Source organism: Nomascus leucogenys, chromosome 23 (genome assembly GCF_006542625.1).
Source record: "Nomascus leucogenys isolate Asia chromosome 23, Asia_NLE_v1, whole genome shotgun sequence".
Classification (NCBI taxonomy): domain Eukaryota; kingdom Metazoa; phylum Chordata; class Mammalia; order Primates; family Hylobatidae; genus Nomascus; species Nomascus leucogenys.
The window spans coordinates 22,531,512-22,603,600 of NC_044403.1; the positions used below are offsets into that span (position 1 = coordinate 22,531,512).

Here is a 72,089-nt window from a genome sequence, read left to right on the forward strand (position 1 = left end):
CTTAACACCATCTTCTCAGTTTTTAACTTTTTGTTGTCACTATTTATATCTCATTGTGCTGTCTATATCTTCAAAGGTTGCGGGAACTGTTTTTTTTTTTGTCAGTTCATGATTTAATTTTTGTACTTTAGCGAGGTTTACACACCACATTTACAGTGTTATACTAGTCTGTGTTTTTCTGTCTCCTTACTATTACCAGTGAGTTTTGTAGCTTTAAGTGATTACATATTGCTCATTAATGCCCTTTTCTTTCTGATTGAAGTAATCCCTTTAACATTTCTTATAGGACAGATCTGGTGTTGATGAAATCCCTCAGCTTTTGTTGGTTTGGAAAAGTCTTTATTTCTCTTTCATGTTTGAAGAATATTTTCTCCAGTAACACTATTCTGGGCTAAAAGTTTTTTCCTTCAGCACTTCTAATATGTCATGCCACTGTCTCCTGGCCTTTTTCCACTGAGAAGTCTGCTGCCAGATGTACTGGAGCTCCATTGTGCATTATGTGTTTCTTTTCTTTTGCTGCTTTAGCATCCTTTCTTTATCCTTGACCTTAGGGAAATTGATTATTAAATTCCTTGAGGTAGTCTTCTTCAGTTTTACCCGGCATTGTTTGTTGAGAAAAACGATTAATTCCTTTCCGAATTGCAATAGTACCTTTTTTTGAAAGCAATTGACCATGAATGTTGGTGTTAGTTTCTGGACTGTCAGTTGTGTTTCATCATTCTTTTTGTTTACTGTAATGCGAGTTCCATAGAATCCTGATTAGGACAGCTTTGAAGTAAGCTTTGAAATCAGAAAGTATAATCCTCCAAATTTCTTATTTTTTAACAATTTCTTTTTGTGATCTTGTCACTTGGCATTTCCAGATACGTTTTAGGAGTGGTTTTCCAATTTCTGTGAAAAAAGTCTTCTGGGATTTGGTAGGGATTGCACTGAATATATGTAAGTTGACTCTTCACCTATAAAGACTCTCCTTGTGCTGGATTTCAGTTCAGCTGGTCATCATTGCTTGTACAACTCTGTGATGAATTGAAAATATAATTTTGGCCTTTTGTTTCTCTTATCCTAGTTGTTGGAGAAGGATATCATGCCTTTCTTAACCTTGTGTGTTCTGCTCAAAAATGGAGGTTCTCAGCCAGGTGTGGTTGTTCACACCTGTATCCAAGCAATTTGGGAGGCCAAGATGAGGGGACCACTTGAGCACATGAGTTGAAGACCAGACTGGGCAACATAGGGAGACGCTGTCTGTATAAAAAAATAAAAAAAAGTTTTCTGGGTGTTTTGGTGCATGCCTGTAGTCCCAGCTACTCCAGAAGGCGAGGTGGGAGGACCACTTGGGCCCAAAAGTTTGAGACTGCAGTGAGCTGTGATCAAGCCACTGCACTCCAGCCTGGGTGACAGAGCAAGACCCTGTCTCCCTCCCTCCACCCAAAACAAGGAACTTCTCACTGGTATCTTTTATGTATCAAATAACACATGATCATATGAAAAATTAATAATCCTTGATTCCTGCCTGTACCAAACAGGTAAAATTGAAAGCAATTATACAAATAGTATATTAACTCCTCATAAAGACTATCCAAAGAGAATATTATTATCATCTGTATTTTACAGATGATTATACCAAGGCAGAGAGTAGTTGTAAAATGAGGTCTGTCTGGGGCATACCTATATGAAGCAGAAAATCTGGTTTCCTATCTTGGCAGTCTGACTCCAAAATCCTCTCTTAGAAACAATTATACTGTAAAAATGAAAAATAAATAAAATCCAAGATTGGAGACTGATTTTAGCATCTATTAATCTTAAACCATTAAGTAAACCATTAAGTAATAAAAAATAAATTAAACAGAGGAAAACAAAACCAAATATTCATATAGAAAGAAGTCTAGACTCTTCAATGGAAAACGTGTTTTTCAAGTGACCCACAATAGTTACATAATTGCTGAGCATTTTAATTAAACAATAAATATTTAAGTATTAACTAGACTCAAGAGAATAACTTAGTGAAAGGCCTAAGCATGAGCGGTAAGTTTGATAAATATTGAAAATGGGCCAAAAAGCTCAAATGGGAAAATAGGGCTATTTCCACCTGGATGATCTCCCTAAAATTAATTTTCCATTTTGGAAATTATAGGACAATAATTCCTCCTATTCATGAGGGGTGAGTGTGTGTGTATGTGCGTGAGTGTGTTTGTATTAATGAGCTTGTTAACAATAAGTTATACCAAAGTATTACTTTGTAGCAACCAGGTTTTAAGGACTATTGGCCTTTTTGAGGTTCCTAAGAAAACCTTGAATGCTTTTGGTAGGGAAAGTTGGGATTCACTCTACATATTACTGGCGTTGAAAAAAATTAATCTACTTTGGTGATGATCCTAGCTATCCTCAAGCTCCATTCACCAGGCTATACAACCAATGTGTCATATATGTATTGGGTTGTAAAATATCTCTTAACAACTGAAGTTGCTGAACACAAATTATGGAGAGGTGAAACAAGGAAAAAAATTGCAGAACAATTAAAAAGCTCTTCCTTGGCATGCTAGTAGATGAGAATTCAGCTTTCAGTTCAACATCAATATGGAAAATTTTATCTTACAGCAAGGATGTTGTGCTTGAATAGGAGTTAATTTGAGCTGTTTTGGAAATTATTATGTTTTCCATAAAGACAGCATTGATTTCATGCATTAGCATATTGAGATGCTTTCCTGTTTGACATTGGTCACAGAATTTAAAAGGAACAAGAACATTACTGCACATTCAGGAATTAGTTACACATAGAAGTTAAGGTCAGGACCTTAAGGGAATCTTGACCGGTGATATTAGGACTGCTTTTTAAAGCATTCAGACATGATAAATTTACTACCAATCATTTTTTCGATAATGGCAATGATACATTTATTTTTCCCATGGACACCTACATTAAGCTTGTAGTCTATTTTTATATTTCAACATTTTTGTCTTTGAGTCCTTTTAGGAGTTGTTAAACAATCCTGAAATTTCCCTTACAGTATGCTGTTAACTAATTATATTTTTTCAAAGTCCTTTGGCATAATGATTGATTAAAGGAAGTATCTCCAGTATAATTACACTTGCTTATAACAAAAGAGTATTTGAAACTTGAAGAAAAAAAGGTTAGACAAATTTATAATGAAATATAAACAAATATATATAATATATAAGGCATTATTAATACATGTATAGGAAATAACCATCATAGAATGAAAAAATATTAATGTAATTTATTGAAGTAAAAATACATTCTAAATTAGAATAGATACAGCATATTTTCATAGATACCATTGTAATTAAAGTTTTTGCTGAATAAAGGAGAATAGAGCATTATGGTACTAAGAAATCCAAGTTAAAATTTAAAACTTTTCTTTTTTTATTTTGAGACAGGGTCTTGCTCTGTCGTCCAGGCTAGAGTGCACAAGTGCAATCACGGCTCAGTGCAACCTCTACCACTTGGGCTGAAGTGATTCTCTCAGCTCAGCCTCCAGAGTAGCTAGGACAACAGGCGTGCACCACCACGCCCTGCTAATTTTTTCTATTTTTGGTAGAGACGGGGTTTTGCCATGTTGCCCAGGCTAGTCTCGAACTCCTGTGCTCAGGCAATCCACCTGCCTCAGCCTCCCAAAATGCTGGGATTACAGTTATGAGCCACCACACCTGGCCCAAAAGTTTTCTTAAATTAATTTAAAAAAAAGATAAGCAAGAACTGTAAATCCACCTTCTTAATGCTAATATGAATTTGAAACGTCAACATTTGAATATTTATGATTGCTAGACACCTTTATTCTTATTTCCATTTTAATTATTTATAATTCACATTTCAGTGTCAGAAAGTCATGAATTTCCAATAAACTATAGTAAGATGGATATTAAATATATAGACCTATTATCCCAAAATGTGTCTCTAAATGAAATATGTATATTCATATTGTTAGCATTCTAATTTCACAATACTATTCATGTGTACACCTGCATTTTGGGTTAAATATTTTGTTACTATAATTTTTTTGGTTCTGCATTAGAGAAAAAAAATCATAGAAAGGCAAATTTGTTAAGGTGTAAAACATATTTAGCATGATCTTTGAGTATGTTTGTGCATATATAACACTACTTTGACTGCTATAGTAAGATAATCCAGATTTAGTCACCATAGCTAAGAATGTGAAAAAGCATTTACAAGAATTTGGCTTGCTAATGATACTATTAAAAGATGAAATAAAATTGATACGCTGTATATTGCATAAAGCATTTGTCTATTTTCATATTGAAAACTGCACAAAAAACCCCAAAATAGAATCCTAATTGTTGGATGTCACTTTTGCTATGAATTTTTAAAGTGTAATAAAATAAAAAAAGCAAATAAATCATTGAAAATACGTTGGTTTTACATTATTCTTGATGAAATACCACGTGAGGGTATTTGCCTAGGCCTGATGCTGAGAATAATATAAGAATCATGAGGCCATGAAGAATAATGTTGTTCTCTCATTACCCTGAACTCTAGTACTTAAGAAATAAGACTGAAATCACATTTATCAAATAGCATTCTCCCTTTTACCTCCCATCATCATTATCATCATTATCTATATCCACATCTATCTCATTAAATGATTTATTTTTGAAATATTTAAACACATAATTTGGAAAAAAAGTAATTTTAAAAAGATCATAATTATTGGAAAGTTACAGGAGTAAACAGGAAAGTTTAATCAAGCTCAATACATTTAGATTTAGAAATTAAGTGTAGTTTATTTTACAGTACATTGCTTGAGCAAATAATTATTTATGGATGAGCTTAAACTAATCCTCTTTTCACTATGATCACGATGAAAACAATTTAGATTTTAATGGAACTAAACCTCCCTAATAAGAAAGACAAAACAAATAGCACATTTTATGAGCAAACTTATATTTCTAAAGAAGGGGTTTTAGGACCAAATTGTCAAACAGAGGTGAGACCTCAGATCTTCTGTCACACTTGAGTGAGTGCTGATGGAGTTTGAAGGTTATAGTTCTATAACCAAAACTATATTCACGGATAGGGATTAAATGGTGGAATTCCTTAGAAGCACCAGATTCAGTTTTGTTTCCATGGGAATAAAAGTTCTTCAATGTTTGATAAACTTGTAAGTACTGTTTTACTCTTTGATCTTTTAAAAATTGTTATAAATGAAGAAGTCTTGATTTCTGCTTATAAAAACAGAGTAAAATTTAAGTCATGGAATAGAATGGTGGAGCTGTGGTTGAGATATTATATTTTATTAATTGTAATGACATTTTCAGATCCAGTGCTGCTCACTGAATTTCCCTGTGAGGTGTGTTTGTGGTGATGACCCAGCAACAGGCAAGCTACTATCCAAAAAACGCTACTTACATCAAATTGACGTGTTCCTTCCAAGTTGCAGGAGAATGCCTAGACCATGATTTTAATCTCTTCTGTGACCTAAGTATTACAAAAAGAAGAAAATTGTGACCATTTTCATGTCAGGTATACTAAAAATTTATAAAAACTCCTTTTTAAAGAACTTGTGAGTAGCTTCACTATGCCTGGCTAACATTTTCATTTATTGTAGAGGGAGTTTTGGTGTGTTGCACAGGCTGGTCTTGAACTCCTGGGTGCTCCTGCCCCAGCCTTACAAAATGTTGGGATTATGAGTGTGAGCCACCCTGCCTGGCCAATAAAGAGACTTATTGAAAATATTAAGTTGAATATGCAAGAAGTAATACAAATTTATGAAAGTGGTAAATATGTGCATAATTATAAATGAATGTTTACTGTATAAAATAATAATTTCTTGTTGGGTTGATTATATAATTGATAAGACATACGCAAATGGCAAAAAATAGACTGGAGGTAAAGGTGACAGGAGTAAATTTAGTTAAAGTATTTTTTGAACTTTTCTATGTCTATGAGGAGATTTTGAACAATGACCCTGTAATTCTACCCAAAGGTATATATACAGAGGAATTGCATCAAATGATATATGAAAGAATTCTCTAGTAGAATTATTCATAACTGTTCAAAAAAGAAGCTGACCAAATGTATATTAAGGATGGGTGAATCATTACAGTAATTCCATACAATGGAACAATATAGAGAAGTGAAAAAAAATCACATATACATGCAACTATGTGACTAAATTTCAGAAACATAATCTTGAGTCCAAGAAGCCACAAACAAGAAGAACATGTAGGATTGCACCTACACACAGTGCAAAGCAGGCCAGACCAAGCTATGCAGTTTAGGGTTGCATGCCTAGTTGGTAAAGTATAAAGAAAATTAAGGAAATAATCAATATAAATTATGGATATTGCTTATCTCAGGAGATGCGAAGAAGGGTTTAGGGGCTTGGAAAGTGGCATGGAGGTGGACCTAGGCTGTTTTCAGTGTTCCTTGTCTTGCTCCACATAATGGTTACTTGAGTGTTTATGAGACACTGCAGTATTTCCCATTTTTGTTTTGGTTCATTTCTAAGTGTGCATTATAATTTTAATATAAAAAGTTTTAATTAGGAGAAACATAGCAATTATTATTACTCATCTCATTATATACTGAGGGGAAAAATAAACTATCTATACATTCTTATACAACTCTAAGAGAACTGAAGTAAGAACTTTCTTATTTAGTTGCAACATGAGGAAATTTGAGATGATGTTATCTGCCACCCCAGATTTTTCCAAAGGATTTCTTCTAACCTTAATTATCGACCTCACAGGAACAAATCTTTGCCATTCCCCATCTATTTTTTCTTTTGGCTCCTGAATTCCTGACACAACAAGGTTGTACATATTTCCCACACTCTTGGTTTAGCAGAGTTCTTTTATCAGTTATGTTTTTCTGCAAGAGAAACCCTCCAAAACTACATTAGATATTTATATATCACATGTCTTTGGATTTTGTTTTTCTTTTTTTTTATTATTATATTTTAGGTTTTAGGGTACATGTGCACAATGTGCAGGTTTGTTACATATGTATCCATGTGCCATGTTGTTTTGCTGCACCCATTAACTCGTCATTTAGCATTAGGTATATCTCCTAATGCTGTCCCTCCCCCCTGCCCCCACCCCACAACAGTCCCCGGACTGTGATGTTCCCCTTCCTGTGTCCATGAGTTCTCATTGTTCAATTCCCACCTATGAGTGAGAACATGCAGTATTTGGTTTTTTGTCCTTGCGATAGTTTACTGAGAATGATGTTTTCCAGTTTCATCCATGTCCCTACAAAGGACATGAACTCATCATTTTTTATGGCTGCATAGTATTCCATGGTGTATATGTGCCACATTTTCTTAATCCAGTCTATCGTTGTTGGACATTTGGGTTGGTTCCAACTCTTTGCTATTGTGAATAGTGCCGCAATAAACATACGTGTGCATGTGTCTTTATAGCAGCATGATTTATAGTCCTTTGGGTATATACCCAGTAATGGGATGGCTGGGTCAAATGGTATTTCTAGTTCTAGATCCCTGAGGAATCGCCACACTGATTTCCACAATGGTTGAACTAGTTTACAGTCCCACCAACAGTGTAAAAGTGTTCTTATTTCTCCACATCCTCTCCAGCACCTGTTGTTTCCTGCTTTTTTAATGATGGCCATTCTAACTGGTGTGAGATGGTATCTCACTGTGGTTTTGATTTGCATTTCTCTGATGGCCAGTGATGATGAGCATTTCTTCATGTGTTTTTTGGCTGCATAAATGTCTTCTTTTGAGAAGTGTCTGTTCATGTCCTTTGCCCACTTTTTGATGGGGTTGTTTGTTTGTTTCTTGTAAATTTGTTGGAGTTCATTGTAGATTCTGGATATTAGCCCTTTGTCAGATGAGTAGGTTGCAAAAATTTTCTCCCATTCTGTAGGTTGCCTGTTCACTCTGATGGTAGTTTCTTTTGCTGTGCAGAAGCTCTTTAGTTTAATTAGATACCATTTGTCAATTTTGGCTTTTGTTGCCATTGCTTTTGGTGTTTTAGACATGAAGTCCTTGCCCATGCCTATGTCCTGAATGGTATTGCCTAGGTTTTCTTGTAGGATTTTAATGGTTTTAGGTCTAACATTTAAGTCTTTAATCCATCTTGAATTAATTTTTGTATAAGGTGTAAGGAAGGGATCCAGTTTCAGCTTTCTACATATGGCTAGCCAGTTTTCCCAGCACCCTTTATTAAATAGGGAATCCTTTCCCCATTTCTTTTTTTTATCAGGTTTGTCAAAGATCAGATAGTTGTAGATATGCGGCATCATTTCTGACGGCTCTGTTCTGTTCCATTGATCTATATCTCTGTTGTGGTACCAGTACCATGCTGTTTTGGTTACTGTAGCCTTGTAGTATAGTTTGAAGTCAGGTAGCGTGATGCCTCCAGCTTTGTTCTTTTGGCTTAGGATTGACTTGGCGATGCGGGCTCTTTTTTGGTTCCATATGAACTTTAAAGTAGTTTTTTCCAATTCTGTGAAGAAAGTCATTGGTAGCTTGATGGGGATGGCATTGAATCTATAAATTACTTTGGGCAGTATGGCCATTTTCACGATATTGATTCTTCCAACCCATGAGCATGGAATGTTCTTCCATTTGTTTGTATCCTCTTTTATTTCATTGAGCAGTGGTTTGTAGTTCTCCTTGAAGAGGTCCTTCACATCCCTTGTAAGTTGAATTCCTAGGTATTTTATTCTCTTTGAAGCAATTGTGAATGGGAGTTCACTCATGATTTGGAAGTGGGCTTCATCCCTGGGATGCAAGGCTGGTTCAACATACGCAAATCAATAAATGTAATCCAGCATATAAACAGAACCAAAGACAAAAACCACATGATTATCTCAATAGATGCAGAAAAGGCCTTTGATAAAATTCAACAACCCTTCATGCTAAAAACTCTCAATAAATTAGGTATTGATGCGACGTATCTCAAAATAATAAGAGCTATATATGACAAACCCACAGCCAATATCATACTGAATGGGCAAAAACTGGAAGGATTCCCTCTGAAAACTGGCACAAGACAGGGATGCCCTCTCTCACCGCTCCTATTCAACATAGTGCTGGAAGTTCTGGCCAGAGCAATCAGGCAGGAGAAGGAAATAAAGGGTGTTCAATTAGGAAAAGAGGAAGTCAAACTGTCCCTGTTTGCAGATGACATGATTGTATATCTAGAAAATCCCATTGTCTCAGCCCAAAATCTCCTTAAGCTGATTAGCAACTTCAGCAAAGTCTCAGGATACAAAATCAATGTACAAAAATCACAGGCATTCTTGTACACCAATCATAGATTTTGTTTTTCTAAATGGGTTTGTTGGATGGCTCTGGTGACTTGAGACGGGCCAAATTCTGCATCTTGGAGGTCACTAGAGTTTGGCCAATTTAATCTGGATCAGGTGGAGGCAATCTGCCTTCATTAGTTTCTGATTCTCCTTCTGGGAACAGTGTACTAGCCAGGTGATATTCTCATAGTAAATGCAAAGAGGAAGAACACCCAGTATGGAAGCCATCTCAAATTTCTATGCAAAGTGTATTAATTTTCTGTTCATCAAAGTAAGTTAAATGATTGAACTTCAAGTTCAGGGGAAAGGTAGAAAGCGTGTGATGGGAGGATACTGCAAGATTATATATCAAAGGGTCTGGTACTCAGGAATACTTATAAAATTGCTGAACATTTTAATTAAATAATAAATATTTAAACATTAGACTTGAGAGAAACTTTACCAAAGGCCTAAGAATTAGAGCTATGTTTGATAAATAAATATTATTCGTGGGCTGAAAACGTGAGTGGGAAAATAGGACTAACTTCACCTGGACAACCTCCTGGAAACTGATTTTTTATTTTGGAAATTATGAGAAAATAATTAGTTCCATTCATAAGTGGTGTGCACATGTGTGTGTTTGTGTGTGTATTTATGAGCTTGTGAATAATGAAGTTACACAAAAGCATTAGCAGCAATCTGATCTTAAGCAGTATTGGCCTGCCTGTGGTTCTGAAGTAAATCTTAGATGCTTTTGATAAAAGAAGTTTGGATTCTGTGTATTTAAATCTGGCATTTAAAAAAGTCCATATTGGTGATGATCTTAGTTATGATCAAGCTCCCTTTAAGATTTTAGACATTTACTATACGATCTACATATTGGGTTATAAAACTTCCCAAATAACTGAAGTCGTTAAAGAGAAATGATGGAGAGGTTACACAAGGAAAAACTGCAAACACTGAAAGTGAATATGTCCTCGTTTGCCTACTAGCAAATGAGAATTCAGGTTTCATGTCAACTTCAGTATGAATAATTCCAGCCTATAACAAGAACAGATGGTGAATGAATGAGTTAATTTGACTTGTTTTGAAAATAAGAATGTTTTTCATAAAGAGAGCATCGAACTTATCCGTTAGCATGCCGTGGTGATTTCTGGCTTGACACTCGTCACAACAATTAAAAGTAAAAAGTGTCACAGCACATACACAAATCAGGTGCATATAGAATTTAAGGTCAGGATATTCAAGCAATCACAACCAGTGATATTACACCAGCATTTAAAAAATTTCTTTTTGTCTGTTCAGACATGATAACTTTTCTACCCATCATTTTTTCCATTCTAATAGTGGTTGTATTTGTTATTGGAAATTTTGCTAATGGCTTCATAGCATTGGTAAATTCCATTGAGTGGGTCAAGAGACAAAAGATCTCCTTTGCTGATCAAATTCTCACTGCTCTGGCGGTCTCCAGAGTTGGTTTGCTATGGGTATTATTACTACACTGGTATGCAACTGAGTTGAATCCAGCTTTTTATAGTGTAGAAGTAAGAATTACTGCTTATAATATCTGGGCAGTAACCAACCATTTTAGCAACTGGCTTGCTACTAGCCTCAGCATGTTTTATTTGCTCAAGATTGCCAATTTCTCCAACCTTATTTTTCTTCGCATAAAGAGGAGAGTTAAAAGTGTCGTTCTGGTGATACTGTTGGGGCCTTTGCTATTTTTGGCTTGTCATCTTTTTGTGATAAACGTGAATGAGATTGTATGGACAAAAGAATATGAAGGAAATTTGACTTGGAAGACCAAATTGAGGAATGCAATGTACCTTTCAAATACGACTCTAACCATGCTAGCAAACCTTGTACCCCTCACTCTGACCCTGATATCTTTTCTGCTGTTAATCTGTTCTCTGTGTAAACATCTCAAGAAGATGCAGCTCCATGGCAAAGGATCTCAAGATCCCAGCACCAAGGTCCACTTAAAAGTTTTGCAAACTGTGACCTCCTTTCTCCTGTTATGTGCCATTTACTTTCTGTCCATGATCATATCAGTTTATAATTTTGGGAGGCTGGAAAAGAAACCTGTCTCCATGTTCTGCCAAGCTATTATATTCAGCTATCCCTCAACCCATGCATTCATCCTGATTTGGGGAAACAAGAAGCTAAAGCAGATTTTTCTTTCAGTTTTGTGGCATGTGAGGTACTGGGTGAAAGACAGAAGCCTTCGTCTTCAAAGATTCACAAGAGGGGCATTGTGTGTCTTCTAGCAGAAAAACTGGTGGTGTATGAAACATTTTATATTTCTTACTGGGCTTTCTGTAATATATGTATATGAATAATTTCCAAATGTATACCTAGAAAAGTCTTTTACCTAAAGTTAGTCTAGAAAAGTATATATATATATATAGATATAGATCTGTGTGTGTGTATGTGTATATGAAAAACTGAAGAACATGACAATAACACTTTTTATTGTTTTTTCACAAAAACTGCCAAATTATAGAAAATGATAAAAATTCCTCAGAATTATGAAGCCATGTTTATTTCATGCATGTATTTTATATTTCATTTGAATAATTTATGTCTATTTATAATTATTAAGAACTAACAGCTTATCTCAGGAAAAATATTGCTCTTTTCTATTGTTATTTGAATGACACAAATATACCACAGTGTGCTTATAATCTGTTGTTTTAACCTATAACTTTTTGATAATAAGGTCTTTCAATTCTTAATCAATAATGAGGATGTATCTTCAGGGTTTTATTCCATTATGAATTCCTATTTTATGTTTAGTAAAAAGCAATCAGAATTAGTGTTACAAAACAATAAACACAATAAAATTTGAGTGACAAGTATACGTAGAGTAAATTTCATGTATGTGTACCATAAACAGTGCTGAGGAATATTAGATTTAATACAAGTATGTGAATAGCTTAGAAAAAAATCTCTTCTATAAGAGGGATGAAAAATCATGATCATGATCTTGATTGCTATTATCAGCTTCCATGTGCAGTTAGAAAAGTCATTTCTTCCAGCTTTTGAATTAAAGAAAAACTTTTTTTGAAATTGAGCTCTGATGTAAATTATTTTAGTATTTTTTCTAAAGCACTTCTAAGCCCCTGAATTGCTAATTATATCCTTATCTTCCATTTTTAAAATTCCTTCTAAACTTCAGATAAGAGAACTCCAATCTTCCGTTTTCTAAAAAAAAAACTATCAATGTGAAAATAGTATAAAAATTATGGAAAATAATTCAGTGAAACTTTTTGTAAATGTTAAAATAGAATCTATGAAATCTACGTATTAATTATGGGATTTGTCCTAGTGTAATTTTGTTGTCAATGATTAAATGGAATTGTCTTGGCATATTCATTAACAGGAAGTTCTATTATAAGAAGGAAATGTAAATAAGAAGTCTTGTTTATAGCTAAATTCTACATGACTGTATTAATTCTTGGTGTGATGAAATTTTAACAATGTTGTTCAAACCTTAAGATAAATCATCCCCACACCTGATTCATGTATTTTTTAAAATCATGTATCTTCCTCAGTACAATGTAAGAACCATAAAAAAAGAGATCATCTCTGTCTGGCTTTCTGTTGACTCCCAGGACCTAGAACCCAGCACAAAGAATAGATGGTCAAAAATGATATTTTAATGAACAAATAAATGGGTGGATAAAATGGATAAGCTGATGTGGTAAACCAATGAAAAGGAAACTCATCACAAAATCTGCAGTTGCATGAATCCCCCTGTTCTGGTCTCAGTTTAAGGTTACAGGCTTATCCAAGCAGAATCCTTCCTTGGAGGAAAAGTTTGGCTACTCCACAATTTTAGAGGAAATATCACAACAATATAGTCTGATGCAGCTGTATCAGGTGTCTGAATTGGAGACAAGGTAGAACATCAACATTAGATGCCACTATTACAATATTTTTAAAAAGCATATAAAAGACTTTCGTCTATGTGCATATGTATTTTTTTCTATTGTGAATTATATATTTGTATTATGATATTTTCTAGTTGCTTATCATATAAAAATGGCATCTCATTTCAAAAAATTGAGTTAGTAACCACCTACTTTACTAAAATGTTTTTAATGTAATATCTGATATTAAAGTGATGACATTTATATGGATGGCAATTTCAAGACAAAAATGGAAGGGACATGTGGAAATTGAGACAAGAACAGATGTGAAACAGTGTGTGGTGATGTCTGGTATGACTCTGCTGGCAGCCACTTCACAGTGAGGTGAGAGGGACAGCATGGTGGTCATCAGATGCGTGCATCTTTGACTCCTAGCACTTTTCCAGAAAGGCTACAAAGGAAACCACAGCTAGCATTAGTCCATGGAAGAGAGAGAGAAGGGAGAATGTATCCGCTCAGCTGTCATTAGTCTTCTATTTCCGCTTGGCCAGGGTTTCCCTGAGTTAGAACTACCATCTCTGTTGTTCTCTCTTACATCATCCAGTCCCTTGGTGGAGGTTATGAAAGTCAGACCTCATGCCCACAATGTGGTGTTCCATTCCAGTCCCAAATGGAAGGATGATCTGGATCAAGCAAGGTGCTGACCAGGGGAATAGGAGATAGTGAAGGGAATCTGAGGAAGCACATGTCTGTGTCCAATGCAGTCCAATCCCTTCGCCACTGAGATGTGCTCATGCCCTCCAGTCATGGCTGGCTTTATGAGCATATGACTTGCACAGTTGTACAGGATTTTGTGCTTATAGGGGCTTGTGCTTAGAGGGACTCTATGCTTAGATTAATGTTCCGCCCTTGCTGTTTTGTTTTTCAGACAGAGAATACTCCTCTGCTGAAGAGGGAATGGTCTTGCACTAATTCCATAGGGATTTGCTCTCCCGTCTCCTACAGGCTTGTCAGAGATGTGCACAGAGTCCTATAATGTCCAGTATGTATGCCTCTAGCAGCTTTGAATTCTGTTGGATCATCCGGCACAGTGGCCAGAGCAGCTTGGACCAGAGCCTATATCTTCTGTAGAGCCCTCTTTTGTTCTGGATTCCACTTGAGACCAGTAGCCTTTAGAAACTTCATTTGTGAGTCAGAGCAATATTCTCAAATGTGGAATATGTTGTCTCCAAAATCCCAATAGTCCCCCAAAACATAGTGTCTCTTTTGTAGTGATAGGAAATATATGGAGAGAGTAACATGCCGTTTACTTTAAAAAAGATTGTCTCAGCATGTGGACTAGGGACACTGAACACTTTAAAACATCACCTATGTTGTCGGTCCCTGAATCTTCTCCGATTTATGTCTTTTCTTCTGGTATTTTACTTCCGCTCAATATTATAGTATTTTACTATACTTAAGAAACTTGCCACTCCCTGATTATTGTACCAATAATATTATTATTATTGGTATTATTTTGAGACAGGGTCTCATTCTTTCCCTGAGGCTGGAATGCAGCAGCAGGATCACAGCTCACTGCCGCCTCAACCTTCTGGGCACAAGTGATTCTCCCACTTCAGCATTGCTAGCAGCTGGCACTGCAGGGGGACACCACCACGCCTGGCTAATTTTTGTATTTTTTCTAGGGCTGGGATGTCACCGTGTTACCCAGGCTGGTCTCAAACTCCTGGGCTCAAGTGATCTGTCTGTGTCGGCCTCCTAAAGTGCTGGGATTACAGTCATATGCCACAGGGCCCGGTCTGTAATATCATCAATATATTAAACTGGCAGGATGTTTTAAAAAATGTAAATTAAACCGAGCACAGAAGTGACATAGCCCTGACATACAACAGTGAAGCAGTGCTATTATTCTTACAAGGCAAATTGTTTTAAATTGTTTTGATTTTCCCTCATAATGGGTGTAGATTAAGAAACATTCACCAAATCACGAGCCCCGTAAAAAGTACCAGAAGCTCTGCTCTGCTCAGTGAAGATAGCACATCCTGGAAAGCATTTGTGAGTGTTGACTTAAGTTTATGGTAGTCTGCATACATTCTATAACCCGTCTGGTTTTGGTAGAGGCCAGATAGGTTAAGTGAATCGGGTTATAGAAAGGACTACCATCCCCTGTGTAACTTGCAAGTGTTTTGTCATGGCAGTGACCAATTCCATTCCTTAGGGAATGCGGTTATTATATTTTATATATTTTGTTGCCAGTAAAGGAGAATTTCAGAGGCTTTCCCTTGGTCCTGCTATAATAATGTTCCTTATTCTACAGTTCACGAAGAATGTGAGAGTCCTGCCAGCTGCCATACATATCCATTTCAATTACACATTCAGGAAGAGGTAATAACTACAAACTGATTAGATCCACCTCGGGATGGACATGAGCTGAAGCTCTAGGCAGCATCTGACCTTCAAAACTCCCACTGCAGGCTGGATGTGATGGCTTATGCCTGTAGTCCTAGTACTTTGGGAGGCCAAGGTGGGAAGATCCCTTGAGAGCAGGAGTTCCCTGTGCAGCATATGGAAACTCCGTCTCTATAAAAAATTTAAAAAATTAGCTGGCATGGTGGTACATGCCTATAGTTCCAAACACTTGAGAAGCTGAGGCAGGAGGATTGCTTGAGCCCAGGAGTTCCAGGCTGCAGTGGGCTATGATCGTGCCACTGTACTCCAGCTTGGGTAACAGAGGGAGATGCTGTCAAAAAAAAGTGCAAGTTCTCACTGGTGTCAAATATCAAGAAAAACAGGATCAAATCAATAATTAGCAATCTTTGGTTCCTGCCTATAGCAAACAGGTAAAATTGAAAGTAGTTACACAAATAGTACATTAACTCCTAACAAAACTAACCAAAGAAAGTTTTATTATCATCTCCTTTTTGTTGTTGTTATTTTGAGATGGAGTCTCGCTCTGTCTCTCAGGCTAGAGTGCAATGGCATGATCTCGACTAACTATAACCTCCGCCTTCTGGGTTCAAATGATTCTCCTGTTGCAGTCACCGAGTGGCTGGGATTATACGTGCGTGCCACCACCACCTGGCTAATTTTTATATTTTTAGTGGAGACAGGGTTTTACCATGTTGGCCATGCTGGATTTGAACTCCTGACCTCAGGTGATCCACCTGCCTTGGCCTCCCAAAGGGCTAGGATTACAGCCATGAGCCACCGTGCCCACTTTTTATAGGTGATTATACTGAGGCAGGAGTAGTTGGAAAATGGAGTCTCAGAGCATAGGTATACCAAGCAAGGAATCTGGTTTCCTGTCCTGGCAGTCTGACTCCAAGATCCCCTCTTAGAAACAGTAGAAACAGTTATGCTATAAAAACTGAAAAGAAACAAAATCCAGGATTGGAGACTGATTTTAACATCTATTCATCATAATAAGTAATCAAAAATAAATAGAGAAAAGTAAAAGTGAATATTCATACACAGAGAAGTGTAAATTCTTCTACGGAAAACATGTTTTTTTTAAGTGCCCAAGGAATAGTTATAAAATTGTTGAAGTTTTTCTTTTTTCTTTTTCTTTTTCTCTTTTTTTTTTTTTTTGAGACGGAGTCTCGCTCTGTCGCCCAGGCTGGAGTGCAGTGGTGCAATCCCTGCTCACTGCAAGCTCCTACTCCCGGGTTCAGGCCATTCTCCTCCCTCAGTCTCCCGAGTAGCTGGGACTACAGGCGCCGCCACCATGCCCGGCTAATTTTTTGTATTTTTATTAGAGACGGGTTTCACCGTGTTAGCCAGGATGATCTCCATCTCCTGACCTCATGATCCGCCCGCCTCAGCCTCCCAAAGTGCTGAGATTACAGGTGTGAGCCACTGTGCCCAGCTGGTTAAGTTACATATTAAAAGCTGATAGGGCCAGTGCCCTCACACAAGGGCTGGAATGTAAACAAGTTTATTGGGGGTCTGAAGGAACTCCCCAAATCTCCATGATTCAGCAGGAGACAAGGGTAATCACCCCAGTACCTGGACCCATATAGATTAAGTAAATTTATGGAGGCTCCAGAGGAAGGTCTTCAAGACTCAGATGTTAGTTATAGATTAAAAGAAGTTAATCAATACATCTTTACATGAATGCACAGTTACACATAGACTTATAGCTTAGGAGGTATATAAGCTCTGGAAAAACTTTGTAATTTTGAGTTGGTCTGGCGATAATTTCCAGGCCTTCTCCCTGTAACTGGTTACAGAAATAAAAACTCCTTTCTCTCCCAGTTTATCTACATCTTGTTGTTGGGCCTCAAGAATAAGCAGCCCAGCCTTTTATTTGGTCTGGGAACACAAGTACCCGCATTTTTCTAAAATATAGTGTAATTATTTTTTATTCTCCTGTTTTCTCTTCTCCTCTACGCTTTCTCTGTGTTCCTTGTTTTCTACTTAACCCTTTAGGACTGCAAATATCACTGTTCATCTCCCCCTCACCAGACACTCCCTACAGGGCAAGTTCATCTCACTATGTGCTCCAAGAGGGATCTCGCCCTTGAGAGTTGACAATCGATTTGTAGACTGAAGTGTTACCAAAAAGTCATCTGGATTCAGACCCCAAGAGAGACGTCTTGGATTTCGAGCAAGAAAGAATTTAGTATGAGTCCATAGAGTAAAGTGAAAGCAAGTTTATTGTGAAAGCAAGTTTATTTAGAAAGCAGAGGAATGAAAGAATGGCTCCTCCATAGGCAGAGCAGCCCCCGGAGCTGCTGGTTGGCTATTTTTATGGTTATTTCTTGATCATATGCGAAACATGGGGTGAATTATTTATGAATTTACAGGATAGAAGTTTTCTTTTCCTTATAGACCATATAGAGTAGCTTCCGGATGTTGTTATGGCATTTGTAAACTGTCATGGCGCTGGTGGGAATCTCTTTCAGCATGTTAAAGCATTATGATTAGTGTATAATGATCAGGGAGGACAACCAGAGGTCACTTTTGTTGCCATCTTGGTTTTGGCTGACTTCTTTATTGCATCCTGTTTTATCACTAGGATCTTTGTGACCTACATCTTGTGCAGACCTCCTATCTCATCCTGCGATGAAGAATGCCTAACCTCCTTGGAATGTAGCACAGCGAGTTTCAGCCTCGTTTTACCCAACCCCTATCCAAGATGGAGTTGCTCTGGTTTGAACACCTTTGACAAAAGCATGCCCCCATGGAACTCTCACCTCCAATGGGTCACCTTGGAACTCCACCCACTAGGAGGATATGTTGGAAGCATGCCTACTTGGCCACTTCTACAACTTACTTCTTTCCAGGAAGGCACCAACTCAACTTCCTACTAGCAGGGTTTCTCCTGTCCTTGCTGATTTTCTCCCCAACTATATAAAAATGTTTGCTTTCTCCTCCAAATTTGAAGCAGCACATTTAAAGTCATGATGCTTTGTGTTCCTTCCTCTAAGCTAGCTTTGGGATAAATTGCCGTTTGTTTGTTTGTTTGTTTGTTTGTTTGTTTGTTTCAAACTCACTCTTTTAAATTAGACTCTACATGCAGTGAGCACCAAACCTGCTTTTTGGTCACAAGACCTCATGCCCACAGTCTGGTGTTCCATTCAAGTCCCAGATAGAAGGATGATCTGGATCAGCCAATGTGCTGACTAACAGAATAGGAGACAGTCAAGGGAATCTGAGGAAGCACATTTAAGTTGGTGGTAATCTGCACTTATTTTGTAATCCATTTGGTTTTGTTAGAGGCCAGACAGGATAACTGAATAGTGATATTGAAAGGACTACTCTCCCCTGTAACTTTCAAGTGTTTTTTCATGGCAATGACCAATTCTGTTCCTTGGAGAATGCAGTTATTACTTTTTATTCATTGTTGCCAGTAGGGGAGAATTTCAGAGGCTTCCCCTTGGCCCTGCTATAATAATGTTTCTTACTCTACAGGTCAGGAAGAACCTGAGAGCTCTGCCAGCTGCCATTTGAGTCCATTTCAATTACACATTCAGGAAGGGGCGGGTAATAACGACAAACTCATTAGATCCACATTGGGATGGACATGAGCCAAAGCTCTAGGTAGCATCTGACTTTCAGAAAGTTTCACTCCACGCTAGGAGTGCTGGCTTCTGTCTGTAGCCCTGTAGGAGGCCAAAGTGAGAAGCTCCCTTGAGTCCAGGAGTTTGAGACCACCCTGGGCAACATAGCAAGATCATGTCTCTATTTAAAAAAAAAGAGACAGAAAAAAAAAGAAGAAAAAAAGAAAGAAATAAAATAAAAGAAAAGAAAAACCAAAATAAACTTTAGTTTGACATGGTGGTACTCACCTTTAGTTCCAGTTACCCAGGATGCTAAGGAAGGATGATCCCTTGAACCTATAACCAAAATGTGGGTTAGTTGGTGGCCACAAGCAGAGTCCTATTAACAGGAGTGAGGTCTGGTTTAAAAATAGTGAATTTATTCCAAAGCTGGGTTGGGGAAGGGGCAGAAAGAGTCCTGCCTTTAAATGTACCACTTCACATTTGGAACAGAAAATAGGCACTTTTATAACACAATGGGGGAATTGAGCCAATGGCAGAGGGTCCTCCTGCAAGCTGGTGTCTTTATCTACCAGACAGTTGAACTGGTGCCTTCCTGAGCAGAAATAAGTTGTAAAAGTGGCCAAGTGGGTATGCTTTCGATATGCCCTCCTGGTGGATGAAAGTCCTGAGGCAACCCCAGAGCGTGAAAGTTTCAAGGCCACTCCCTGGAAGTAAAAATTCATGGTGGGTATGCTTTGGTCTGCAAACTGACTGTCAACTCTCCAGGAGAGAACAGTCCTAGAGCACATAGTTAGATGAACTTGCCTTGCAGGGAATGTCTGGTGAGGGGAAGGTAAAAGGTGATATTTGCATTTCTGAAGGGCTAAGCAGGAAATGAGAGCAAAAGGAAAGGGGAGAGTAGAAGAAAAGAACATTATAAAAAATAATAGTGAGGCCAGCCTGGGCAACATAGCAAAACCCCTTCTCTACCAAAAATACAAAAATTAGCCAGTCTCATAACTCGGTCTCAAAATAAATAAATAAATAGATTTAAAAAATAGTAACTCATTCCCTTTTTCTTAGAAAAAAATGGGGCACTCTGTTACAAACCCAGGAATTCAAGGCTGCAGTGAGCTATGATCCTGCCACTATACTACAGCCTGGGTGACAGGGTGAGACTGTGCCTTTAAAGAAACCCAAATCGAAACAAAATAACACTAAAAACAAAAATTAAATAATCTTTCACTCCATCCAGTGGGCCACAGTGTCTTTTTGGATACCCAGGTATTAGTGTTAGTTAAGTCCACATACCTAAAACTCTCAGATAGTATGGGTATGTGTCTTTTCTTCTTGGTACTGATATCTAGTAAATGGCTAGAGGTCTTTGAGAAAGCAGCATATGAATACATCCTGAATACTCTTGTGAATTTTCAACATCCTTCATCAGGAGGACTTAAGCTTTCCTTCAGTCATTGAAATCTGCTTCTCTGAATTGGTTCAGTCCTAAGAACTGGCTAAGGGTCTTTGATTTTCCACGTCAAAGGCTGACCTAAGGAATCAGCTTTTTAGCTCTGTTTTCCTCTTGGTTGATAAGTATTTTATCAAAGTAAGAAGCCTCTTTGACTATTGGCTCATGAACCCATTCCAATGAGGCTACTGCTGTCATCATTTCATTGATTCTGACGTTTGTAAGATCACCAGCGAGTCTGTGTTGCCAATGCTTAATCTTCATGTTGCATGACCTATCAGCAGCATTGAACATAGTTTATTTGCATCCCAGGATGCTGCCCTCTCCTGATTTTATCCTTGTTCACCGGGCACCACTTCTCAGTCTCCTTTGCTAGTTCTTCCTCTTGTCCCTAAACTGAAACTATCAGACTGCCCAAGGTCTCAATTCTTCAGTCTCTGATCAATTATGCCTGTTTGATTGGTGATTTCATGTATTGTCCTTACTGACAATGTAGGCAAATGGTTCAATAGAGAGGCATACAGTGATTATTCATATACGTTATTTATTTATTCGCATATAACATTTATCCTTCAAATGTTAAAGTTAAATTTAGAAGTACCACTATCGGGGTTGAGGTGGCAGCTCAGCCTTTAATGGAGCACTTTGGGAGACCAAGGCAGGTGGATCGCTTGAGCCCAGGAGTTCAAGATCAGCCTGGGAGACATAGCCAAACTCTGTTTCTACCAAAAATACAAGAATTTGTCAGATGGGTGGTGTGTGCTTGTAGCCTGTAATACCAGTTACTCAGGAGGCTAAGGCAGGAGATTTCTTGAGCCTGGAGTTGGAGGCTGCAGTGAGCCAAGATTGCACCACTCCAGTCCAGCCTGGGCCACAGAGTGAGACTGTGTCTCAAACAAACAAACAAAAACACTACAAAATCTAGGGAGCACCCATAACATTTATTACTTGCATTTGGTACAATTAATATGTGTTTTTATCTCAGTTACTAATCCTAGTTTTTACGTGTTGCTCTATGATTAAATATGAGGGTTTTTTTGATATGGTATGAAATGGGATATAAATTCTTCTTTATGCATGTGGATATTCAATTTTCTCAGTATCAGTTGTTGAAAAAATTATTAATTCCTATTCAACTGCAATGGTAATCTTTTGAACTCAATGACCATGAATGTCAGGGTTAATTTCTAGACTCTCAGTTATATTTTATCTTCTTTTTGTCTACTATAATGCCAACACCACACCATCCTGATAAGTGCAGCTTTGTAGTAAGCTTTGAAATCAGAAAGTGTAATTCTGCAACTTTGTTTTTATTTTATTTTATTTTATTTTATTTTATTTTATTTTATTTTATTTTATTTTATTGAGACGGAGCCTTGCTCTGTCACTCAGGCTGGAGTGCAGTGGCACGATCTGGCTTACTGCAAGCTCCGCCTCCTGGATTCATGTCATTCTCCTGCCTCAGCCTCCAGAGTAGCTGGGACTACAGGCACCCACCATCATGTCCGGCTAACTTTTTGTATTTTTAATAGAGACAGGGTTTCACCATGTTAGCCAGGATGGTCTCGATCTCCTGACCTTGTGATCCATCTGCCTTGGTCTCCCAGCGTGCCGGGATTACAGGCGTGAGCCACGGCACCTGGCCAACTTTGTTATTTCTTAAAATTTCTTTTGGTCGTCTGGTAACTTGGTATTTCCGGATATATTTTAGGACTAGTTTTGCATTTTAGCCCCCCCCAAAAAAATGCCTGCTGGAATTTGATAGGGATTGCACTGAACATATAAATTGACTATTCATCTATAAAAGCTGTCGTGCTGGATTTCAGTTTGTCTGGTCTTCATTGCTTGTACTCTCGGATGAATTTAAAAAATATTTTTGGCCTTTTATTTCTCTTATCGTAGTTGTTGCAGAAGGATATCTTTCCTTCTTGAACTCAAAAATGGAAGTTCTACTCAAAAATGGAAGTTCTTGGCCAGGCACTGATGCTCAAAACTGTAATTCCAGCACTTTGAGAGGACAAGGTTGAAGAATCACTTGAACCCAGGAGTTCAAGACTAGACTAGGCAACATAGGGAAACCCTGTCTCCACAAAAAAAAATTAAAATTAGCAGGCTTGGTGGTGCATGCCTGTAGTTCCAGTTACTTGGCAAGCTGAGGCAGGAAGGCAAGAGTATCACTTGCGTCCAGGAGTTCAAGACTACAGTAAGGTATGATTGTGCCACTGCACTCCAGCTTGGGTGAGAGAGCAAGAGCCTGTCTCCAAAAAAAAAGAAAAAAAAAAGAGAAAAGAAATGGAAGTTTTCACTGGCATCTTCTAAATATCTAGTAACACAGGATCAAATCAGTAACTAACCATCTTTGTTTCTTCCTGTCCCAGACAGGTAAAATGGAAAGCAGTTATACAAATGCTATACTAACTCCTCACAAAGACTACCCAAAGAGAGTATTATTATCATCTGCGTTTTTTGGTGATCATACTGAGGCAGAGAGTAGTTGTAAAATGGAGTCTCAGAATCATCGCTATATGAAGCAGAAAAACTGGTTTCCTCTCTTGGCAGTCTGACTCCAAGCTCTCTTAGAAAAAATTATACCATAAAACCTGAAAAAGAAATAAAATACAAGATTGGAGACTAATACTAACATCTATTCTTCTTAATAGAGTAATCAAAAATAAATTAAACAGAGAAAAATAAAAGCGAATATTCATACCGAGGGATGTCTAGAGTCCTCAATGGAAAATACATGTTTTTTTTTAAGTGCCCAAGGAATATTTTAAAAATTGCTGAATATTTTAATTAAACAATTCATATTTAAATATTAGCTAGACTCAAGAGAATAACTTATTCAAAGCTTAAGCATGAGAGATAAGTTTATAAATATTGAAAATTGACTGAAAAGGGTGAGTGGGAAAATAGAGATTTTTCAACCTGGATGACTTGCCTGAAATTGATTTTCCGTTTTGGAAATTACAGGACAATAATTCCTCCCATCCATGAGGAACGTGTATGCATGTATGTGTTTGTGTTAATGAGCTTGTTAACAATAGACTTATACAAACATATTAGCAGTAAGCAGATTTTAAAGAGTATTGGCCTTTTTGTGCTTCCCAAGAAAACCTTGGATTCTTTTGATAAGACTTTGGATTCTGTTTACATAAATCTGACATTTAAAAAATAAATCCACAGTGGTCATGATTCTAGTTACAACAAAGCTCCTTTCAACAATTTAGATATCCATGTATGATCTATGTGTTGGTTTTAAAAATTTCTCTAACAATTGACATTGCTGAACACAAATTATGGAGAGGTTAAACAAGGAAAAATACTGCAAAACAATGAAACAGAATATGTCTTTATTTGCATGCTAGCAAATGAGAACTCATTTTTCACTTCAACATCAGTATGAAAAATTTCATCTTGTAGTACAGAAGTTAATTTGAACTGTTTTAGAAATTATCATGTTTTCCATAAAGACAGCATTGAATTCATTCATTAGTATGCTCTGGTGCTTTCCTGTTTGACACTGGTCAGAGACTTGAAAAAGAACAAGAGTGTTACTGCACATTCAGAAATCAGGTGCACATAGAATTTAAGGTCAGGACCTTAAAGGGAATCTTGTCCAGTGATATTAGGCCTGCCTTAAAAAGAATTCAGACATGGTATGTTTACTACCCATCATGTTTTCCATACTGGTAATGGTAGAATTTGTGTTTTACCATGGACAGCTATTATTAAACTTATAGACTATTTTGATGTTTTAATATTTTTTTCTTTGTTTCCTTTTAGGAGTGGTTAAACAATCGTGAAATTTCCCCTACAATATACCATTAACTAATCATATTTTCTCAAAGTCATTTGACATAATGATTGATCAAAGGAAATATCTCTAGTATAATTACACTTGCTCATAACAAAAAAGTATTTGAAACTTCAAGAAAAAATTAAAAAAATTAATAATGAAATATGAACAAATAAATATATGAAATAGATAATGCCTAATAAATGTGCATGAAGTTATAGTGATAGAATTAAAAGAGTAATACAATTTTTCAACTAAAGATACCTTCTGAATTATAATAGAAAAATGTTTGTACAATGTTAAGTTAAATAATATTTTATTTTGTTTGTTTTTGAGACAGAGGCTCACTTTGTGGTCCAGGTTGGAGTGCAGTGGTGTGATCTCAGCTCACTGCAAGCTCCGCCTCCGGGTTCACTCAATTCTCCTGCCTCAGCCTCCTGAATAGCTGGGATTACTTACAGGTGTGCGTCACCACACCTGGCTAATTTTTGTATTTTTAGTATAGATGGGGTTTCACCATGTTGGCCAGGCTGGCCTCAAACTCCTTACCTGAGGTTATTCACCCGCCTTGGCTTCCCAAAGTACTGGGATTACAGGTGTGAGCCACTGAGCCCGGCCAAGTTTAATTATATTTTATATAAATATGAAAGTGCAAAAATTATTCAATTAATTTTGGAAAGCATATGAAGCAGTGGGAATTTCCGTACACTGCTCCTAGGATTATAAATCAGTGCAATTACTTTGTCTGAGTGTGACATTATTTGAATAAGATGAAGGATCACATCCTAAGACCGAGGATTTGCACTCATATCAGAATACATATACAAGTATATATCACTGAGTTTTGTTTTTGTTTTTGTTTTTTTTAGACGGAGTCTCGCTCTATCGCCCAGGCTGGAGTGCAGTGGCGCGATCTCGGCTCACTGCAAGCTCTGTCTCCCGGGTTCACGCCATTCTCCTGCCTCAGCCTCCAGAGTAGCTGGGACTACAGGTGCCTGCCACCATGCCCTGCTAATTTTTTGTACTTTTAGTAGAGACGGGGTTTCATCGTGTTAGCCAGGATGGTCTCAATCTCCTGACCTTGTGATCCACCCGCCTCTGCCTCCCAAAGTGCTGGGATTACAGGCGTGATCCACCGCGCCCGGCCATATCGCTGAGTTTTAATAGCTACAGTTGAGAAGTCTCCCAAATGACCATCAGTAATAAAATAGATAAATAAATTATGGCATACTTATAGAATGCTATACAGCAATCAAAATGAACAAACTAGAGGAACATGTTTACAAAGAATATATATAAAAAGGAAAATTAATAAATTTGATTTACATGGATAGCAATATATACAGATATAATAGTAATTATTAACATCACAAACATGAAATTCACAAGAATATTTTTATATTTTTGCAAATAAATTCTTATAATTGCTTATAAAAGAAATTATAAATTCTTATAACTCCTTATAAAAGAAATTATAACATTTTATAAAAGAAATTATAACTTCTTATAAAAAAATTATAAATTATTTCGTTTTTATAATTCTTATAATTTGAAATAAATTCTTATAATTTATTACATTGGTGGCAAAACTGTAAAGTGAAACATATAAGTGATTATCGTAACTGGGATACTTGGGAAGGAGGAAACAAAAGGGAAATCATATCAACAAGAAAGCATATATGGGGAAGGAATGGATTGCTGGCAAATTCTATTTTTTGACGAAGGTGTGGAATATGAGTGTTAATGTTACATTCTTTTTTCCTCTTACTGTGTATTTAGGTTTTATTTTTTCCCTACATATGTTAGGTTCCAGGTTAATGAAAATATTTTAAAAGCAGAAATATTAAGTAAATTAATGAATATAAAATTAGGCTGAAACAATATATTCTTACACGTACCATTGTAATTCGACTTTTGCTGAATAAAGAAGAATACAGCATTACAGTGGTAAGAAATGATAAAATTTTATACTTTTAAAAAATTAATTTAAAAAAGAAAGATATAAGCAGGAAGTATACATCCACATTCTTAATGCTAATCTTAATTTGAAGCATCAGATTTTGAACAACTATATTGCAATAGACTTTTTTCTTGTTTCCGATTTAATTATTGATGATACACATTTCAGATTGGCAGCAATTAGGGAATTTTTCATAAAGTACAAATAATAAAGTATGTAGGACTATAGATATTAAGTGTATAGGACAATTTTTGCTACATTTATCCCTAAATGAAATAATTATACTCATGTTGTTACCATTCAAAGATCACAATACTGTGCATGTGCATGGCATATGGGTTGGGGAAAATATTTTGTTACTATGAATTTTTCGACCCTGTATTAGAGAAGGAAACGTAGAAAGATAACTGTTAAGCTATGAAACATATTTAGTGTAATTTGAGTGTACTTGTGTATATGTAATATTACTTTGACTGCTATAACAAAATAACCCAGATTTAGTGACAGTAGCTGAGATTGTAAATAAGCAGTTGAGAGAATTTTGCCTGCTAATGATACTATTAAAAGATAAAATACAGTTTGTATGCTATATAGTTGTGTAGAGGATAAGTTCATATGAAAGTGCAGTGAAAATTAAACAGCCCAAAGGAGAATACTCTTTGTTGTAGGGCACTTTTGTCATGATTTTCAGAATGTGGTAAAAGAAAAAAAAATAGCCAGTAAATCATTGGAAATACATTGGTTTTAACTTATTCTTAATGAAATACTGTCTGAGGATCTTTGTCTGTGCCCGATGCTGAGAATAATGTAAGAAACAAGTTCATGAGCTCATTACCCTGAAACGTAGCACTTAGAAAACATGATTGAAGTCACATTTATAGAAGAGTATGGCCCCTTTTAGCTGACATTATCATCATAATCAATATAATCTACATCTGTCTCATTAAATGATTTATTTTTGAAATGTTTACATACATAATTTGGATAATGTCTAATAAATTTTTAAAAGATTATTATTGTGGGAAAGTTACATTAGAAAAGAGAAAATTTCAAGTTGAGCCAAATACATTTAGATTTAGAAATTAAGTATAGTTTAGTTTAAAATACATTGCTTAAGCAAATCATTACAGATAACCTTAAACTGATCTTAGGAACACTATAAGAAAGATTTAGTTGTGGTGTTAATAAAATTCCTTAATTAGAAAGATAAATAAGCCATTTCATGATCAAGCTCTTACTTCTAAAGTGAAGATTTTATTTTATTTATTTTTTAACCTTTCCACATTTTATTGACAAAGGATTAATAGTATAAATTATGTTTATATTGCAAAGTTTATTTATGGAAATTTGATATGTATACTTCTACTCCTTTTTACACCTTACATGAATATTTAAATAATTGATCTATAACACTCCCTGATGCCACGTAAAGCAAATACTAATCACAGTTCAGAAACTCACATGTACAACAAATTTAACTTTCTGGATATTTTTAAAACTCAGCTTAATTTCCACAGGTGCTCCATTAACCTGATGGCAGAAATTAAATCTTAGGCAACTGTGGGTTCTCCCACGAGCACACCTTGCTTCAGAGTTGTGCTGAAGTTTTGAGGAAGATGGGAGGAGGCAAGGTGGTGTCCAGTCCTTGGTGCATCTATCCCCTGGCATTCCTCCATCCTGCCCCAGGTCATCAGCCCACACAGGTTGCTGGCACATCTAAAGTGAGAATTTTAGGACTAAATAAATCAAATAGAAGTAAGACCTTACATCTTCTGTATCTCACCTGATAGTGAAGAAGTTTGAAGGCACAGAGCTCCACTTCTGCTAATAAAAAAAGAGTAAAATTTAATTTGTAAAATAGAATGGTGTAGCTAGGGTTGAGGTGCTATAATTTTTTTATTGGAATGGAATTTTGAGATCCAGCACAGCTCATTGAATTTCCCTGTGGGGAGAGTTTGTGATGAAGACTCATCAACAGACAAGCTGCTATCCCCACAAAAAAAAAAAAAAAAAAAAAAAAAAAAAAGCTACTAACATCACATCAATTTCCAGGTTCTTCCAACTTGCAGAAGAATGTGTAGACCAAGATTTTATTCTATTTTGTGACCAAAGTCTTGGGAAAAGAAGAAAATTGTTAGCATTTTCATGTCAAGCATACAAAAAACAAAAAAACAAAACCAACCAACCAAAGAACCCAACTTTTTTAAAAAAACTTGGTGGTAAGAGTACTTTGTTCTGCTTCTCCATAGATAATAATTTATAGAAGGAGAACAGAAGATTATTTCTGCTACTAAGACAATAAGAGCAAAAAATAAATAATCAATATTGAGAATCCAATAGACAGAGTTAACAACCAGTTAGACATAGGAGAAGAGAGAATTAGTGGATTGGAAGACAACTACAAAGAACGAAGCCCAAAGAGACCACAAGACAAAGAATGCAAAGCTAAGAGGATAAGAGGCATTGATGCTACAATCAGAGCATCTAACATACTTCTGGATTTCTGGAAGATTAAAAGGGAGAAAATAGGGCAGAATCAATGTTTTGGAGATTTTCCCAAAAGTGATAAAAATGTATTAATCCATATATATTTAGTAACCATCAAAGGTCAGACAAGATAACTAAAAACAAATTAACATAAAATGTCACAAGACATCAAAGACCAATAGAAAATCTGAAAAGTAGCCAGAGGAAAAAATAGATTATTTTAAAAAGAACAACTTTCTAAATGACAACCTGATTTTCAACAGAAAAATGGAAAGTAGAATTCAATGGAATCATGTCTTTAGTGTGTTTCAAAGGAATAGAGGACCTTCATAAACAAATCCAAATGATATTTTTCAGATAAAAAATATTGAAAATACAAGGTTAAGCATGCAAGAAGGAATAAAAATTAACAGAAATGATAAATATGTGCATAATTCTAAATGAATGTTGACTGAATAAAATAATAGCATCTAGTTGAGTTAAATATATCATTGATAAGATATATGCAAATAGCGATAAAGAGACTGGAGGTAAAGGTGACAGGAACAAATTTAGTTAAATTATTTTTTGCACTTTTCTATGTCTGTGAGGAGAATTTGAACACCACATTTAATGACCCTGTAATAGGAATTGCATCAAATGATATGTGAAATAATGCTCACAGTAGAGTTATTCATAATAGCTCAAAAATAGACTGCCCAAATATATATTAACTAAGGATGATTGAATGATATGAAAGATTACAGTAAATCCATACAGTGGAACAATATAGAGAGGTGAAAAGAAATGAATTACATGTACATGCAACTATGTAACTAAATTTCAGAAACATGGTGTCTAGTGCAAGAAGCCATGAACAAGAAGAACACACAGGACTACACCTATACACAGTTCAAAGCAGGACAGACCAAGCTGTGGAGTTTAGGGTTGCAAACCTAGTTGGTAAAGTATAAAGAAATTCAAGGAAATGATCATCATAGATTATGAATATTGCTTATCTCAGGAGATGTGAATAAAGGTTTAGGGGCTTGGAAAGTGGCCTGGAAGTGGACCTAGTCTGTTTGCAGTGTTCCATGTCTTACCCTGCATGATGGTTACGTAAGTGTTTATGATACATTGCTCTTTCCTATTTTTGTTTTGGCCCATTTCTAAGCATGCATTATAATTTTATTTAAAAAATTACAAATTAGGAGAAATGTCATGTAAAAATTATTAATTGCTCTGCTCATTATGTACCTAGGAGGAAAATCCACCATTTACGTACATTCTTATACAACTCAAGAGAGCTAAAGTGAATTCTTATTTTAGTTGTGAAATGGAGAAATTTGAGATGCTGTTACTTACAGCCCCCAGATCTTTCCAAAAGTTTTCTTCTAGTTTTAGATATTCACCTCATATTACAAAAACTTTGATATTTCCAACCTGTTTTTCCTTTGGCTCCTGAATTTCTGACACAACAAGGGTGCACATATTTCTCACACTCTTGTTTTAGCAGAGTACCTATATCACGTAGTTTTTTCTGCAAAAGAAACTTCTCCAAAACCACATTAGATATTTATATCTCGCATGTTTTTGGATTCTGTTTTCTTAAGCTGGGGTTTGGTGGATGGCTCTGGTGATTTGAGATGGTCCAAGTTTTGCCTGTTGGATCTAGTTGGAGTTTGGCCGATTTAAGGCTGGATCAGGCAGGGGCAATATGATTCCATGAGTTACTCATTCTCATTCTGGGAACAGTGTGTTAGTGTCGACATGTTCTCATGATAAACGGAAAAGAGCAAGAAAGCCTAATGTGGAGGTCATCTCAAATTTCGATGTAAAGTGTAGTAATTTTCTGTTCATCAAAGCAAATTACATGATTGAACTCAGAGCCCTAGTGCAAGGTTGTCACTACACCTGTGGTGGGAGGATACTGCAAAATTATGTGACAAAGGTCTAGTACTCAGGAATATTTACAAGCTTGCAGGTAGCATTACCAAAAGCCTAAGCATGAGAGATGTGTTTCATGAATATTATTCATTGGCTGAAAATCTGGCATGGGAAAAATAGGACTAATTCCACCAGGACAAGCTCCTGGAAACTCATTTTCCATGTCATAAGTTACAAGAGAGCAATTCCTTTCATCCTTGAAGAGTGAAAGTGTGTGTGTGTCTGTGTGTGTGTTTATGAGCTTGTTAATAGTGATGCCATGCAAAAGTATTGGTTAACAGCAACCAAATTATAAGGAGTATTGGCTTTCCTGTGGTTTCCAAGAAAATCTTGGGTGATTTTGATAAAAGGTTTAGATTCTGTGTGTTTAAATCTGGCTTTAAAAATAAATCCATAGTGATTTTGATCCTAGATATCACCAGGCTCTTTTAACAATCTAAATATTTACTGTGTCATCTATGTACTGGGTATTAAAATTTCCTAACAACTGAAGGGCTGAACACAAATTATGGAAAGGTGAAACAAGGAAAAAATTGCAAAGCAATGAAAGAAGATATGTCTTTATTTGAATTCTAGCAAATGAGAATTCAGCTTTCCCTTCAACATCAGTATGAAAAATTTCAGCCTATAGCAAGAACAGAGACTGTATGCATAAGAATTAATTTGAGTTGTTTTGGGACTAACAATACTTCCCATAAAGGCAGCATCGAACTCATTCATTAGTTTAAGCTGGTGCTTTTCTGTTGACATTGTTCACAGAATTTAAAAGTATAAAGAATGTTATTGAACATTCAGGAATCAAGTGCATATTTAATTTAAAGTCTGAATATCAGAGGAGTCACAACCAGTGACATTAGGCCTGAATTTTTTACTTGCTTTTTTGTTTAGACATGATGAGTTTTCTACACATCGTTTTTTCCAGTCTAGTAGTGGTTGCATTTATTCTTGGAAATTTTGCCAATGGCTTTATAGCACTGATAAATTTCATTGCCTGGGTCAAGAGACAAAAGATCTCCTCAGCTGATCAAATTATTGCTGCTCTGGCGGTCTCCAGAGTTGGTTTGCTCTGGGTAATATTATTACATTGGTATTCAACTGTGTTGAATCCAACTTCGTCTAGTTTAAAAGTAACAATTTTTATTTCTAATGCCTGGGCAGTAACCAATCATTTCAGCATCTGGTTTGCTACTAGCCTCAGCATATTTTATTTGCTCAAGATCGTCAATTTCTCCAGACTTATTTTTCATTACTTAAAAAGGAAGGCTAAGAGTGTAGTTCTGGTGATAGTGTTGGGGTCTTTGTTCTTTTTGATTTGTCACCTTGTGATGGAAAACACGTATATAAATGTGTGGACAAAAGAATATGAAGGAAACATAACTTGGAAGATCAAATTGAGGAATGCAATGCACCTTTCCAACTTGACTGTAACCATGCTAGCAAACTTGATACCATTCACTCTGACCCTGATATCTTTTCTGCTGTTAATCTACTCTCTGTGTAAACATCTGAAGAAGATGCAGCCCCATGGCAAAGGATCTCAAGATCCCAGCACCAAGATCCACATAAAAGCTTTGCAAACTGTGACCTCCTTCCTCATATTACTTGTCGTTTACTTTCTGTGTCTAATCACATCGTTTTGGAATTCTAAGATGCAACCGAAAGAACTTGTCTTAATGCTTTGCCAAGCTTTTGGAATCATATATCCATCATTCCACTCATTCATTCTGATTTGGGGGAACAAGACGCTAAAGCAGACCTTTCTTTCAGTTTTGTGGCAGGTGACTTGCTGGGCGAAGGGACAGAACCTGTCAGCTCCATAGATTCACAAGAGGTGCATTATGTGTTTTCTAGCAGAAAACAAATTGATGGCGTCTGGAACATTTTATATTTCCCACAAGTTTTTCCGTAGTCTATGTATTTGAGTAATTTCCAAAAGTTGACATAGAAAAATCTTTTACCTAAGTTTATTGTATAAAAGTATATATATATATTATATATATATGTATATATATAATATATATATGCATGTGTGTGTAGGTCTGAAATGAAAATTTAATATTTACCATAACATACCTTTAATCAATTTTTCATATAAACTGTTCAGTTATACCAAAGTAGGATAAGAAATTTCTCAGAATTATGAACCCATGTGTATTTCACACATATATTTTATTATATGATATTTCATTTGAGGAATTTATGATCTCTATTTATGATTAAGAACTGACCGCTTATATCAGAAAATCATTGCTGTTTTTCGTTGTCATTTGTATCATGTATATGTAGCATAGTGTGTTTAACTGTTTAACTATCATTGTTTTAACCTCTAATTTTTTGGATGGTAAGGACATTTAATTCTAAATCAATGATGAGAATGTGTCTTTGGGGTAAGGGTTTTTTTTTTTTTAATCACGAATTCTTTTTTTTCTTTTTTTGAGATGGAGTCTTGCTCTGTTGTCCTGGCTGGAATGCAGTGGCACAATCTTGGCTCACCACAACGTTCACCTCTGGGGTTCAAGTGATTCCCATGCGTCAGCCTCCTGAGTGGCTGGGACTCCAGGCATGTGCCACCACGCATGGCTAATTTTTTGTATTTTTTTTTTTTTTTTTTTTTTTTTTTTTAGTAGAGATGGGATTTCACCATGTTGGCCAGGCTGGTCTCGAACTCTTGACCTCAAGTGATCCACTGCCTCAGCCTCCCAAAGTGCTGGGATTATAGACGTTCATGATGAATTCTTATTTTATGTTTAGTATAAAGCAAATACAATTATTGTTAGATAACAATGCACAAAATAAAATTCAAGGGTGAAAAATATATCTAGTGTACATTTTTTATGTGTATCAAAAGCAATACTGAGGAATCTTATATTTAATATAGTATGTTAATAGCTTAGAAAAAAATCATTTCTATAAAAAAGATGAAGAAACATGATCATGAGCTCTTTTCAGTGCTGTTATAAGTTTCCATATGCAATTAGAAAAGTCATCTCTTCTAGTTTTTGAATTAAACAAAAACTTTTTTGAAGTTGAGATCTGATGTTATGTATTTTAGTTTTTCGTCTAAGCCACCTCTGAGCTCCTGAATTGTCAATTTCCTCCTTTATCTTCCGTCCTTAAAATTCCTCAAAAAGCTCAAATTTTCCTTACTTTAAAAAGAAGCTCAATCTAAAGAGAGTATAGAAATTATGGCATCTATGAAATCTATATATTGATGATAGGAAATGTCTTAAAGATATGTTTTATTATAATCTTGGTGTAAATGATGAAATGAGAGAAAGTGTGTTGACATATTCACTAATAGCAAGTTCTGTTACAAGAAGAAAATGTATAACCTAGTTCAACAGCTAAATTCTGTGTGACTGTATTAATTTCTGGTGTTATGCAATTTTAACAATATTATCTAAACCTTAAGATAAATCATCTCCACATCTCATTTGTTTGTTTATCATATATCTTCCCTGGTACAATGTAAGTACCATGAAAGTGGAGATCATATAGATCTTGCTTACTGTAGACTCCCAAGACATAAAGATAGCGCACAGAATAGATATTGAAAAATGATACTTTGATGAACAAGTTAATTGGTGAATGAATGAATATGAACTATATTGGGGTGGTGAACCAATGAAAATGTAACACATCACAAAATCTACAGTTGCATGAATATTTCTGTTCTGGTTTCAGATTGAAGTTACAGGATTATCCAAGAAGAAGAATTTCTCAGAGCAAAAGTTTGGCTATTCCACAGTTCTAGGGGAAATATCACTATAATATAGCACTGATGCAGGTATATCAGATGTGTGACACAAGGACAAAATGGAAAATAAAAAGATGGCATTTATTACAATACTTTTTACTAAGCATATAAAAGATATAAAAGATTTTTGTATAAGTGCATGTATCTTTTCTATTGCAAACGATATATTTATATTGTGGTATTTCTAGCTGGTTATTACATAAACAAAAATGACATTTCATTTTAAAAAATTTAGTTACCAACTATCTTACTAAAATATAATTTTAGATAGTATTTTTAATATCCTTTCTAAATGACCACTTTAATTACCATATTATAAACTGATAGAAAAATGAATGAATAATAATTTAATAATTATAACACTGAATGAATATCTTATCATCAGGGGTCTAGAACTAGAGCAAATGTCTGATATTAAAGTGATAACATTTATTTGGAAGGAGGTCCCCTGCAGCAATGCTGGGACATGTGGAAATTGAGTCAAGAGAAGATGTGAAACTATCTGTTGTGATGTGTGATATGACTGTTGACGACCACTTCACAATGAGGTGAGAGAGACAGCATGGTGGTTATCAGATGCGTGCACTTGGCTCCCAGGACTTTTTCAGAAGAGCTGCGAGAGGACAACACAGCCAGCATTAGTCCATGGAAGCAACAGAGGAGGGAGAATATATCTGCTCAGCTGTCTTCTGTCTTCTACTTCCCACTGGCCAGGGTTTCCCTGAGGCAGAACTACCATCTCTGCTGTTCTGCTTGCCATCATCGAGTCCCTTGGTGGAGGTTATGAAAGTGAAACCTCATGCCCGCAATGTGGTGATCCATTCAAGTCCCAGATGGAAGGGTGATGTGGGTCAGGCAAGGTGCTGACTAGGGGAATAGGAGACAGACAAGTGAATCTGAGGAAGCACATGTTTGTGCCCCATGCAGTCCACAGCTTGTGCCATTCAGATGTGCTCATGCCCTCCAATCATGGCTGACTATAAGCATATAATTTCCACTGTTGCACAGGGTCTTGTGCTTAGAGATGTGCATGCTTAGAAGGGCTTTATGCTTGGGTTAATTTTCTGCACCTGCTGTTTTGTTTTTGAGACAGAGGGCACTCCTCTGCTGAAGAGGGAATGGTCTTGCACTAATTTGCTAGGGGTTTGCTCTCCCCTCTCCTGTGGGCTTGTAAGAAGCATGCACAGAGTCCTATAATGCCCACTATGCATGCATACCTCTAGCGGATTTGAATTCTGCTGGATTATCTGTCACAATGAGCACAGCAGCTTGGACTAGAGCCTACATTTGCTAGAGCCATTTTTTGTTCTAGTTCCACTTGAGACCAGTAGCCTTTGGAAACTTCATTAGTGAATCAGAGCAGTATCCTCAAATGTGGAATACGTTGGCTCCTGAATCCCAGTAGGCCCAGTAAATATTGTGTCTCATTTTTAGTGACAGGAAATAGATGTATAGAGAGCAACATGCTGTTTACTTTAAAATGGTGTTTCAGCATGTGGACTAGGAGCACTGGACCCCTAAAATCATCATCTATGTTATAGGTCACTGAATCTTCTTGTTCATCTTTCTTCTTCTGGTATTTAGTTCTGTTCAATGTTACAGTATTTTACTATATTTGAGAAACTCACCACTTCCTGCTATGGGTAACAATTAATGCAATATTATTAATATATTGAGTTAGCATGATGTTTTGCAAAATGCCAATTAAACTGAAAACAGAAGTGACATAGCCCTGACATAAAACAGTGAAGCAGTGCTTTTGTTCTTACCACACCAAAACAAATCATTTTGATTTTCTCTCCCAATGGATGTAGATTAAAGAGTGTTCACCAAATCAAAAGCCTCATACAAAGAGCCAGAAACCATGTTTTCTCAGTGAAGGTACCACATCCTAGAGAGCATCTGCAAGTGTGATTTCAGTTGATGGTAATGTGCATTCATCTTATAATCCATCTGGCTTTGGCAGAAGCCAGATAGGTTAACTGAATAGGGATCAAAAATGGACAACCACCTCCTGGAACTTTTGAGTTTTTGTCATGTCAGTGACCAATTCTATTCCTTGGACAATGCGGTTATTATGTTTTACTCATTGTCTTGCCAGAAGAGGAGAATTTCTGAGGACTCTTTTTGGGCCTACTTACAGTAATGTCCCTTAATATACAGGTCTGGAAGCAATGTGAGAGTTCTGCTAGCTGTTGAAACTGTTAATTTCATTTAACATTCTGGAAGAGATAATAAATATAAACTCATTAGATCCACCTTAGGTTGAACATGAGCCAAAACTTTATGCAGCATCTGACTTTCAAAAACTCATACTCCAGGACTGGTGAGGTGGCTCACACCTGTAATCCAAACAATTTGGGAGGCTGAGGTGGGAGGAGCACTTGAGGCCAGGAGTTCCAGATCAGCCTGGGCAAGAGAGCAAGACCCTGTTTGTTAAAGAAAATAAACTGATTGTGGTACTGCGTGCCTGTAGTTCCAACTACCCAGGAAGTTCTGGCAAGGGGATCAGTTTAGCCCAGGAATTTGAGTCTGCAGTAAGCTATCATTGTGCCATTTCACTCCAGCCTGGGCTGCACTCTAGCCTGGGCAACCAAACAAGACTCTGTCTCTAAAAACAAAAAAAAACAAACAAATGACCAAAAACAAAGCCTCCCACTCTATTCTGTGAAACACAGTGTCTTTTTTAGTATTCAAATATGATTAGTGTTAGTTCAGGCCCCATGTTTAACATTCTGAGAGTATGGATATATGTCCTCTCCTCTGGGTACTGTTATGGCTACAGGTGCTTGAGAAAGGGTCAAGTGAATATTTCCTGAATACTTTTGTGGTGAATCTTCAGTGTTGTTTACCGAGGGCATGTAAGCTTTCCTTTAATCATTGAACTCTGCTTCTCTGAATTGGCTCAGTCCAGAGAACTGGCCAAGGGTTTTTGATTTTCAATGTCAAAGGCTGACCTCAGGAGTCAGCTTTTGCAACTCTTGTCCCCTCTTGGTTTATAATTATTTAGCAAAGTATGAAGCCTCTTCAACTATTGGTCTATCAACCCATTTAAATGAGGCTGTTACTGTCACCACTCCATTAAATCTGACATTTGCAAGATCGCCGGTAAGTCTGTGTTGCCAATGGTTAGTTTTCATGTTGCATGCTCTATGAGCAGCATTGAACATAGTTTATTTGCATTTCAGGATGCTGCCCTCTCCTGATTTTATCCTTGTTCACTGGCACAATTTCTCAGTCTCCTTTGCTAGTTCTTCTTCTTGTCTGTAAACTGAAAATATCAGATTGCCCAAGGTCTAAATTCTTCAATCTCTAATCAATTATGTCTGTTTTTTTTTGGTGATCTCATGCAGTCTCCTTACAGATAATGTAGCCACATGGTTCAATAGAGAGGAATAAGGCTGATTATTCATATATATTATTTATTTATATACATATAGTTACATATATCAAATTATATAACCTTTTTTTTCAAATGTCAAAGTTACAGTTAAAAGTAACAATACAAAAAATCTATGGAGAAGGTCAGAGCATCAATAATGTTTTTACTTGAATTTCTGCTAAATCAGAGTGATGGTGACCAGATAGCTAATTAAGTTTTATTTAAGATAGCAATGTAGATATTGATAGATTGATAGGCAGGGGATTATTATTATAGAAAAAAAGATATAAGTAAGGAAATATACAGATAGAATGATGATTGATTAACCCATTTTGACTTATTGCACTTGGTACAGTTAATGTCTCAGTATCTCAGTAATCTGTTTTTATATTTTTCTCCATGATCAATTAATTATGAGTTAATTTTTGTGTATGCTATGAAATAATGGTCTACACTCGTGTTTTTATCATTCTGTTTTTACTCCCACTTCTTAGGTAAGTTCATCTAGTCATAACCTTAGTTACTTTCTGTGTGCTGTTGATGCCAATATTTAATCCTTCAGCTCAGACGTCAACCCTGGTCTCTAGAATTCTTTCTCTAAGAAGTCATTTGACATCTTCATTTGGATGTCTAACAAGACCTTGAACTAACATGTCCAAATCAAAATAGTGATCTTCCCTCTAGCCTCCAGAGTTGTTTCTTCTATAGCCTTTCCCTCTTCTGTTAATGACCACTTCAGTCTTTCAGATGCTTAGACCAAAAACATGGAGTTAACATTTTCTCTCTTTCAGAACTCATCTCTAAGGCATCAGCAAATTTTGTTGGTTCTACCCTCAAAAACATACAGAATCCAATCCCTTGTCATCACTTTTGCCATACTCATCTAAACTGCTGCCATACCTAGCCAAGATAATTGCCATCAACTCCAAATTATTCTCTCTAGTTCTGCACATCGTTTTCTCCTCATGTACTCTCAAGGTAGCAGCCAAAGAGAGCCTGTGAAGATGCAAATTTGATCATGCCATTCTTCAGCTTTAGATTTTTCAGTGGCTTCTCATCTCATTAGAGTAAGGCCAAAATCCTTACAAAGTCCTATAATTATTTGAATGATCCGATTTTGTCTGCCTGTCTGTCCTAAAATGCCTGGCTATCCCATGCTAGCAACACTGGACTTTGTGTAATTTCTTGAATGTACCAAGAATTGCCTCAGGGACTTCATACTTGTGTCCCTTCTTCTTGGAATGCCCTTTCTCAGAAATCAACACTAAACAGTACCACTCATCAAACATCACTGAATCATTGAGGCCTCCTTGATTTGATTTTTGTATATGGTGATAAATAGGCATCTGGTTTCATTTTTCTGCAAATGGATATCCAGTTTTCCCAGCACCATTTAGTGAAGAGACTGTCCTTTCCCCAGTGTATGTTCTTGGCACCTTTGTCATGAGTTCTCTATAGGTGTGGATTTGTTTCTGTATTCTCTATTCCATTTCACTGCTCTATGTGTCTGTTTTTATGCCAGTACCATGCTGTTTTGGTTACTATAGCTCTGTAGTATACTTTGAAGTCAGGTAATGTGATTCCTCCAGTTTTGTTATTTTTGCTCAGGAAAACTTTGGCTATTCTGAGACATCCATATATTTTCAGAAGCCATTAAAACTTAGATGAGATAACTAAAACCAATTAAGAACAAATGCCACAGGATATCAAAGACCAATCAAAAATCTGAAAAGTAGGTAGAGGAAAAAGATTATGTAAAAAGAAACAACTGTCTAAATGACAATCTTATTTTCAACAGACAAAATCGAAGCTAGAATTCGATGGAATCATGTCTTCAGTGTGTTTCAAAACCACAGTGGACTGTAATAAATAGAAATTCAAAAGAATATTTTTTAGATAAAAGGAAAATTACTAAAAATATAAAGCTGAACATGCATGAAGGAATAATAAATAATGGAAGTGGTAAATATGTGCATAAGTCTAAATAAATTTTGACTGTATAAAATGATGGTGTCTTTTTAGGTTAAGTATTTAATTAATAAGATATATAGAAATAGCTATATATAGTCTGTAAGTAAAGCTATAAAAAAGAAAATTTAGTTAATTTAAATTTGGAATTTTCTATGTCTGTGAAGATAATTTGAAAGTTATATTTGATGACCCTGTAATTCTCTTTCTATGTATATATCCAAAGGAAATGAATCAAATGATATATGAAAGAATGGTCATACTAGAATTATTCATAACTCTTCAAAAAAGATAATCCCCAAATATGTATCAACTAAAGATGAATGAATCATTACAACACATTCATACAATGGAATAATATAGAGAAGTGAAAAGAAATGAACCACATAAAGTTGCAACTATGTGAGTAAATTTCAGAAACGTAAAGGTGAGTCCAAGAAGCCATGAACAGGAACATACAGGACTACACCTACATATGGTTTAAAGGTTTAAAGTAGGCAAAACCATGTCACAGAGTTTAGGGTTGCATACCTAGTTGTTAATGTATAAAGAAAATCAAGGCTGGGTGCGGTGGCTCATGCCTGTAATCCCAGCACTTTGGGAGGCTGAGGCAGGTGGATCACCTGAGGTCAGGAGTTCAAGACCAGCCTGGGCAACATGGCAAAACCCTGTCTCTACTAAAACTACAAAAAGTTAGCTGGATGTGGTGGCATGCACCTGTAGTCCCAGCTACTTGGAAGGCTGAGGGAGGAGAATCGCTTGAACCCCGGAGGTTGCAGTGAGCCAAGATCACGCCACTGCACTCCTGCCTGGGTGACAGAGCGAGACTCTGTCTCAAAAAAAAAAAAAGAAAATCAAGGAAATGATCATCTTAAATTATGGCTATTGCTCTCCTCAGGGTATATGAAGAAAGGTGTAGGGGCTTGGAGAGTGGCATGGAGGTGGACCTAGGCTATTTGCAATGTGACATGTTTTGCCCTGCATGATGGTTGCATGAGTGTTTGTGACACATTGCTGTGTTTACCATTTTTGTTTTCACCCATTTCTAAGTGTGCATTATAATTGTATTTAAAAATTATTAACTGGAGAAATGTTCCATAAAGAATATTAATTATTCTGCTCATTATATACCTTGCAAAAAATTCACCATTTATACACATTTTTATACAACTCTTAGAGAGTTGCAGTAGGAACTTTATTTTAGCTGCAACATGTGGAAATTTGAGATGATGCTACCTGCAGCACACAAATCTTTCCAAACATTTTTTATTACCTTTAATTATCTACCCCACATGACAAAACTTTGCCACTCCGCATCTATTTTTCTTTTGGCTCCTGAATTCCTGACAAAACATGGGTGAATATATTTCCCTGCACTCTTGGTGTAGCATAGTACCTATACCAGTTAGGTTTTTCTACTAGAGAAATCCTCCAGAACTACGTTAGATATTTTTATCTCATATATCTTTGGATTCAGGTTTTGTAAGCTGGGTTTGGTGGATAGCTCTGGTGACTTGAGATGGGCCAAGTTCTGCATCTTGGAGCTAGTTAGACTTTGGCCAATTTAGGATGGATTAGGTGCAGGCAAACTGACTCCATTAGTTTTCATGCTCATTCTGGTAATAGTGTACTAGCCAGGTGATGATCTCATGGTCAATGGAAAAGAGCAAGAAACCCCAATGTGGAAGCCATCTCAAACCTCAGTGTGAAATCTACCAGTTTTCTGTTCATCAAAGAAAGTTGTGTGGGTGAGCTCTGTGTCCAGGGGACAGATAATCACCCTGCTTATGGTGGGAGGATACTGAAAAATTATGCGTCATAAGGTGTGGTACTCAGAAATATTTACAAAACTGTTGAACATTTTAATTAAATAATAAATAGTTAAACATTAAATAGACTTGAGGGTAAGTTTACCAAATGCTTAAGCATGAAAGATATGTTTGATGTTTGATACTTTTTTTTGGGGGGGGTGTCTGAAAACCCTCAGTTTTCACTGGGAAAATAGGACTAATTTCACGTGGATGGCCTCCAGGAAACTTACTTCCCATTTTGGAAAGTATAAGAAAATAATTCCTTCCATCCCTTAGGGGTGTTAGAGTCTCTCTCTCTCTCTCTCTCTCTTTCTGTGTGTGTATCTATTTATGAACATGGTAACAATAAATTCACAAAAAAGTATTGGTTAGCAGCAACCAGATTTTAAGGTGTATTGGTCTTCTTATGGTTCCCAAGAAAACCTTGGATGATTTTGATTTAAAAGTTGGGATTCTGTCTGTTTAAATCTAGCATAAATAGTAAATCCGTTATGGTGGTGATCCTAGTTATGACTAAGGTCTTTTAAAGAACTTAGACATTTACTGTATGAACTATGGACTCAGGGGCAAAATTTCCCTATCTAACAGCTGAAGTTGCTGAACACAAATTATGTATCGGTTAAACAAGGAAAACATTGCAAAATATTGAAAGAGAATATGTCTTTATTTGCATGCTGGTAAATGAAAATTTAAGTTTCACTTCAACTTCATTATGAATAATTCAGTCCCATCACAAGAACGGACATTGAATGAATGAGTTGATTTGAGCTGTTTTGAAAGTAAGAATGTTTTCCATAAAGATGACATCAAACTCATCCATTAGCATAAGCTGGTACTTTCTTGTTTGACACTGGTCACAGTATTTAAAAGTAAAAAGAATGTCACTGCACATTCAGAAATCAGATGCACATAAAATTTAAGGTCAGAGTATTAAAGAAATCACAACCAGTGATATTAGGTTTGCATTTTTTTTCCTTTTTTTCTGCTCAGATATGATAACTTTTCTACACATTTTTTTTTCAATTCTAATATTGGCTTTATTTGTTCTTGGAAATTTTGCCAATGGCTTCATAGCACTGGTAAATTTCATTGACTGGGTGAATAGAAAAAAGATCTCCTCAGCTGACCAAATTCTCACTGCTCTGGCAGTCTCCAGAATTGGTTTGCTCTGGGCATTATTATTAAATTGGTATTTAACTGTGTTGAATCCAGCTTTTTATGGTGTAGAATTAAGAATTACTTCTTATAATGCCTGGGTTGTAACCAACCATTTCAGCATGTGGCTTGCTGCTAGCCTCAGCATATTTTATTTGCTCAAGATTGCCAATTTCTCCAACCTTATTTTTCTTCATTTAAAGAGGAGAGTTAGGAGTGTCATTCTGGTGATACTGTTGGGGACTTTGATATTTTTGGTTTGTCATCTTCTTGTGGCAAACATGGATGAGAATATATGGGCAGAAGAATATGAAGGAAACATGACTGAGAAGATGAAATTGAGGAATACAGTACACCTTTCATATATGACTGTAACTACCCTATGGAGCTTCATACCCTTTACTCTGTCCCTGATATCTTTTCTGATGCTAATCTGTTCTTTGTGTAAACATCTCAAGAAGATGCAGCTCCATGGAGAAGGATCTCAAGATCTCAGCACCAAGGTCCACATAAAAGCTTTGCAAACTCTGATCTCCTTCCTCTTGTTATGTGCCATTTTCTTTCTATTCCTAATCATTTCGGTTTGGAGTCCTAGGAGGCTGCAGAATGACCCAGTTGTCATGGTTAGCAAGGCTGTTGGAAACATATATCTTGCATTTGACTCCTTCATCCTAATTTGGAGAACCAAGAAGCTAAAACACACCTTTCTTTTGATTTTGTGTCAGATTAGGTGCTGAGTAAAAGACCTGAAACTCTCAACTCTCTAGATTCACAAGTGGGACATTGTGTGTGTATTCTAGGAGAAAACAAACTGATAGTGTCTAGAACATTTTATACTTTTTACTGTTTTTTCTGTAGTGTATGTTTTTGAGTAATTTCTGAAAGCATACCTAGAAAAGTCTTACCTAAAGTTAGTCTAAAAATGTATCTATGTGTGTGTATGTGTATATGAAAGACTTAAAAGACATTGACAATAACACAATGTTAATCATATTTTCACAAGATGCCAAATTATAGAAAATATGGTAAGAGGTTTTTCAGAATCATGAACCCATGTATATTTCACATATACATTTCATATTATCATGTTTCACTTGAAAAATGTATGATCTTTACTTATAATTGTTAAGAACTGACGCATTATCTCAAAATCTTTGCTCTTTTCCACTGATTTTTACCACACATATGTACCACAGTGTGCTTAAACATCTAAATTTTTTGATAGTAAGCACGCTCAAATCTAAATCAATAATGAGGTTTCATCTTTGGGGTAGTTTTTATTTCATCATGAATTCTAATTTTATGTTTAGTTTATAGCCAACATAATTATTGTCAGAAAAAGATGCACAGAATAATATTCAAGGGTGATAAATATATTTAGAACACATTTTGTATATGTCTACCATAAACAGTACTGAGAAATAATAGATTTAATACAAATATGTGAACAGTTGAGAAAAAAGTCATTTCTATAATAAGGATGAAGAAAGAAACATCATGATGACTTATGTTGTCATAAGTCTCAACATGCAGTTAGAAAAGTCATTTCTTCCAGTTTTTGAGTTAAAGAAAACCTTTTTTGGAGTTGAGATCTGATGTCAAGTATTTCAGGTTTTTTTTTCTAAACCACCTCAGAGTCCCTGAATTGCCAATTATCTCCTCCATCTTCCATACTTGAAATTCTTTTTAAACTTCACATAAAAGAATTTAAGTCTTCCCTACCTTAGAAAAATACTGTATGTAAAAATAGTATAGAAATTATAAAAATCATTTGAATTAAACTTTTTGCAAATGTTAAAATGGCATCTATGAAATCTACATATTAATGATAGAAAACATCTTAAATATATGTTGTATTATAATCTAGTTGCAAATAATGCATTGAGACAGTGTGTTGATATATTCAGTAATAGCAAGTTCTATTATAGGAAAAAAATGTATAACATCATTAAACAAGTCAATTCTATAAACTGTATTAATTCTTGGAGTTATGAAATTTTAACAATGTTATCTAAACCTTGGGATAAATCATCTCTACATCTGGTTTAGATATTTGTTGTTGGTTTATCATATATCTTTCCTGGTACAATGTAAGCACCATAAAAGCAGAGATCATCTAGATCTTGCTTACTGTTGACTCCCAGGGCCTAAAAGACAACACATAGAATAGGTATTTAAGAATATTTTGATGAACAAGTAAATCGGTGAATAAAGGAGTAAACTAACTATATGGGAGTGGCAAACCAATGAAAATGAAACTTCATCACAAAATCCAAAGTTGCATAAATTTTTCTTTTCTGGTTTCAACTTGAGGTTACAGAATTATCTAAGAAGAAGTGTTTCTCAGAGCAAAAGTATGGCCATTATACAATTGTAGGGAAAATACCACTATAAGATAGCCCTGATGAAGCCATATTCGATGTGTGATGGGAAGATAACATGGAACATCAAAATCAGATTGTACCTCTTGTGATACATTTTAAAAAGCACATAAATATAAAAGATTTTGGTATCTTTGCATACAATTTTTCAGTTGTGAATGATATATTTGTATTGTGATATTTCCAGCTGGTTAGTATATAAACAAAAATGGCATTTCATTAAAAAAAACTGAGTTACCAACTACCTTACTAAAATGTTACTTTTATAGAATATTTTAAAACGCTTTCTAAATGAACATTTAAATTGCCATATTACAAACCCACAGAAAAATACATAAATAGCAATTATAACACTAAACGAGTATCTTAGCCTTGGGTGTCTAGAACAAGAGCCAATGTCTGATGTTAAAGTGATAACATGTATTTGGAGGGTAAGTTCAGGGCAGCAATGGCCGGGACATGTGGAAATTTAGGCAAGAGCAGATGTGAAACCCTGTGTTGTGATGTATGATATGACTCTGCTGATGACCACTTCACAATGAGGTGAGAGAGACAGCATGGTGGTCATCAGATGCATGCACTTGACTCCCAGTACTTTTCCAGAAGGGCTGCAAGGGGAAACCACAGCCGGCATTAGTCCACGGAAGAGAAAGAGAAGGGAAAATGTATCTGCTCAGCTGTCTTCTGTCTTCTATTTCCCATTGGCCAGGGTTTCCCTGAGGCAGAACTACCATCTCTGCTGTTCTGCTTTCCATCATCCAGTCCCTTGGTGGTAGTTATGAAAGTCAAACCTCATGCTCACAGTGTGGTGTTCCATTCAAGTCCCAAGTGGAAGGATGATCTGGATCAAGCAAGGTGCTGACCAAGAGAAGAGAAGACAGTCAAGATAATCTGAGGAAAGATATGTTTGTGGGCAATACCGTCCACCCCTTGTGCAACTCAGATTGGCTTATGCCCTCCAGTCATGGCTGGCTTTATAGGCATATGACTTCACAGTTGCACAGGGTCTTGTGCTTAGAAGCGCTTATGCTTAGAGGGGCTTTATGCTTGGATTAATCTTCTGCACTTGCTGTTTTGTTTTTCAGACAGAAGGTACTCCTGTGCCGGAGAAGGAATAGTCTTCCACTAATTCGCTAGGAGTTTGCTCTCCCCCCTCCTATGGGCTTGTGAGAGGCATGCACAGAGCCCTATAATGCCCACTATGCATGCCTGTAGCAACTTTGAATTCTGTTACATCATCTGGCACAATGGCCAAGCAACTTGGGCCAGACTCTGTGTCTGCTATAGAGCCCATTTTTGTTTCGGGTTTGACTTGAGACAAGTAGCCTTTGCAAACTCCTTTAGTGAGTCAGAGAAATATCCTTAAATGTGGTATATGTTGAATTCAAAATCCCAGTAGGCCCCCATAAAACTGTATTTCCCTTTTAGTGATAGGAAATATATATATAGGGCAACATGCCATTTACTTTAAAAAGGATGTTTCAACAAAAGGACAAGAAGCATTGGACCCCTATAAGCTTCATCTATATTATAGGTCTTTGAATCTGCTGAAGTTTATGTCTCTTCTTCCAGTATTTTACTTCTGTTCAATGTTATAGTATTTTACTATACTTAAGGAACTTGCCACTTCCTGCTTATGGGTACCAATTTATGTAATATTATTAATATATTGAAGTAACATGATGTTTTGCAAAATGTCAATTAAACTGAAAGCAGAAGTGACATAGCCCTGACATAAAACAGTGAAGCAGTGTTCTTGTTTTTACCACACCAAAGCAAATTGTTGTGATTTTCCTCCACAGTGTGTGTAGATTAAAAAGCATTAGCTAAATCAAAAGCCACATACAAAGTGCTGGAAACCACATTCTGCTCAGTGAAGATACCACATCCTAGAGTGAATGTGCAAGTGTGACTTAAGTTTATGCTAATGTGCATTCATCCTATAATCCATCTGGTTTTGACAGAGGCCAGTTAGGTTAACTGAATAAAGATATAAAATGGATGACCACCCCCTGAACTTTTGAGTTTTTTGCTGTGGCAGTGACCAATTCTGTTTCCTGGAGAATGCAGTTATTATGTTTTATTCATTTTTATTGCCAGAAAAGTAGAGTTTCAGAATCCTTCCCTTGGTCCTGCTTACAGTAATGTCCCTTGGTATACAGGTCAGGAAGCAATGTAAGAGTCCTGACAGCTGTTGAACCTGTCAATTTCAATTACACTTTCAGGAAGGGGTAACTACGATAAACTCATTAGATCCCCTTTGGGTTGGACATGGGCCAAAGCTCTATGTATCATCTGATCTTCAAAAACTCATACTCCAGTCCTATTGCTCATACCTGTAATCCTAATAATTTAGGAGGCCGAAGTGGGAGGATCACTTTAGGCCGAGAGTTTCAGATCAGCTTTGGCAACATAGTAGTAATATGTCTGTAAAAAGAAAAAAAAATTAGTTGTTGGTGGTAGTGTGTGCCTGTAGTTACAGCTACCCAGAGGACTGCTTTAGCCCAGGAATTGCTTTAGCCCAGGAATTCGAGTTTGCAGTGAGCTATGACCGTGTCATTGCACTCTAGCCTGGGCAATCAAGCAAGATCTTGTCTCTAAAAAGAAACAAACAAAAGCAACAAACAAAAGCCCAAAAAGGGCCTGGCGCGGTGGCTCACGCCTGTAATCCCAGCACTTTAGGTGGCTGAGTGGTTGGATCACTTGAGGTCAGGAGATCGAGATCAGCCTGGCAAACATGGTGAAACCCCACCTCTACTAAAAATACAAAAATTAGCCAGGTGTGGTGGTGTTGGACCTGTAATCCAAGCCACTTGGGAGGCTGAGGCATGAGAATCACTTGAACCCGGGAGGCAGAGGTTGCAGTGAGCTGAGATCACACCACTGAACTCCAGCTGGGCGACAGAGTGAGACTCCACCTCAAAAAAAAAAAAAAAAAAAAAATCCAGAAGTAAAAATTTTCCACCGTATCCCATGGACCACTGTGTCTTTTGGGGTACCCAGATATTAGTGTTAGTCCAGGCTCCAAACTTAAAAGTCTCAGATAATATTAACATGTGTTCTTTTCTCTGAGGACTGTTTTCTGGGGAATAGCTACAGGTCTTTGAGAAAGCAACGTATGATAAATCCTGAGTGTTCTTGCAGTGAATTTTCAATGTCCATCATCAAGAGGACTTAAGATCCCCTTCAATCATTGAATTCTGCTTCTCTGAATTGGCTCAGTCCTGAGAACTGGCTGAGGGTTTTTCAATGTTAAAGGCTGACCTCAGGAATCAGCTTTTTCAACTCTTTCCCCCTCTTGGTTTATAATTATTTAGCAAAGTATGAAGCCTCTTCAACTATTGGCCTATCAACCCATTTCAATAAAGCTGTTGTCACCACTTCATTGAATCTGACATCTGGAAGATCACCAGTGAGTCTGTGTTGCCAGTGGTCAGTCTTTGTGTTGCCAGTGGTCAGTCTTCGTGTTGCATGCTCTGTGAGCAGTACTGAACATAGTTTATTTGCATTTCAGGATGCTGCCCTCTCCTGATTTTCTCCTTATTCACTGGGCACCACTTCTCAGCCTCCTTAGCTAGTTCTTTCTCGTCTCTAAATTGAAAATATCACACTGCCCAAGGTCTCAGTTCTTCAACCTTTAATCAGTCGGGCTTGTTTTGTTGGTGATCTCATGGAGTCTCCTTACTGATAATGTAGCCAAATGGTTCAATAGAGAGGAATAAGGCTAATTATTCATATATATTATTTATTTATGTACATCTATTTACATATATCTAATTATATAAAGCTTTTTTCTTCAAATGTCAGGTACATTTAAAAGTAACATGACAAAAATCTAGGGAGAAGGTGGGAGGATCAATAATGTTTTCATTTGAGTTTCTGCTAAACCAGAGTGATAGTGACTCAGTATCTAATTTAGTTTTATTTAAAATAGCAATGTAACTATTGATAGATTGATAGGCAGGGGATAATCATTATGGACATAATGATCTAAGTAAAGAAATATATAGATAGAATTATGATTGATTAACCCATTTTTGATTTATTGCATTTGGTACAGTTAGTGTCTTAGTATCTCAGTAATCATAGTTCTTGAGTTTTTCCTCCATGATCAATTAATTATGAGTTAATTTTTGTGTGTGGTATAAAATAAGGGTTTAAATTTATGTTTTTTCTTTCTCTTTTGGCTCTTAATTTTTAGGTAAGTTCATCTGGTCATGGCCTTACTTTCTGTGTGCTAATGATGTCAACATTTAATCCTTCAGCTCAGAACCCAACCCTGGTCTCCAGAATCCTTTCTCTAATAGCATACTTGACATCTTCATTTGGATGTCTGACAAGAACTTAGAACTAAGTTGTCTAAACCAAATTACTCATCTTTCCTTCCATCCCCAAATTTGTTTCTCCTACAGTCTTTCCTTTTGTTAATGAACACTTCAGACTTTCAGATACTTAGACAAAAAACATAGAGTCAACGTTTCCTCTCCTTCACATCTCATCTCAGCAAATTTTATAGATTCTGTCTTTAAAAACATACAGAATCCAATCCCTTGTCATCACTTCTGCCATACTCATCTAAATTTCTGCATTTCTTGCCAAGATAATTGCCATCAACTCCTAATAATTTTTTCTAGTTCTGCACATTCCCCTGATGTGTTCTCAAGGTAGCAGCCAGAGAGAGCCTGCAAAAGTGCAAATTTGATCATGCTGTTCTTCTGCTCCAGATTTTTCAGTGGCTTCTCAACTCATTCAGAGTAAGGCCAAAATCCTTACGAAGTCCTATAATCATTTGAATGATCTGATTTTGTCTGCCTGTCTGTCCTAAAACACCTGGCTCATCCCATGCTAGCAACATTGGCCTTTGTGTCACTTCTTGAATATGCCAAGCATTGCCTTAGGGACTTCATACTTGTGTCCTTTCTTCTTGGAATGCTCTTTCTCAGATATCAACACTAAACACTACCACTCCTCAAATATCACTAAATCACTAAATCAATCCTGCCTTATTTAAAGAAGAACCTCACTCCTCTCTGCAGTTTTTAATTTTTTTTAGATTTTATTTTAGGTTCAGAGGTATATGTGCAGGTTTGTTATATAAGTAAATCGCATGACATGGGAACTTGATGTATAGATTATTTCATCACTCGGGTGATAAGCAGAGTACCTGATAGGTAACTTTTTGATCCTCACCCCCCTCCTGCCCTCCGTCTTCATGTGGGCTCTGGTGTCTGTAGTTCCCTTCTTTGTGTCCATATGTATTTAATGTTTAGCTCCCACTTGTAAGTGAGAACATGTGGTACTTGCTTTGCTATTTCAGTTTTACATTCCCACCAACAGTATAAAAGCATTCCCTTTCATCACAACCTTAAAAGAGTCTGTTTTTTGTTTGTTTGTTTGTAATAGGCATTCTGAGGGGTGTGAGAGGTTATCTCATTGTGGTTTTGATTTGCATTTCTTTAATGATTTGTTCATATTGAGCATTTTTTCATATGCTTGTTGGCTGTGTGTATGTCTTCACTTGAAAATTGCCTATGCTTTTTATTCATTTTTAAACGGGGATGTTTGTTTTTTGCTCGCAAAGTCAAGTTCCTTATAGATTCTGGATAGGACTTTGTCAGATGCATAGTTAGCAAAATATTTTCTCCCATTCTGCAGGTTGTCTTTTTACTCTGTTGATAATCTCTTTTCTTGTGCAGAAGCTCTTTAGTTTAATTAAGTTTCATTTATCAATTTCTGTTTTTGTTGCAATTGCTTTTGGCATCTTTGTCATGAACTCTTTGCCAGGTCCTATGTCCAGAAAGGTATTTCCTAGGTTATTTTTCAGGTGTTATTTTTCTTTTTACAGTTTTAGGTTTTACATTTTAGTATTTAATCCAGCTTGCTTTGATTTTTGTATATGTATAAGGAAAGCATCCAGTTTGAATCTTCTGCATGTGACTAGCCAGTTATCTCAGCATTATTTGTTGAATAGAGGGTCTCTCCCCATTGCTTGTTTTTCTTAACTTTGTTGAAGATCAGATGGCTGTAGGTGGGTGGCATTATTTCTGGGCTCTCTATTCCATTTCCTTGGTCTATGTGCCTGTTTTTGTACCATTGCCATGCTGTTTTGGTTACTGTTGCCTTGCAGTATGATTCAAAGTTAGGTAATGGGCCTCCAGCTTTGTTATTTTTCCTTGGGATTGCCATGGCTATTTGGGCTCTTTTTTTTTTTATTCCATATGAACTTCAAAATAGTTTTTTTCTACTTTGGTGAAGAATGTCACTGGTAGTTTGTCAGAAATAACACTGAATCTGTAAATTGCTTTAGGCAGCATGGGCATTTTAGCAGTATTGATTCTTTCTATCCATGAGCCCGGAATCTTTTTCCACTTGTCTGTGTCATATTTGATTTCCATGAGCAATGTTTTGTAATACTCTTTGTAGAGATATTTCACCTCCCTGGTCAGCTGTATTCTTCTATATATGGTATTCCTTTGCTGCTATTGTGAAAGGGATTGCTTTCTTTATTTGTCTCTGCTTGGATGTTGTTGATATGTAGGAATGTTACTAATTTTTGTACATTGATTTTTGTATCCTGAGAATTTGCTGAGTTTGTTTACAAGATCAAGGAGATTTTGGGCAAATACTGTTGGGATTTCTAGGTATAGGATTATATTGTCTGCAAACAGGGATAGTTTGACTTCTTCTCTTCCTATTTAGATGACTTTTATTTCTTTCTCTTGCCTGATTGCTCTGGCCAGGACTTCCAGTACTATTGATTAAGAGTGGTGAGAGAAGATATCCTTGTCTTGTTTCTACCTTCCAGGGGAATATTTCCAGTTTTGCTCATTCGGTATGATGTGGCTTTGTTTGTCATAGGTGGTGCTTATTATTGTGAAGTATATACCTTCAATTCCTAGTTTGTTGTGAGTTTTTAATATGAAGAGATGTTGAATTTATTGAAAGCCTTTTCTGCATCTATCTAGATGATAATGTGATTTTTGTTAATTAGTTCTGCTTATGTGGTGAATCACACTTATTGACCTGCATATGCTGAAACAACCTTGTATCTTAGTGATAAAGCCTACTTGATTATGGTGGATTAGCTTTTTGATGTGCTGCTGGATTCAGTTTGCTAGTATTTTGTTGAGTACTTTTTCATCTGTGTTTACTAAGGATATTGGTCTGAAGTTTTCTCTCTTTTTTTTGTTGTGTCTCTGCAAAGTTTTGGTATTAGGGTGCTGCTGGCTTTATAGAATGAGTTATGGAGGAGTCCCTTTTCCTTAGTTTCTTAGAATAGGTTCTGTATAAATCATACCAGTGCTTTGTTATACATTTGGTGGAATTCAGCTGTGAATCTGTCTGGTCCTGGGCTTTTTTTGGTTGGCAGGCTTCTTATTACTGATTCAATTTTGGAACTCATCATTGGTTTATTTAGGGATTCAATTTCTTCCTGGTTCAGTCTGGGAGGTTGTATATGCCCAGGAATTTATGCATTTCTTCTAGGTTTTCTAGCTTGTATGCATAGAGGTGTTGATAGTAGTTTGTGAAGGTTGTTTGTATTTCAGTGGGGTCAGTGGTAATGTCCCCTTTGTCATTTCTGAAAGTGTTCATTTGTATATTCTCTCTTTTTTCTTTATCATTGTGGCTAGTGTTCTATCTTAATTTAAAAAAAAAAAAAAACAACTCCTCAGGCCACTGATCTTTTGTATGGTTTTATGCATTGCAATTTCCTTCACTTCAGCTCTGATGTTGGTTATTCCTTGTCTTCTGTTAGCTTTGGCATTGGTTTGCTCATGATTGTCTAGGTCTTTTTGTTGGGATGTTAGGTTGTTTATTTGAGATCTTTCTAACTTTTCAATGTGGGCATTTAGTGCTACAAATTTTCCTCTTAACACTGCCTTAGCTGTATCCCAGAAATTCTGGTATGTTGTATCTTTTTTCTCATTAGGTTCAAAGAATTTCTTGGTTTCTGCCTTAATTTCATATGTACCCAAAAGTCATTCAGGAGAGGGTTGTTTAATTTCCATGTAATTATATGGTTTTAAGCTATTGTCTTAGTATTTACTTATATTTTTATAGGGCTGTGGTCCAAGAACATGACTGGTATATTTTTTGTTGTTTTGTATTTGCTAGGAATTGTTTTATGTTAGATTGTGTGGTTCATTTTAGATTACATGCCATGTGCAGATGAGAAGAATGTGCATTCTGTTCTTTTGGGGTGAACTGTTCTGTGGTGGTCTATTAGGTTCATTTGGTCAAGTGTTTAGTTCAGATTCTGAGTACCTTTGTCAGTTTTCTGTCTTGATCATCTGTCTAATGCTGTCTGTGGGGTGTTGAATTCTCCCACTAGTGTTGTGTGTTTATCTAAGTCTTTTCATAGGTCTCTAAGAACTTGCATTATGAATCTGGGTGTTCCTACTTTGGCTGCATATGTATTCAGAATAGTTAGGTCTTCTCGTGAATTGAGTCTTTTACTTTACATAATGCCCTTCCTTGTCTTTTTTGATCTTTGTTGATTTAAAGACTTTTTTTATGAAATTAGAATAGTAACTCTGTTTTTTTTTTTTCTATTTTTTATTTGCTTGGTAGATTTTTCTTCATTCCTTTACTTCGAGCCTACGAGTGTCATTACATGTGAGATGGGTCTCTTAAGGACAGCATACCATTAGGCTATGCTTTTTTATCCAACTTGCCACTCTTTGCTTTTTAACTGCGGCAATAGCCTTTTTACATTCGAGGTTAGTGTTGATATGTGAAGATTTGATTGTTTCATCATGTTGTTAGCTGGTTATTATGCAGATTGTGTTGTGTGGTTACTTTATAGTGTTACTGGTCTATGTACATAAGTGTATTTGTGTTGTGGTCAGTAAAGATCTTTTCTTTCCATGTTTAGTACTCCCTTCAGGACCCTTTGTGAGGCACGGCTGGTGGTAATGAAATCCCTTAGAATTTGCTTGTCTGGAAAGATCTTATTTCCCCTTCACTTATGAAGCTTAGTTTGGGCGGATATGAAATTCTTGATTAAAAATTCTTTTTAAAAAACAAAACTGCTGAATGTAAGCCCCCATTCTCTTTCTGTTTGTAGGGCTTCTACTGGAAGGTCCATTGTTAGCCTGATGGGGTTCCCTTTGTAGGTGATCTGTCCTTTCTCTTCCAGTTGCCTTTAGCATTTTTTCTTTTATTTTGAGCTTGGAGAAGCTGATGACTATGTGCCTTGGGGATGGTCTTCTTGTGAGTTTTTAGTTCTATTAGATCAGTTTGGTTCCTTAATTGATTCTTTCCCCAGCTTGCTCAATTATGCCATGAATACTTTCCATTGTGTTCTGAAATTCTTGATGTTAGTTTTTCAGTTCTATCAGAACACTTTTTTCTTTTTTAAAATAACCATTTTGTATTTCAACTTCTGCATCATTTTATTGCATTCCTTAGAAACTTTGGATTTGGTTTTGACTTTCTCCTGAATCTCATTGATCTTCATTCCTATCCATATTCTGAATTCTATTTCTGTCATTTCTGCCTTTTCAGCCTGGTCAAGAACCATTGCATCAAATTATATGTGAAAGAATGCTCTTAGTAGCATTATTCATAACTGCTTAAACATGAAAACCCCCAGGTAGATATCAACTAAGGATGGATGAACCATTACAGTAAATTTATACAATGGAAAATATAGAGAAATAAAAAGAAGTGAATCATGTACATGCAACTACATAACTAAATTTCAGAAACATAACGTTGAGTCTAAGAAGCCATGAACAAGAACATGCAAGACTACATTTACATATGATTTAAAGGAGGTAAAACAATGTTATGGAGTTTAGGGTGGAATAGCTAGTTGGTAAGGTATAAAGACAATAAAGTAAATGATCATCACAAATTATATATATTGCTTACTCCAGGAAATATGAAGAAATGTTAAGGGGCTTGAAAAGTAGCATGGAGGTGGGCCTAGGCTCTTTGCAATGTTCCATGTCTTGTTCTGCATGATGGTTACATGAGTGTTTATGATACTTTGCTGTGTTTACCATTTTCGTTTTGGCTCATTTTTAAATGTGCATTATAATTTTATCCAAAAAGTATTAATTAGGAAAATAATCTGGCTTGCTGGCAAGATTGCTGAATAGGAACAGCTCTGGTCTGCAGCTCCCAGCAAAATCAATGTAGAAGGTGGGTGATTTCTGCATTTCCAGCTGAGGTACCCGGTTCATCTCATTGGGATTGGTTGGACAGTGGGTGCAGCCCACAGAGAAGCTGAAGCAGGGTGGGGCATCACCTCACCCGGGAAGCACAAGGGGTCAGGGAATTTTCTCCCCTACCAAAGGGAAGCCACGAGGAAACGGGCACTCCAGCCCAGATACTGTGCTTGTCCCATAGTCTTCACAACCCGCTGACCAGGAGATTCACCCCGGTGCCTACCCCACCAGGGCCCTGGGTTTCAAGCACAAAACTGGACAGCTGTTTGGGCAAACACTGAAGGTTTTTTTTTTTTTTTTTTTTCATATCCCAGTGGTGCCTGGAACACCAATGAGACAGAACCACTCACTCCCCTGGAAAGGAATGCCAAAGCCAGAGAGCCAAGTAGTCTGACTCAGTGGGTCCCACTCCCATGGAGCCCAGCAAATTAAGATCCACTGGCTTGAAATTCTTGCTGCCAGCACAGCAGCAGTCTGAGATCAACCTGGGATGCTTGAGCTTGGTGTGGGGAGGGGCATCCACCATTACTGAGTCTTGAGTAGGTGGTTTTATGCTCACAGTGTAAACACAGCTGCCAGGAAATTTGAACTGGGTGGAGCCCACTGCAGCTCAGCAAGGCTGCTGTGGCCAGACTGCCAGATTTCTCCTCTCTGGGCAGGGCATCTCTAAAAAAAAGGCAGCAACCCCAGTCAGGGACTTATAGATAATATCCCCATCTCCCCGGGACAGAACTCCTGGGGGAAGGGGTGGCTGTGGGCACAGTTTCAGCAGACTTAAACATCCCAGCCTGATGGCTCTGATGAGAGCAGTGGACCTCCCAGCACAGTGTTTGAGCTCTGCTAAGGGTCAGACTGTCTCCTCAAATGGGTCCCTGACCCCCGTGTATATTGACTTGGAGACAGCTCCCAGTAGGGACTAACAGACACCTCATACAGGAGAGCTCTGGTTGGCATCTGGCAGGTGCCCCTCTGGTACAAAGCTTCCAGAGGAAAGAACAGGCAGCAATCTTTGCTGTTCTGCAGCCTCTGCTGGTGATATCCAGGCAAACAGGGTAGGGAGTGGACCTCTAGCAAACTCCAACAGACCTGCAGCAGAGGGGCCTGACTGTCAGAGGGAACGCTAATAAACAGAAAGGAATAGCACTTCCACTCAAAGACCCCATCCAAAGGTCGCCAACATCAAAGACGAAAGGTAGATAAATCCACAAAGATGGGGAGAAACCAGTGCAAAAAAGCTAGAAATTCCAAAAAAACACAATGCCTCTTCTCCTCCAAAGCATCACAACTCCTCGCCAGCAAGGGAACAAAACTGGACAGAGAATGAGTTTGATGAATTGACAAAAGTAGGCTTCAGGAGGTGGATAATAACAAACTCCTCTGAGCTAAAGGAGCACGTTCTAACCCAATGCAAGGAAGCTAAGAAACTTGAAGAAAGATTAGACAAATTGCTAACTAGAATAACCAGTTTAGAGAAGAACGTAAATGACCTTATGGAGTTGAAAAACACAGCACAAGAACTTCATGAAGCATACACAAGTACCAATAGCCAAATCGATCAAGCAAAAGAAAGGATATCAATGATTGAAGATCAACTTAATGAAATAAAGCTAGGAGACAAGATTAGAGAAGAAAGAATAAAAAGGAACAAACAAAACCTCCAAGAAATATGGGACTATGTGAAAAGACCAAACCTATGTTTGATTGGTTTACCTGAAAGTGACGGGGATAATGGAACCAAGTTGGAAAATACTCTTCAGGATATTATCCAGGAGAACTTCCCCAACTGAGCAAGACAGGCCAACATTTAAATTCAGGAAATACAGAGAACACCACAAAGATACTCCTCGAGAAGAGCAACACCAAGACACATAATTGTCAGATTCAACAAGGTTGAAATGAATGAAAAACTGTTAAGAGCAGCCAGAGAGAAAGTCAGGTTACCCAGAAAGGGAAGCCCATCAGACTAACAGCGGATCTCTCGGCAGAAACCCTACAAGCCAGAAGTGAGTAGGGGCCAATATTCAACATTCTTAAAGAGAAGGATTTTCAACTGAGAATTTCATATCCAGCCAAACTAAGCTTCATAAGCGAAGGAGAAATAAAATCCTTTACAGACAAGCAAATGCTGAGAGATTTTGTCACCACCAGGCCTGCCCTACAAGAGCTCCTGAAGGAAGCACTACACATGGAAAGGAACAACCAGTATTAGCCACTGCAAAAACATGCCAAATTGTAAGGAATGTCGACACTATGAAGAAACTGCATCAACTAATGGGCAAAACAACCAGCTAGCATCATAGTGACGTATCAAATTCACACATAACAATATTAACCTTAAATGTAAATGGGCTAAATGCCCCAATTAAAAGACACAGACTGGCAAATTGGATAAAGAGTCAAGACCCATCAGTGTGCTATATTTAGGAGACCCATATCATGTGCAAAGACACACATAGGCTCAAAATAAAGGGATGGAAAAATATTTATCAAGCAAATGGAAAGCAAAAAAAAAGCAGGAGTTGCAATGCTAATCTCTGATAAAACAGAATTTAAACCAACAAAGATCAAAAGAGGCAAAGAAGGGCATTACATAATAGTAAAGGTATCAATGCAGTAAGAAGAGCTAACTATTAGAATGAAGATACAACGTACCAGAGTCTCTGGGACACATTTTAAGCAGTGAAGCGGTGTGTAGAGGGAAATTTATAGCATGAAATGCCCACAAGAGAAAACAAGAAAGCTCTAAAATTGATGCCCTAACATCAAAATTAAAATAAGTAGAGAAATGAGAGCAAACAAATTTGAAAGCTAGCAGAAGACAAGAAATAACTAAGATCAGAGCAGAACTGAAGGAGATAGAGACATGACATGAAAAGCCCTTCCAAAATCAAAGAATTCAGGAGCTGGTTTTTTGAAAAGATAAACAAAATAGACTGCTAGCCAGACTAATAAAGAAGAAAAGAGAGAAGAATCAAACAGATGCAATAAAAAGTGATATAGAGGATATCACCTCTGATTTCACAAAAATACAAACTACCATCAGAGAATACTATAAACACCTCTACGCAAATAAACTAGAAAATCTAGGAGATATAGATAAATTCTTGGACACATACACCCTCCCAAGTCTAAACCATGAAGAAGGGGAATCCCTGAATAGACCAATAACACGTTCTGAATTTGAGGCATTAATAGCCTACCAACCAAAAAAAGTCCAGGACCAGACAGATTCACAGCCGAATTCTACCAGAGGTACAAAGAGGAGCTGGTACCATTCCTTCTGAAATTATTCCAAACAATAGAAAAAGAGGAAATCCTTCCTAACTCATTTTATGAAGCCAGCATCATTCTGATACCCAAACCTGGCAGAGACACAATAAAAAAAGAGAATTTCAGGCCAATATCCTTGATGAACATCGTTTCAAAAATCCTCAATAAAATACTGGGAAACTGAATTCAGCAGCACATCAAAAAGCTTATCCACCACGATCAAGTCGGCTTCACGCCTGGGATGCAGGGCTGGTCAACATATGCAGATCAATAAACGTAATCCATCACATAAACAGAACCAATGACAAAAACCACGTTTATCTCAATAGATGCAGAAAAGGCCTTTGACAAAATTCAACACCCTTCATGCTAAAAACTCTCAATAAACTAGGTGTCGATGGAATGTATCTCAAAATAGTAAGAGCTATTTATGAAAACCCCACAGCCAATATCATACTGAAAGGGCAAAATCTGGAAGCCTTTCCTTTGAAAACCAGCACAAGACAAGGATGCCCTCTCTCACCACTCCTATTCAACATAGTATTGGAAGTTCTGGCCAGGGCAGTCAGGCAAGAGAAAGAAATAAAGCATATTCAAATAGGAAGAGAGGAGGTCAAATTGTCTCTGTTTGCAGATGACATGATTGTATATTTAGAAAACCCTGTCATCTCAACCATCTCCTGGTCGTTAGAGAAATGCACATCAAAACTGCAATGAGATATCATCTCATGCCAGTTAGAATGGTGATTATTAAAAAGTCAGGAAACAACAGATGCTGGAGAGGATGTGGAGAAATAGGGACACTTTTACACTGCTGGTGGGAGTGCAAATTAGTTCAACCATTGTGGAAGACAGTGTGGGGATTCCTCAAGGATCTAGAACTAGAAATACCATTTGACCCAGCAATGTCATTACTGGATACATACCCAAAAGTTTATAATCATTCCACTCTGAAGACACATGCACACGTATGTTTATTGTGGCACTATTCACAATAGCAAAGACTTGGAACCAACGCAAATGTCCATCAATAATAGACTAGATAAAGAAAATGTGGCACATATACACCATGGAATACTATGCAGCCATAAAAAAGGATGAGTTCATGTCCTTTGCAGGGACATGGATGAAGCTGGAAACCATCATTCTCACCAAACTATCACAAGAACAGAAAACCAAATACCGCATGTTCTCACTCATTGGTGGGAGTTGGACAATGAGAACACATGGACACAGGGAGGGGAACGTCACACACCGGGGCCCGTTGGGGGGTCTGTGGCTAGGGTAGGGATAGCATTAGGAGAAATACCTAATGTAGGTGACAGGTTGATGGGTGCAGCAAACCACCATGGCATGTGTATACTTATGTAACAAAGCTGCACGTTCTGCACATGTACTCCAGAAGTTAAAGTATAATAAAAAAATTTTGAAAGTATTAATTAGGAGAAGTATTCCATAAAAATTGTTAATTACACTGCTCATTATATACCTAGGAAAAAAATCCACCATTTATATACATTCACATACAACTCTAAGAGAGCTGAAATAGGAACTTTATTTTAGCTACAACATGTGGAAATAAGAGAATGTTTTACCTGTAGTACCAAGATCTTTCCAAAGGTTTTCTACTAGCTTTAGTTATCTACCTCACATGTCAAAACTTTGCCTTTCCTTATCTGTTTTTCTTTTCATTCCTGAATTTCTGACACAACAAGAGTGGACGTATTTCCCACACTCTTGGTTTAGCAGACTACCTATATTAGTTTAGTTACTCTCAGATAGACTTGAGAGTAACTTTACTAAGGACCGAAGCATGAGACATCTGTTTGATACAGATTTTTGGATGGGGTGAAAACGCTGAGTGGGAAAATAGGACCAAGTTCACCAGGATTACCTCCTGGAAACTCATTTTCCAAGAAAATAACTCCTTCCATCCCTGAGGGGTGTAAGATTGTGTGTTTGTGTGTGCATGTGTGTGTGTGTGTACATCTGCGTGTGTTTGTGTGTTTATGAGCTTGGTAATGATAAATTCATCCAAAAGTATTGGTTAGCAGCAACCAGATTTTAAGGTGTATTGGCCTTCCTGTATTTCTCAAGAAATCTTTGGGTAATTTTGATTAAAAAAAAGTTTGGATTCTATGGATTTAAATCTTGTATAAAAATCAATCCATTATTGGTGATGATCCTACTTATGAGTAAGCTCTTTTTAACGATTTAGACATTTACTGTATGAACTATGTACTGGATGGTAAAATTTCCCTTTTAACAACTGAAGTTGCTGAACACAAATTATGAATTGTTAAACAAGCAAAACATCGCAAAACAATGAAAGAAGATATGTTTTTATTTGCATGCTGGCAAATGAATATTTAGGCTTCACTTCAACTTTAGTACAAAAAATTCCAACCTATTACAAGAACAGACACGGAATGAATAAGTTAATTGGCGCTGTTTTGAAAATAAGAATGTTTTCCATAAAGACAGCATCAAATTTATCCATTAGCATAAGCTGGTGCATTTTTGTTTGACATTGGTCACAGTGTTTAAAAGTAAAAAGAATGTTATGGCACATTTAGAAATCAGGTGTATAAAACTTTTAAGGTCAAGCTATTGAAGAAATCGCAACCGGTGATATTAAGCTTGTATTTTTTTCTTTCTTTTTTTTCTGTTCAGAGATGATAACTTTTCTACACATTATTGTTTCAATTCTTGTAGTGGTCCTATTTGTTACTGGAAATTTTGCCAGTGGGTTCATAGAACCGGTAAATTTTATTGGCTGGACCAAGAGACAAAAGATCCCCTCAGCTGATCAAATTCTCACTGCTTTGTCAGTCTCCAGAGTTGGTTTGCTCTGGATAGTATTGTTACATTGGTATTCAATAGTGATGAATCCAGCTTCATATGGTTTGGAATTAAGAATTACTGTTTACAATGTCCAGACAGTAACCAATCATTTCAGCATCTGGCTTGCTAGTAGCCTCAGCATATTTTATTTGCTCAAGATTGCCAATTTTTCCAACCTAAAGTTTCTTCGCCTAAAAAGAGACTTAACAGTGTCATTCCAGTGATAATGCTGGGGCCTTTGCTATTGTTGATTTGTCATCTTGTGACGGTAAACATGGATATGAATGTGTGGATAAAAGAATATGAAGGAAACGTGACTTGGAAGATCAAATCGAGAAACACAATATTACCTTTCAAACTTGACTGCATCCATGCTGGCAAACTTAATACCTTTTACTATGTCCCTGATATATTTTCTGCGGTTAATCTGTTCTATGAGTAAACATCTCAAGAAGATGGAGCTCCATGGCAAAGGAGCTCAAGATCCCGCACCAAGGTCCACGTAAAAGCTTTGCAAACTGTGTTTGCGCGGTTTGCAACTGTGTTTGCAAAGCTTTTATGTGCAGTTTCCTCTCTGTTCCTAATCATTTCGATGTGGAATCCTAGGAGGCTGCCCGTTGAACCTGTCGTCATGCTCTGCCATGCTATTGGAATCATATATCCTTCATTCCACTCATTCATCCTAATTTGGAGAAGCAAGAAGCTAAAACAGTCCTTTCCTTTATTATTATGATTATTATTATTATTATTATTATTATTTTGGTCAGATTAAGTGCTGAGTGAAAGAATGGAAACTCTCAACTTTCCAGATTCACCTGTGGGAAATCCTGTGTTTTCTAGCAGAAAACAAACTGATGGTGTCTGGAATATTTTATACTTTCTGCTCATTTTTCCATAGAGTATGTGTTCGAGTAATTTCCGAAAGACCTAGAAAAGTCTTTTACCAAAGTTATCATAAAAGGTATGTATGTATGTGTGTGTATATGTATATAAAACACTTAAGAGACAGGCACAATAACATAATGTTAATCAATTTTTTTCCAAACCGCCAAATTACACAAAATATGGTAATAAGTTCCTCAGAATTATGAAATCATGTGTATCTCACATATATATTTCATGTCATCATGTTTTATTTGAAAAATTTATGATCTCTATTTATAATTTTTAAGAACTGACAGCTTATCTCAGGAAATCATTGTTCCTTTCCATTGTGATTTGTACCATACATCACAATGTATGATGCAAGTGCTGAGGGCCTTTGGGCGAAACCCTCTTGGATTATTGTAGCTCTCACTGGAGACTTGAGCTCTGCTGTCTTTTCAAAGTATCCATGAAGTCTCACCAGAACCCACCACACAACCCCCACCCACCATGGTAGTTTGTCTTTCTCTTTGTCTTCTTTCCCAACCTCATCTTTATTGCCTGGATATAGTGAGGCCAGGGTAACCTTCTTGTCTCTACATGGATAGTACATTTGTACTTCTAGCCTTGGGATTTTTCCTTAATATTTGTCCATGCTAGCTGAGTTTGCCTTTTCAATAGCTCTCTTGACTAAATGTACGGTAATTTCCAAGATATTTTGGTTTTATTTTATTTTATTTTTGCTCAGCATTGCTTCAGGGGACTGAAGATGAGGGATCAGTTCTTCATAGTGGAACACCTCACATCTTTCTCTGCCATCTTTGACGTTTATGAGGCATATTTTTCTACTTTCTTTGGTAGCTGTTGCTGAATTTGTTTCATTGGTGCTTTGCTCACTTTACTTACTTTTTTAGCTATTGAAGAAGAATGACTGTATCATGCTGCTGATTTCCCCATCTTGGCTAGACAGTATGTCATCCTTTATCTACATTGGTCCCTGTAGTGAGGATCATGGAGCAGACGTTGCTGGGAGAGGGAATATATGTGAAAAAATGTGAAGGTATTTGGTGCTGATGAAGCAATGTGCCCTACTGGGCAGGGGAGAGGCACAGAATAAGAATTCTTGCCATGTGGATGAACTCATTCAAACACAATGACTGCTTTATGAGACAACAGATAGATTTCCACCTCTTCTCACATGTACAGAGAAAATATTTCCAAAGTCTCCAGAATATTTACATTTAATACTATTTAATATAAACTTGCAAATCTTTTTAAATGTGTTTAAAACTATCACAGTACTAAACATGAACTAGATGCATAATAAATGCTGAAAGTAAAAAGCCTGAATTATTAAAGTGAAAAGAGAAAAAGTTTTAGGTCCCAAATAAATGTATGTGTTTGTGTGTGTGTGTGTGTGCGCGTGTGTGCATGTGTGTGCACATGTTTGGTGTGCATGTACTTGTAAAATAATAGAAAAGTATTATTCTTGGTACCCAGCATTCTAGGAATAATGTCTTCCACAAGATTATTAGAAAACTCTGCTACTTTGTAGGAGGAGCTTTGGATAACTATGAATAAGTCCCTTTACAGACTTAACTTTAAAAAACCATCTGATTTTTCTTTATTTTTATTGTAAATTGGCATATTTTACTTGCATACATTTATGAGGTATCAGATGTTGTTATGATTTATGAATACTATGTGGAATAATTAAATGAAACTAACATATTCAAAGGATAATATATTAACATAACAAATGACAGGTAACAAATTTTTTTTTATGGTGAGAACATTTGATAGTTACTTTTCCAGCAATTTTGTAATGTACAATACACTATTATTAACCATATTCACAATGCTGTTCAATAGATCTCAAAAAAGCAAAACAAACTTATTCCTCTTCTCTAACTGAGGCTCTGTACACTTTCACCATCATCTCCCCATTTTTCTCCACCCAAACTCGGAAGTATGTAAAAATTCTCAGTGCTTACAAAGTTTCATATACCAATTTTTGTAATGATACTTCCCCAGAACTCAATTTGACAGACTGAAGTATGTAGATAAGACAAAAAAAATCACAAACCAATGAAAATAAATATGTCTTTATTTGCATGTTTGCAAATGAGAATTCAGTGTTTCCTTTCTCACCAATGACAAAAGACTTCAGCCTACTGTATATAAGGCACACAGCATCTGGATGAAGCTCAGCTGAGCTGTCTGGGGAAATACAGAGATTTTTATGAAGAGAGCTTTAAACCCAGCCATTAACAAATCTGGATGGTTGCTGGTTTAACATTCCCTTTTTAAAGGGAATATATTATTGAATTTTCAAGAATCAAAAATACATAGCATTTTAGATGAATGCATTAAGAAGTCTTCAGCAGTGATATTAGACATTGGGACATTCTCTTACAGGCAATGGGTGGTGTCATAAAGAACATATCTACATTCATTTTAATTGTGGAATTTATAATTGGAAATTTAGGAAATAGTTTCATAGCACTGGTGAACTGTATTGACTGGGTCAAGAGAAGAAAGATCTCTTTAGTTGATCAGATCCTCACTGCTTTGGCAATCTCTAGAATTAGTCTGGTTTGGTTAATATTCGCAAGCTGGTGTGTGTCTGTGTTTTTCCCAGCTTTATTTGCCACTGAAAAAATGTTCAGAATGCTTACTAATATCTGGATAGTGACCAATCATTTTAGTGTCTGGTTAGCTACCAGCCTCGGTACTTTTTATTTTCTCAAGATAGCCAATTTTTCTAACTCTATTTTTCTCTACCTAAAGTGGAGAGTTAAAAAGGTGGTTTTGGTGCTGCTTCTTGTGACTTTGGTCTTCTTGTTTTTAAATATTGCACTGATAAACATCCATATAAATGCCAGTATCAATGGATACAGAGGAAACAAGACTTGCAGTTCTGATTCAAGTAACTTTACACGATTTTCCAGGCTTATTGTATTAATCAGCACTGTGTTCATTGTTATACCCTTTACTTTGTCCCTGGCAATTTTTCTTCTCCTCATCTTCTCCCTGTGGAAACATCACAAGAAGATGCAGCACACTGTCAAAGGATCTGGAGACGCCAGGACCAAGGCCCACAGAGGAGTTATGCAAACTGTGATCACTTTCCTCCTATTCTATGCCATTTTCTCTCTGTCTTTTTTCATAGCAGTTTGGCTCTCTGAATGGTTGGAGGAAAATCTAATTATTCTTTCCCAGGTGATGGGAATGGCTTATCCTTCATGTCACTCATACGTTCTGATTCTTGGAAACAAGAAGCTGAGACAGGCCTCTCTGTCAGTGCTATGGTGGCTGAGGTACAGGTTCAAAGATGGGGAGCCCTCAGGTCACAAAGAATTTAGGGAATCATCTTAAATATATTAGAAAAAAATAGTTTCTAAGAAATTCTTGTATGTTACATAAATTTATACTTCCTCAAGATTCTTCTATTGTGTATAACTTTGTGAATTTTACAAAGATATGTTTGGAATCAACACCATCCAAACATATCACAAATTAGGATATATGAAAGTATGTATATTACCATACAGGGAAGAATGTGAATACCATAAAGAGTTCTTATACAAACAGATAATATAGATTTTGTATTAATCATTAACATTTTTTGAGATTTTTAAATGAGAAACCTATAATGTATAATATACGTGTGTATGTATGTATGTGACACAGTTACTAAAAATAGGCTGCTTAAACTTACATCTCAATCTGGTAGATAAAGTACATAAAAGAATATGGAATTTTAGTACCTATATTAAATGTTTTTAATTTTTGTATAACATCTAGGACGTGATTAACATGTATGCAAAAAAGCAATTTGCTTTGTTTGTTGAATTAGAAGCCAGCTGCCTTACTAAACTATCACATTTGCTTTGCTCGTTCTCTTGTCTTTGCAGATAAAAATAATATCATCTGCATATAGTGATTTATAATATTATTTTACTTCTCCATTTTACTACTTGTAATTCTTTTTTTGATATCAGTTATATGATGAAATGGTTTGAACATTCAAAGTGTTAAGTAATTCTTATCGTAACTGCTATCTTTGCAAATGGAGTGTTTTCTAGTGTTTTAACAATAAACATAATACTGACTGTAGCTTTGAGATAAATTCTTTTAAAAATAATCTTCAGGGAGAATATTTGTTTCCTATCTTTCTGTGTGTAGTATTATAATAAAATCTCTGTTAAAAACTATCACTTTTCTTTGCTGTTTATGAAGATAATCATATTTTCCCTCTCCTGACCAATTAAAATAATGATACTTGTTAATGGTGGTACATAAAACAATGATATGTCTTCTAGTCTATGCATTCTAGATTTAATAAAATACAATATACATAGTCATACACACACACACACACAGAGAGAGAGAGAGAGAGAGAGAGAGAGAGAAATAAAATTGCAACCTTAGAGGCAAATTGGAATTCAGAAAGTAGCTGCAAGGTAGTGAGAGGTAATCTCCAAAAGGGGAAAATAATCCCAGTTTGAATAACATGAAAAACTGTGTCAAAGAATTGTAGCCAGACGACAATTGATTCATTTTTTCAAGGGCTAAGGAACGTAACTATAATCCTGAATTCTTTGCTAAAAATTTATTCTGGGGTTTGAATTAAATAATAACATTCCCCTCTCGCCTTAAAAAAAGATGAGGGCTATTTACTAAACATACCTCCTTACTGAAAATGCTACTAACCAATCTGCTTCAGAAAGACTGTTATGGACTGACTAGTTTGTCTCCAAGATCCATGCGTTGAAGCCCACACTCGCAATGTGAGTGTGTTTGGATATAGGCTTTTAAGTAGGTAGTTAAGGTTAATTAGGCCATACAGTGAGGCTGTAATACAATAGGACTGGTGTCTTTATAACAAGAGGAAGAAACCGGCATCTGTGGGCACAGAGAAAACACAATGATGTATGATTCCATTTATACACCATTCTAGAATATGGAAACTAGTCTATAGTGACAGAAAGCAGATCCATGGTTGCCTGGGAACTGGGTGTTTGATAAAGAATGGGCAGTGGTAAGTTGGAGGAATAACACAGGAACATAAAGCAAACTTTTGGGGGTAATATATATGTTTGTTATCTGATTATAGTGATGGTTTCACATGTGGTGAGTATCACATGGTGAGACACTCATGAAATTGTGAAACTTTATATCTGTACAACTTATTGCATGTCAAGTATACCTCAAGTGGCGTATTAAACAATTCAGGAGGAAAACTGCACACAAATATGCATTCTTAGAAACCTTCTCTTTGCAACTTTAGAAGAATCAAATATTATTATTTCCTATTCTTATTTTTTGATCTTAGCCTGGGCCTTATGATCACTGGAATAAAACATGTAGGAATTCTTGTTGTCTTATCTATCTTACTGCTTTGTCTTCCCCAGTAGTTAAGTTTTTAAGGGAAGAAAGCTGCAGGGGTGTGTGTATGTGTGTGTGGGGAGTGGTGGGAGGGATAGGAGAGCAATAGCAGAGAGCTCCTCCGAAGTGAGTTCTAGCTTTCCTGGGGCCTAGGTTCTGCTTCATCATCGAATGTCCCATGAAAATTCAGTTTCAGAGCCTACTCCGTTACTCCATTTTCATTCTTGTAGGAATTGGTGTGTTCCTCAAATTCAGCTCAAGATCCTGGAAGATGCCAAGCCTGTAGTGTCCATCCTACCTCTGCCTGGGACATGTGTTGGCACTCCTATCCTTGAAAGCTTTTTCTTAAAATTTCCCGTTTTTGCCTGCTTAACTCTTCAATCCGGATCCCTCCAAATTCGAGGATCATATGGACAACATTACAGGTCTTTGCTGATGTAGTTTATTGCTCTCTATTGCTTTAAAAATTTTCTTGAAGAAATAAGAATATATTGGGATTTAACTCCACCGTGTTGTTTAGCAAACCTATACTTACTTACTTTGGAGTAAGATTTAACAGCCATAGAACAGATGTTGCTCAGCAGAGGTGTGGAGAAGCTGAATAAAACCCAACCTTTGATAACTCTAGGGGAGTGGGTATTACTGAGTAGTGGAGAAGTACAAAATGAGGACAATTCATGCTCTGCAGATGTTCCTCTGCATTCTCAATATTGTCCCTATCTGGCTTTAACAAACCTGAGGTTAGGAGTTCGAGACCAGCCTGACCAATATGGTGAAACCCCATCTCAATTAAAAATACAAAAATTAGCCAGGCATGGTGGCACATGCCTGTAATCCCAGCTACTCAGGAGACTAAGGCAGGAGAATCGCTTGAATCCAGGAGGCATAGGCTGCAGTGAGCTGAGATCATGCCACTGCACTCGAGCCTAGGTGACAGAGTGAGACTTCATCTCAAATAAGTAAAGGAGGACACGAACTAAAAAACATACATGTGTAATACGATCATTAAATAGTTACAGTGGGGAATTGACTGTTGGGAAGAAAATAGACTTGCAATTTGGGGTAAGGTAGAAATGAGGCTGGCTTAGATGGGCAGATAGTGATGATTGTGCTAAAAAATGGCTGCAATAGATATGTATTTTGAAGGTTGAACTTCAAAATAGCGTAGTCTATTTGACCTGATGTAATGTGATGTATGAGGAAGAGTCAAGAATGACTCGCAGTTGGCTAAATCACATAGATGAATATAGATGCTATTTAGCAAGATTAAACAGAGTTGAAAGACAATAAACTTGTAACTACAGGAGGGAAGCAGCAGAGGTAGAAGAAACCCTAGGAGACAGTGAGATATTCCTGGAGATGTTGATAACGTGTTCCAAAAAGTAGGATATGTTCAACAGTGTCACATTGCTCAGAGGTCAAATGAGATGCAACCCTGAAAATGGACTCCTGAATTGACTGGAATGAAGGTCAAAGATGACCGTCACAAAAGTGGAGTGCAAAGTATGAAAGCCTTTATTATGAATGTGGAAGAAAAACTGGAGGTGAGGGAATGGAGGAAATACCATTGACATATATTTCAAGAACTTTGGAATAAGAATGGCGGCAAATAATGTAACAGTAAAGAAATATTAAGAGTTTTAGGAAGACTTTGTAAAAATGGGAGTTGCTTCAGCAGGCTTGTGCTGATTGAAATAATCCCATAGAGCATACAGTTAAGATTCAGGAGACAAAAGCATCATGTGCAGAATCAAAATCCTTGATTAGGCAATGTGATATAAAATCAAGTAGGAGAGACCTGGGCTCCAGCTGCATGTGGGTTGGTCAACTTGGTGGCTCTTGTGGTAAGATCATTCTGTTCTGATTGTTTTTAAACTTCTTAGTGAAAGCATTTAGGCTATCAGTGGAGACAGTGGCAGTTTTCTAATATTGAGCCATCCTCACCATCCTCTTTCAACATGGTGGATTATTTTCCACACAGCGTTGACTTGTTTATGTACTTCTGAGGATTTTTCCTTTGCAGGTCTACTTATTTTCATTGATGAGCCTCACAGAATGAATTCCGAAGGAATGTTAACTTTTTTATAATTTAGAAAAATTTAAACTAGAATTATCTGCTCATTGTGATTAAAAAATGCAACATAAGAATTTTCTGTGTTCATTGACATTGGAGATGACAGTGATAGTTGCTTGCAGAGAGTTTCCTATATCAACATCATTCACTGCTTTTAGGAATTTATATTCAATTTTTCTGACAATTCTTGAGTCATATTTGATAACTTGTGTGAAAGTAATATTAATGTCATTGAAATTTTATATCAGAAGAGTTTTACATCATGTTATTTTTTTCAAAATTTTACACATCTATGATTAATTTCTCCATCTCATTTTTGAAGTTTGCATTGTTTTCTTTTTTACTTAATAAAATTACAGAATGTTTGTACCTTTTATTTTCACTTAAGAAGTAGACTTTCCATCTGTTATAAATTAAATTGCATCTCTGTTTTCTCATTCTAGGTATTTTAATTTGGGTGGTGCACAGACAAAGACTGATATTATAGGAGCAATATTTCACTACATTGACTAACACATTCGTAAGTTAGATTTCAAAAGCCTGCATTTCTAATTCTAATAATTAAATTTCCATTTTAAATATCTACCAGTATAGACAACATACAAGCAGGTACTAACTATTTTTCAAAAAAGAGAACTAATTAGACTTTTACAAATAGCCTGGTAAGAAAGAAAATGCTAAAAAATGTACGAGTAGACAAAGTGATCCTATTTTGTTTGAAAGCCTAGAAAAAAACAATCTCAGAGACTATTGTACTTAGATTTTTTGACAAAGAAATCTTAAAATTTGTAACTTGGAGCATTTAATTCCTCACAACTTCATGTCTGCTCTTCTTTCTTAAAATCATTATTGGGGAGCAGACATGACAATCTCCATTAGTTTTCTATGTATGTGATCTGCTTAGTCTTCATCCTTTAGGGGAGCCATTTTTATTATGCTCATTTTAGAAGAGGAAACTGAGGCTCTGAGACTTGTAAGTAGCTGCCTAAGAGTTCAGAGCTAGCAAGAAAGAGGCCTTAAACTAAGGCCTCTTTCCAAATCCTTTGCCCATTCAAATCATGCTGCCTCTTTGAGGAAATTTATTGAGATTTTCTTAAGAATGATAAGAATCATAGGCAGGGACAGAACTGATCAGTGATAAAATAGGGGAAAATCAGTCTAGTGGCTTCTGGGGAATAGAGGCATAGAACCATACTCATTTCCCTAGAAAACAAAATCGGTTACTTTCGAACTTGTTAAAATTTCTGTCAGCTTCTGGGACTTTCTTTCATTGGTACTGTTTTGCTTACATTCATAAGCTTACTACAATATCAGGAAATGACCTGAAAATAATTGTACAATTTAAATTTGAGCTATAGAAAACAGAGAAGGAAAGAAACAGTGGAACTCCTTCCCCTGGCAGATGACTTAATAAGGATAAGGAGGAGAGAAGCTTGCTGGAAACATCAAGGAGAAGGGGTCCTGGATGTTCGCACAATATGCAGATGGGTCTCAGATTCCAGAGTCCCAAACACTCAGAAGGAGACACCATAATCAGAAATTGCAAGCTGATTATTTTATTGGTATATTGAAGTTAGAGCATGATCACATTATGTTTCAAGGCATTTGAAACACTGTTATCTTCTTATTCACTTCCTGAAAAAGACAAGGAAGATTATAGGCAAGACTTGACATGGCAGGAAATGTCTAATCCCTCATTGGTTTACTGCAGTGAGGAAGATGCAAAACCATCCTCTTGCCCTCTATCCCTTCTACAGCTCCCCTCCTTAATATCATTTTCTTTGTTCACACTTTCTATGCCATTGCACGTAATGTGCTTTAAACTGTTGCTTAGATGAGGAAGAAAAACCATGACTCTTAGGTTGTTCATGCTTTGTGGCTGTTGGATATGTTAAGGGTTATTTTCACAAAGATGGTCACTGCAACATATACTGTAATAGTGACAATGTGTAAGCAGCCTCAATGTTCAGTGACGGGGATTGGCTAAGCAAATTACAGAAAAACCAAACAATAGCATTGTATATAATTGTAAAACAAAAAACTAACGAATAAACACTGAAGAGATCTAAATGAACTCACGTGAAAGCTAAGAAATAAATTTTTCCAATAAGACACAGATCTGAATATAAAGTGTGGTATTAGTGGTGGGAAAATTATATATAGTTATGTAGCAATAAATATTTCAAAGAGGAGGTTCCAAACAGTAAAAAGTGGGAGTTTTGGGAAGGGTAGAGGGGAGGAAAAATGAATTACTATTTAGCTTGGTACATGTCTATTCAGTGAGATTAG

General features: G+C 36.6%; 4 protein-coding genes and 1 pseudogene across 4 annotated transcripts; 4 read left to right on the forward strand and 1 right to left on the reverse strand.

Moving 5' to 3' along the window:
• The first annotated feature begins 9,329 nt into the window (after nucleotides 1–9,329).
• Nucleotides 9,330–11,652, forward strand: LOC100582830 (taste receptor type 2 member 30). Its single transcript, XM_003265500.4, has one exon. The coding sequence runs from the start codon at nucleotides 10,540–10,542 to the stop codon at nucleotides 11,497–11,499; it is 960 nt and encodes a 319-aa protein (XP_003265548.1). The 5' UTR covers nucleotides 9,330–10,539; the 3' UTR covers nucleotides 11,500–11,652.
• A 19,545-nt stretch (nucleotides 11,653–31,197) lies between these two features.
• TAS2R20 (taste 2 receptor member 20) lies at nucleotides 31,198–33,682 on the forward strand. The gene has a single exon (XM_003265499.4). It carries the CDS (start codon nucleotides 31,619–31,621, stop codon nucleotides 32,546–32,548), a length of 930 nt encoding a protein of 309 aa, XP_003265547.1. The 5' UTR covers nucleotides 31,198–31,618; the 3' UTR covers nucleotides 32,549–33,682.
• Nucleotides 33,683–42,591: 8,909 nt separating this feature from the next.
• TAS2R50 (taste 2 receptor member 50) lies at nucleotides 42,592–43,580 on the forward strand. Its single transcript, XM_003265498.3, has one exon. It carries the CDS (start codon nucleotides 42,639–42,641, stop codon nucleotides 43,536–43,538), a length of 900 nt encoding a protein of 299 aa, XP_003265546.2. The 5' UTR covers nucleotides 42,592–42,638; the 3' UTR covers nucleotides 43,539–43,580.
• A 20,250-nt stretch (nucleotides 43,581–63,830) lies between these two features.
• TAS2R14 (taste 2 receptor member 14) lies at nucleotides 63,831–66,528 on the forward strand. Its single transcript, XM_003265506.4, has one exon. It carries the CDS (start codon nucleotides 64,757–64,759, stop codon nucleotides 65,711–65,713), a length of 957 nt encoding a protein of 318 aa, XP_003265554.1. The 5' UTR covers nucleotides 63,831–64,756; the 3' UTR covers nucleotides 65,714–66,528.
• A 4,888-nt stretch (nucleotides 66,529–71,416) lies between these two features.
• LOC100584718 overlaps nucleotides 71,417–72,089 on the reverse strand; it is a 2,919-nt pseudogene continuing 2,246 nt past the window's right edge.

Bases quoted from the DNA above. Each gene is read 5' to 3' on its own strand.
- TAS2R50 (XM_003265498.3), top strand. From the start codon at position 42,639: ATGATAACTTTTCTACACATTTTTTTTTCAATTCTAATATTGGCTTTA.
- TAS2R14 (XM_003265506.4), top strand. From the start codon at position 64,757: ATGGGTGGTGTCATAAAGAACATATCTACATTCATTTTAATTGTGGAA.
- TAS2R20 (XM_003265499.4), top strand. From the start codon at position 31,619: ATGATGAGTTTTCTACACATCGTTTTTTCCAGTCTAGTAGTGGTTGCA.
- LOC100582830 (XM_003265500.4), top strand. From the start codon at position 10,540: ATGATAACTTTTCTACCCATCATTTTTTCCATTCTAATAGTGGTTGTA.